Genomic DNA, 72,089 nt, shown 5'->3' on the forward strand with positions numbered 1-72,089 from the left:
TGAACTCGTTAACCGTTATGGTGTATCCATATGCGCCATGAAAACTGATTTGTTTAACGTGTCATAGTTTTCCATTTCTCTACCCCGGACTTCACTTTTAATGAGCAACTCGACGAGTTTTTTTCTAGAAAAGCAGTAGATGTTTATCCCACCAATATACCTGTATTAATTTGGTTAATTTATGTTCTTTATTATTCTTGTCTGTCCTGAATGACATTCTTTTGATTTCCGCTAGAATCTTGGTTCCCTTGATTAATCTGTGTTTAATGATAAGAAGTATTTTTAATTAGTAAACGAAAAGATCGATTTTATAAGCTACCTCATAAATGTGGAATTTCACATGCTCCGTGTATAATCTACTGCATATTATTATCTGTCAATAACTAGAACATCAAGTCAAAATTAAACTCTCTTTTCCTGTTGCGTTTTGCATATGAAATGTTGTGTACCTTCTATTCAATGTTGGGCCCCTTACAGGTCCGGTTGTCAAAGGAATTGGCCTGCTGCAGCGCTACGTTGTCCTAAATAGTGTTCAGAAACCTAGCCGGGGGCTAGATCAAATGCATTTGGAAAATAAAGAAATATAATTCTTAGATGTGGTCACCGATACGAAAATCAATTTGTTCTGACGATTTGTAAACTTGTGATAGCATTTAGAATAGGAACGATTTTCCGAAAATGCTTATTTACATGGAAGTTGATTAAAAATAAAATTCACAGGTAAAGTTAATTGTTGGCACAAGGGAAAGAAAGACGGTTTGGTAAGTTTATTAACAAAATTTCGAAGAATTTCTTGTTCAAAGCATGTAATATTTTCATTGTTGATATTACGATGAGAAAATAAAGAAACATAACATATTTTTTTTGTCAAACGAGGAATAGCTGACAGGACGTATTTGTTAGCTATATGTAACAGTAATGAACAATAACCAGATACCAAGGAAACGAGAAGCCACACAGAGCATTTTCAGTGCTCTGTATTTGCAAATATTTCAAGTGTATATGTAAAGTTCTTGCAACAAAATATGTTAGTCTATCAGTAAGGCAGCCTTCCGAATATTCTCCAGGTGATCGTAGACATATACAAGCTGTGTCGTATAAACATGTTACAATACGTTTCTTAAGGAGTAATGACATTAACATATTATATTGTTGGCAAATGATGCAGTCCATTGAATTAAAATATAGATTCAAATTTCAGTAAAATATCTTAAATACAATTATCAAAATGGACAATAATTGATAATTGACATATAGTGTACTCCAGTGGTATAACTTCCCTATATTCTTGATAAAGGAAGAGTAATAAATTTTTAGAAGAAATAATGCAAATTTGATCCTAATTTGTTGAACATTCTATAAAAATATCAAATATCAATAATTAATTAACAAATCAGAAAGTCATTTTTGCACAGTGACAATAAGATTCCGTGTTTTATTTTTGAAATGTTAAAACTATCAAAACTGATTAGTCATATAGAAACATTAAATTCCTAAGGGAACCATGGAAACCAAGATAAAGAACATTTTCATGGGAAGACGAGTAGACAAAGAAGTAGAAAAATAAAGAAATAGGAACGTATCATTTAAAGAATACTCTCTCGTAAACCAATTATAATTAATTCAAAAATTTAATATGTTTTGTGAACTTGAATTCTTCTGCTGTTTATCGTTTTGTAAGATAACATGTTTACGTCGTCATCTTTCTTACAATGCGTATTGAATTTTCTGTCAACGTAAAGATATATAGGTAATTTTTTTATTTTAAAGTTCAGCCTTGATATAATATATCCAATTACGAATTACAGACAACAAGATAGATATATTATATCAGCCAGCTTTTAAAGTGTTATGGAGCACTAGCTAATTTTGCATACATAAACATACACATGTTGTACAAATTCACTTAAGTAAACGGCTATTTTGGGTAGTGTCTTCCATTGTTTTGGATGTGGGAGATTGATTATCATGTTGACAGAACCCATCGACATTTGGATGAGTTCAACAGGTAAACTATGTATTCAAGAGAACTAAAACAGGCAAGAGTAGCATTAACCCCTAAAAAAACCTGCCACTTAAGATTTATACATGTATAGCCACAAGTATCCCGTACTCCTTAATATATTTTTACAAACTCTTAAATTTCGTTGAGAATAATGTGATTCGTCAAATAACAAAAATATTTTATCTACGATCATAATAATCTTATAATTCTTACTTTTGGTACTCAAGCACCGAAAAGTATATGGTATTTTGTTGGTTCTGACAGCACCAACAGATTAATAAATCTACAACTTTTTTTTTGGAATTGGTAGAGGTAGATAATTAGGAAAAACATTCAAAAATACATCATAGTAAGTATTTTCGTATTCTAAGATGATGAACATTCTACATAAACATGAGAAAGCCTTTGAGAGTTGTAGTAAGTATAATAATAATTAATTGCTGATAATAAGATTTATTTTATTGATTCACGTGTAAAGCATACCAAAATTTGCCATGATTTTGATTGGCATGTATGAATTTATAAACACTGAAGTTTTCATGTTTTTTTTTCAGTTTAAAAGCACAATACAAGTATTTGTTTATTGTACATTAGGCAAGCATTTTGCACATGCTTGCTGACCACCGCCTAGTGTGTGCCTAGGTATTGTGCATGTGACACAAAAAATCTCCTGCAATAGACGACATTAACGTTTGCCATTTATGTTGAATCTTTGGTTTATGGTTTGATACCAGACAAAGACAGGACATCAGATCTACAGGCTATCATACACATATTTAGAATGAAATTACATCAGCTAATACATGCATATTGTTAACGTATTGTACCGCATAGTGTAAAAAGGTGAATGGATGTACAGTAATTGTATAGGGAAAGCTTACCATTCGATGGTAAATCGAGATTTTGAATGAGGAGGATGTGGAAAATTAGTTTTTAAAATATTTGTTGATTTGCAAAATGTATTAAATTGAACTTGAGTAATTAGTTACATGTTGAATATAAATCGTTTAAATTACAATGGTCAAAAAATGTAAAATAAAAAATCCAAAGTCCAAAATATATGACAGGAGATTATTGATACAGGTAAACCAATCATTTAACTATGTTTAGATACGATGGGGATATAACTTAATGTTGGTATAACTGGTCTGGAACTTGTTACTGCTAGTACATTGTAGTCCTTAGTTTGTACATTATCCCAAGTCAGAAACTTCTGGTCTTTTCAGGTCTTGTTTCGTTTTTATATTTAGTTTATTTTTGTGTTACTTGAGTTAATAGAAGCAACACTTTTGCATTACCTGTGTATAAAAGTTTTGAGGCCAGTTGCAGCCTGTGCTGTTGTGTGAGGGTTTCTTCATCGTTCATTGAAATATAATGAGTGACCTTTCCTTCATGGTGTGGTTGTTGTCTTTTTGACATATTCGCCCCGCGCGGGTTCAAGTGCCAAAAGAATAGGCCTACAGCAGCGCTAAGCTTGTCACAAAATGCGACTAAATAGTGCTCAGAACACTGGTAAACTTTTCACGTTCCTCGTACGTTAAACAACCCTTCTGTGGTATTCTCACGGAGTAGAAACCATAGGGCTCCGCGACAGGAGGCCCGACAATAGCCACCTCTCCCTATTTATAGTGGCAATCATAATTTGTCGATCGATTTTCCTTTTGTCGCATCCCATTTTTCACTTCATCATCATTCCATATTCCTTTTATCATCCATTCCATATTAATCGCCTGAATATAGCTGAAATATTGCTACTCGGGCTTTAAACCCCAACAATCAATTAATCAATTTTTGGCATATTCATGTTATATCTGACTTGTTGCCATGCCGATTGACATTATACGACGAGCTTAAGTTATTGATCAAATGCATTTGGAAAATAAAGAAATCTAATTGTAGATGACGTCTCCGATACGAAAATCAATTTATTCAGACGATTTGCAAACTCGTGATAGCAATTAGATTTCGAACGATTTTCAGAAAATGCTTATTTAAATGTAATTTGACAAAAAGTAAAATCACAGGTAAAATTACATGTTGACACAAAGGAAAGAAAGACGTTTTGGTAAGTTTATTAACAAAATATCGAAGACTTTCTTGTTCAAAACATGCAATATTTTCATTGTCGATATTACGATGAGAAAATAAAGAAACATAACATAATTTTTCTCAAACGAGGAATAACTGACGTATTTGTTAGTTACATGTAGCAATATTGAATAATAACCAGATACCAAGGAAACAAGAAGTCAGACAGAGTATTTTCTGTGCTCTGTATTTGCAAATATTTTAAGTGTATATGTAAAGTTCTTGCAACAAAATATGTTAGTCTATCAGTAAGGCAGCCTTCCGATTATTCGCCAGGTGAGCGTAGACATATACAAGCTGTGTCGTATAAACATGTTACAATACGTTTCTTAAGGAGTAATGACATTAACATATTATATTGTTGGCAAATGATGCAGTCCATTGAATTAAAATATAGATTCAAATTTCAGTACAATATCTTAAATACAATTATCAAAATGGATAATAATTGATAATTGACATATAGTGTACTCCAGTGGTATAACTTCCCTATATTCTTGATAAAGGAAGAGTAATAAATTTTTAGAAGAAATAATGCAAATTTGATCCTAATTTGTTGAACAGTCTATGAAAATATCAAATATCAATAATTAATTAACAAATCAGAAAGTCATTTTTGCACAGTGACAATAAGATTCCGTGTTTTTTTTGAAATGTTAATGTTAAAACTATCAAAACTGATTAGTCATATAGAAACATTAAATTCATAAGGGAACCATGGAAACCAAGATAAAGAACATTTTCATGGGAAGACGAGTAGACAAAGAAGTAGAAAAATAAAGAAATAGGAACGTATCATTTAAAGAATACTCTCTCGTAAACCAATTATAATTAATTCAAAAATTTAATATGTTTTGTGAACTTGAATTCTTCTGCTGTTTATCGTTTTGTAAGGTAACATTTTTACGTCGTCATCTTTCTTACAATGCGTATTGAATTTTCTGTCAACGTAAAGATATATAGGTATTTTTTTATTTTAAAGTTCAGCCTTGATATAATATATCCAATTACGAATTATAGACAACAATATAGATATGTTATATCAGCCAGCTTTTAAAGTGTTATGGAGCACTAGCTAATTTTGCATACATAAACATACACATGTTGTACAAATTCACTAAAGTAAACGGCTATTTTGGGTAGTGTCTTCCATTGTTTTGGATGTGGGAGATTGATTATCATGTTGACAGAACCCATCGACATTTGGATGAGTTCAACAGGAAAACTATGTACTCAAGAGAACTAAAACAGGCAAGAGTAGCATTAACCCCAAAAAAACCTGCCACTTAAGATTTATACATGTATAGCCACAAGTATCCCGTACTCCTTAATATATTTTTACAAACTCTTAAATTTCGTTGAGAATAATGTGATTCGTCAAATAACAAAAATATTTTATCTACGATCATAATAAAAAAACGATGTAGATTTATTAATCTGTTGGTGCTGTCAGAACCAACAAAATACCATATACTTTTCGGTGCTTGAGTACCAAAAGTAAGAATTATAAGATTATTAAAAACATTCAAAAATACATCATAGTAAGTATTTTCGTATTCTAAGATAATAAAAATTCTACATAAACATGAGAAAGCCTTTGAGATATGTAGTAAGTATAATAATAATTAATTGCTGATAATAAGATTTATTTTATTGATTCACGTGTAAAGCATACCACAATTTGCAATGATTTTGATTGGCATGTATGAATTTTTATACACTGAAGTAGCAGGACATGCTTACACTTGTTTCAATTATCTTCAGTTTTTATTTGCAATCTTTTTTTATTCAGTTCGATACATTGTGTGTGTAGATCGTCTTTGTTTCACGAGTTAACGTTTATGCCATGTTTTGGGATTTCGACGCATTTGAATCATTCCACTGTGATGATTCGGATTTTTCAGCGCCGATACATTGAATATTGCTTTACTGTTTTCAAAACACAACCCTTCATTTGTATGAATCATACCAACTTTATTGCAGTTGATTTTTCTGGTAATAATGCAGTTTTACGGGGAACAGCTGTTTCAGAAGGGGGATGGTTAATTGAAAAGAAACACCAACTATTTAGGCTTGGATGCTTCCTCAATTTCTTATTATTTTCGTATAAACCTTACGAATGATTTGCAGTGGTAGGGTTTGGGATTGATTTTAAAAGAAATTGGTAAAATGTAGGAGAGGTATGTATTTTTATTACTTTTCACATTAAGTCCGTTCGTTAAGTTAGTTAATGATTCCTTGAAAAAAAATGATTTTCTTAAAAACAAAAATAGATATGGAAAAGAATCACAGATTTAAGGTATTCGGTAAAACTTACATATGATGTTTTTCACTCTAATTTTAAATAGTTTATATTTTTTGTTCCCATTAGGTCCTTGTAAGGTATTAATATTGTATTATTCTTCAATTCTGATTTATTCAATGTGTTATAGTTTTACTTTATTCTTTCGTTTATCCTTGACTTTTTATGAGAGAATCGGCGGGTGTTCCTGGAAAAGGAGAGGACGCTTACCCTAAGGGAGCACTTGATCTATACTCCCAGTTTTCAATTGACTTTGAGTTGATCATTTATTTTCGTTACTTTGTATGTATTAATTTTTTGATTTTGTGTTTATTGTCGTGTGTGTCTGTTGTCCATGTTTGGTCTTTGTCCCTTGTCTTTTGATAACATTCTTTTGATTTCCGCTAGAAGCTTGGAACTCTAGATTATTCTTTCAAAGTAAAACCTAAAATTATGTTGAAAAGTTGTAATCAAATCACCTCCTACATGTAAATCTGTAAAAAGTGAATACAGATATATCCATGTATAAATGGGATATGTGTATCTAAAAACAAATAACGACCGATTATTTCTTTTGACAATGTATTATGTAGTGGATTTTTATTTAGTTAAAAAGAAATTATGAATTGTAACAAGCTAAAATGACACATTTAGGTTTATTAAGTTCATTAAGGATGATCGTAAAATGTAGCAAACTCAGATTATACAGACGGGTTTAGAAGAGTCTTGTACCTGATAATCATGTTACACCCTCATTACTTGGCATTTTGTATGTAGAATATTGACGTAAACTACTGAAACTTGTTGGTATACCAAACCAACAATCGCGTTAAACCAAAGACTCTATGTTTACAATCTTTTGGTTGAAGACAATGTGCACGTTCCTTTTATCTATGATTTCTATAGTTTTACGTTATCTTTCCTGTATCAATTGGATCCGATGTAGCAGTGTATCGAATAAATTCGAATAAATTTTACGATTCAGAGATAAAACAAAATTTATGCTAAGTGTAAATATCGATAATACACTTTTCAAACGGAAAATTTCTGACAACGATTCCCTTGGAAGAAAGCTGACAGAGAAATATTAGACCCGTTGCTTGGGTGGAAACACAATAATCTTGATTTGATCTTGATTAAATTTGAAAAGATTCGATCTCTTCCAGTCACTGACACGCTCTGATGCGATATTATATGTCGTGCCATTTATGTAGAGATTCGATGGCAAGGTTTACTTGTGTTAAATCTGCGATGCAGTGGTAACTCATATTTTTTGTCGACGTATCTCACCAAACGCTTTTGAACAGGGACAGTCGAGGGCTAAGCACAGAACATTCTCCATACTTCAGATGCAAGACTTTAGATTTAAAGTTTCCAATTGAAATTTGGCTGAATCTTTGTTAAATATAGGTTTTTCCTGGAATACTGTTGGAAATGCTGGTCTAAGTACGGTAAATATTCAATATATCTTTTACCAAACCTTGTTATTTCAAACAAAAACTTCCGTTTATGATTGAGAAACATTTTAAGGGTTTAAAATTCTTGTTACATGTTCATGTATATATTAGGTTATGCGGTACACAGAAGATTTAAACGGAAGTGTCGGTGACATCTAATTCACAAGAGTTCGACGATTGTTTCTTGATGATCTCACAAATATTGCCGGTCGAATAACTAGATTCAAATACGTAGTTTGTAGTAGAGATTCTTCATATTTTGTATAAAACCGATTCCAATTCATCTTCTTAATGTTCCAAAGATGCGTTGTTTAACCTCTCTGACTATCTGTCAGAGTGGTTAAAGGCCGTGAGGTCCTTAATTTTGAAACGAATAAAAGTTTTATGCAGGTAAATGAGTGCCAATGCTACATCAGTTTTTCAAGACATTTTACATCCAATGTTTATTATCAGAGGTAGACGTAGAAAATAGTAGCAGTGATAAGACCTATACTGCTAACACACTATCCAAAGAAGAAATTGTGGAAAACCATAAATCTGTGCTATCCTCTTTTGGTCTCTAATAATAGCATTACAACCTATGATTTTTCAACACTGTATACATCTATTCCACATACTCAGTTAAAATCCCGACTTAAAAACATTATACATGGTTGTATTTCTTCCAAAAACCGATGGTACACCTAGATACAAATGTATAGTTCTTGGAAGAGATTCCTCATACTTTGTAAGAAATAATTCCAAATCATCTTCCAAATATACAGAAGAAAATATTTACTAAATGCTGGATTTTTTTTATATTTTTGGCCATTCCAATGGAAACAAATTGTGCTCCTCTACTTGTTGACTTATTCCTTCACTCTCATGAGGATGGCTTTATAGCTGATCTGATCCGAAAGAAAGAATATCGTTTAGCTAGATCTTTTAATCTCAGTTTCCGCCATATACATGACGTATTATCTTTAAACAACTCTAATTTTTGGGATTTGATACATCGCATCTACCCCAAAGAACTTGAGATAAAGGATACTACAGACACAGTGAAGTCTGCCTCATATATTGACCTACACTTAGAAATTGATGGTAAAGGAAAATTATTGACTAAACTTTGCGACAAACGTGGTAACTTTTCATTCAAAGTTGTCAACTTTCCTTTCATCTATGGCAATATCCCTTCAGCACCTGTATTTGGAGTGTTCATATCACAAATCATACGTTATGCCAGAGCTTGCCGAGACTACGCAGACTTTGTATCGTGCTAGAATTTAACAAATAGGCTTCTGGAATAGTGTTATGTTGCTACGGGATTGAAGTCATCACTAGAATATATTTATGGCCGTCATCACCAACTCGTGGATCGTTACGGTGTATCAATCTGGGCCATGAAAACTAATTTGTTAAACGTGTCATAGTTTTCCTTTCCTCTTTTGTCTACCCCGGACTTGAATTTTTATGAACAACTCGGCGGGTGTTTCTAGAAAAGCAGAGGACGCTTACCCAACCGGTGCACCTGGTCCATGCTCTCAGTTTTTAGTGGAGTCCAAGTTGCTCATTTACTTTTGTTACTTTGTATGTATGATTTTAGTTACTCTTTGTTTTTTGTTGTCTGTTTTCCATGTAAGGTCTTTGTCCCTGGATTACAGTCTTTTTATTACCGGTATAACCTTGGTTGCCTTCATTACTCTTAAAATGCTGGATTTTTTTATTGACAATATATTTGTCTAATGTTGTGAACGATTTTTATCAGTCGACAGGCAGTCGACATTCCCATGGGAAATATTTGTGCTCCACCACTTCCTGATATCTTCCTTCACTCATATGAGGCTAATTTTATAGCTGATATTATCCAAAGAGAATGAACATCATTTAGCCAGATCTTTTGTCCTCATTGTGGTAACATACCTTCAATGTCCGCGTATAGAGATTTCATATCACAACTCATTCGTTATGCAAGAGCTTGCCGAAACTTTACGTACATTTTCTACCGTCCTAAAATTAATACAACTAGGGTAATGGAACATGGATACATTGTTTATGTTGCCATAAGTTTTCAGTCATCACTACAAAAATTGTATGGTCGTCATCACAATTGGTGTATATGTCTTCTCCATGAGAACCGATTTGTTAACCTTGTCGTAGTTTTATTTTGCCTTTTTTTTACCCAGGCCGTGACATTATTTGAGAAAATCTAGATATTTTCTATTGATATCTCTTAAAGAAGGGGTAAAACTTAACAAAGCAGTACATTCTTTTTGATATCAGTTAGAAATGCGTCACAGTTGTCGCCGTCACCAGTTACGGGAAGATTATTCCGTTTCGTTTCAATTTTCCTCATTAGGAAAACACTAAAAGTAGTTGACAGTTGCTTTTAACTTTAGTGAGATAGTTAAGGGATTTCATACATAGCAAGTGAGTGCCTTGAGACATGCTGAGATAACTTGAGATTTCATATCCTCCACAGGGATGAATGTGCTTTTTATTAATAATTTGTGAATTTTATGTTAAATTATTGTTCGAACATATTCGCCTCTATAGTTATTACGCGATATATTTAATTTTGGTAAAAAAAATAATTGAAGTTTATACTGTAAACAAGTATGTCGAACAAAGAAGCAAATGGACAAATAGACAGGCATCTAAACACTAGGTTTTTTCTCCACTTAAACGTCACTTCATACTTTATTTGCCTTGAATCGTGACAGCACCATCGGGGCAACTATTGGACCCTGCCGCCTTTTATCAATTACACGACAAAAGTATAGGTCCAGGGTTTACCAAAAGTTTGTCAAGGTGTCTTCTCGAAATAAAGTATATTATTGTTTTTATTCTAATTTTAGGTGCATTTCTGGTTAATATCACGTAGTACGGAGAAAAGATCGAAAATGACAAATATTGAGGTATCTTTTCAACGAACAAACGATGCAATGTTGAAAAAACACTGAAACAGTCAAATCAAGACAAAACAGTAAAATTTTAACAATATCTGTATCGTAATGCAAATGGTACGTTGTTTTTATATTACGATTTTCTATTTGGAAAAAAAAAATTTTTTTATAATTGATATTTTTGCTAATATAATTGAATTATTTCAATTACATTGAATATATTGTTTATTCTTTCAAGTTTTGTTTTATTTATTTCATACAGTATTCAAATGCGCTGAAGTTTTCGAAGTACTTCCCAAACAACTTAGAATATGCCAGCAAAGTATATACGGTATAAATATGTTAATCAAATTTTCAATGAGGATATCCAGTAAAAAATGCAAACTGTGTTTGAATATATTGAATTCTACCAATTAATGTTAAACTTATAACGTTAAATCTCCTTTTAAAAGTAAGCTGTAAAAACATTAGCTTTTAAGAAAGAAAGGAATACACATGCAGATGCTCAAATGATTCGTTATTTCACTAGATAATTTAATAAATAAAACTATGTAAAAAAGGATTTTGCTGAAACAAAGAAAGAATGGAATTGTATTGTTAGAACAATATACTGACGACAATACTAAATCAAAATATATAAAACGCTTTCCAGTGCAAAATATGATGTAATAAAAAGTGGTGTCAAAGAACTTATTAAGCAGTTTTGAAAGCTCGAAATTGATAAAACCAACTATTATCGAATAAAATAAAACAATGAAAATATATATGTACGACATTTTAAAGTTCACAATAAAAATTGTATAACAAAACCACCCACTTGCAAACAGAAATATAGACATATGCTCTATATAATCGTTTAGTGCTTCTTTCTATAGTTCATTCAGCCTGAAAGAAAGTCTCGACGACGACGTAAAAGAAAATCTCCATATGACGTAAGTTTCACTATTGATTTTTGTTGATTGTTTCTTAATTTTATATCTACCAGTAAACAGAATGTTATTTGTTAACCTTTATGTGAGACCATTTGTAATCCCAGTGAAGTTGGCGATGCATTATAGTTGATTTGACAGTTCAAAGAATAATCATACGTATCCTCATCATTTATTATATAGACAAGAAAATACAATACAATTACACAATGGGAGTAATAACCTCACTCTGCAATAATAATTCAGTGATGTTATTAGAACCCGCAACCGGCAAACATCGCCGTTTACTTGCTTAAATATCGCCTGCTACTGGCAAGTAAAAAATAAGTGAAATAAAAAAAAATACAACAGAAGAATTTGTAGTATTCAATTCGTCTGGTTTTAATTAAATAAAATGCGCCGAAGGCGAAGCAAACTTGATGACGGTGAATACGTTGTAACGTCAATTTTGTGGATTTTCCTTATATCTAAAAATAGACGAATTTATTTTGATCGGCCAATCAGATTCGTACGTTTAAATTAAGAATCTTATTCGATTTCCGATCAAGAAACATAGCTGATAGAAAATTATTCATTCCAGAATCGAACCACAAATTCATATGCATCACAAATATTGTTGTAACAAGTTATCGCTGTGAGAGAACAGACGACATACGGCATAAGAGACACGGCATTCCGTTGTTTTTAATCAATAATTCGATAAAAATTAAACATCAAAAACATTGTATCTCATAACTTAAACGTATATTTCTGACAATTTTCTAAGGACAATTTTAAGTCATTAAAAAGGACCAATATCTGAAAAGGACTATATACATGTGTAGGTTTTCTATTTTTTAATCAGTTTATCGGAGTTAAACACTAATACTTTTTGTTATTTTTTTCTTTAGTTTTGAAGTGCATCTTTTAATTTCAATTTTAGTTTAAAGGCTTCTATCCCTTTGACAAAATTGTTCTCTTTCAAAATATACTTTGATATTTTGTATGTGGGTAGACATACCCTCAAGATGATGTGTTGAATAACCAGGATTGGTGACAATTGATCTTGAACTTTGTCCTATAGGGAAATATTTGTGTTAAATGTTTCTAATGTAATAAATTGTGCCCCACCTATATCTATGATGTTTCGTTTATCTTTTGACATATTGAAATGTATGTAGCCTTTTGATATTTGACATGTGGGTAGATAATCTAAAAAACAAACTTTCCAAAATTGATGACCTTCAACTTTCACCCTGTGATAAATTCTTGCATGTTTTTTTTTTTTTTATTTTATAATTTTTTTTATGAAACATCTTAAAATACAACAACAATTTCTTCTAAATACCAGATAGTCATTTTACTTTAACTTCACTATATATAAATGTACATATTAAAGTTGAAAGAAAAATCTTGAGTAATTGTCAACTTGGTATTTTTCCAGGTCAGAGTTGTGTGTTCAAAATGTATGTTTCCTGCATCATTTTCTGAAATACTTGTTGTGCATCACTCATGATTCATGGCAGGGTCTGTATCAGTGCTAATCACACAACAGTGAATCATTCTGATAAATGTATTTAAGTTTCTTAACCTGAAACAGTAGAACAAAGGCTTTATATATTCTTTTTAAAAAGACTTTCTCTACATGTAATTTTTGTACAATTATCAATCAATTCAAAACAATGAGTACTGTCAAAACCCATGTTTAAAACATACACTACAACATTAAAAAGTTTTAAAAAAAAAGTGCTAATTACTTGGCATTTAGTTGTTTGATTAAAAATACATGAAGTATATGTATTTATATATCAAATATCACAGGCATGTAAATATATATTATAAGACTGGTTTCTTATATCAGAATTAATATTAATTGACATACATGTAGGTTGTATTCAATTAAATTATCAACACGTTGGTGCCGTAATTTTTTTGCTCTGTTATATGAAGTTCAAGATCGAATGAAATGACCATCTTTTTTTAAATTATTATTTTCTAAATTTGATTGTGTCTATTTTGAATAGCTTCTAACTGTTTACTTATAATTTACTTTATTTTCATCACGATATTTCGTTAAATTGATTGAATTGTAAGCTGTTATTTTATTTGATGGGACCGTTTCATGTCTCGTGTTTTGGAACTGTATTGTTAATACTGGATGTTTACCGTTTTATCAATTTAGTACTACTATCAATTGGACGGGTGATGCTTGCGGAACAGGAAATGCTTACTTTTCCGAAGCCCTTGATGTCACTCCAAGGTTTTGAGGGATTTTAACTATTGCATTTGTTGTGTGTGTGTGTGTGTGTGTGTGTGTGTGTGTGTGTCTGACGTCTCGTTTAATAAATTTGCATACGTAATTTTGTTTCAGTTCACTACATATGTAAATCGTCTTTGTTTCTTGTTTACAAATTCAGAATATGTACTTGGATTTTGCCGTTTATGAATTCTATCATTGTTGACGCTCCAATATTTTTGCTGTATTTTAACGACCTGGTACAATTTGAAGCAGCCCGGTTTTATATTTATGCCTCTTAGCCAATTATCTGGCATATTTCTTTACAGCGTGCAGATAAATATAATGTTTTGTTTCCATCTGTTATGTAAGGTTGCGCGGTATTCGTTTTTTTACAAGAAATAGTTAGCAATCAAGCAATACTCAGATCTTTAGTGGTCGATGAGGCGTCAAGAGCAGGAATGTAATCCAATCAAATGTCCACAAGTAAAAGACACATGCAGAAGCTTAAGATTTAAAGTTATTAAGTTTGAGACTGCGAGTTTTTATGATTTGAAAATATTGCAATAAATTGGTTTCATGTAGATGTATGATATCCGTGAAACTGATAAATTGGTCTTTGAAATATAAGATGATACAGTTACATGTACATGCATGTTGTTAGGTCATTACAAATATGTAGGCCTTTGTTAGTAAAATCAAATTTCGGGAACTAACTTTAACATAAAATAGCCCTTGTTTCTCAACATCCAACACGACTGCAATTATTTTATTTTAAGTGAATGTAGGTCAGTCGCTGATACATCCAACATTCCTTATAAATTTAATGCACCTTACTTATTTGAAAGATGTAAGGCGTATTGTTTTATACCTGGTTAAGACTTTTGTTGGCTTTATTTCGAATTGATGATCGAGAAGGTGTTTGTCGACCCAATTACACTTTTTGATCAGATTATGCAGTACAGTTTATGAAGAAGTGGTCATAACATTATAACAATGTTACATGACTTGTTAAGATGCATTTGTTGAAGTTTAGTATTTGAATTATTTCCGGCTAATGTGATCTAACAAATTATCGAAGTTTTAGAATGAAGACGTCATCAAACAGTTATTTTATTGTTGTGGAAATTAACTTTCCTTATACCTTATTTTAATGTTCGTTTTTAAGATAAAATCGCGTTCGTTAAGACCACGTACAAGCAATTCCATGAATAAGGAGTAACTCTGTTAAAGCGATATCATAATTTGAAATTTTGTTATCAAATGTGTTCTGTTTATAAAGGTTGTTGACCAAGTTGAAAAAGATAATAATGAAACACAAATTGAAGAAACAATGGTCACACAGACAAGAACAAATTGTACAGAACGAGCCGTGCAAACAGAGATGATGGATACTCACATGTTTGTTCAGACTGATCATATCACAACGTTATCAACTGGAGTGCAAACAGACAAGATCACAATAGATGTAACACCATTACATGCAACAGAAATTAAAGCAAAAGAGAAATTTGATATTGTAAGTCATATTGTTGTAAATATAAATCACTACCAACATTTTGTTTCAAATAAATTGTTGGAAGATGAATTCGAAAAAAAATATACAATAGATGTGAAAATAAGACTTATCATAGAGAACTATAACACATAGTTTCCGCTAATAAAAAAATCATATTTAACATTACATAATTTAAACAATATTCATGAAAATAGGAAAACTGTGTGACCTAGGTAAACTTTTTGTTTACGCATATTTTTGTCATCATTAAAACCCTGCTTGAGAAGTGGAAGGAGGGGGAGATATACAGTGATCACGATGACTGCCCTAAGATCTTATCCGCAGCTGCTCTGTATCACTAAATGGAATGTGTTGAAACAATATCTGTATTGCATGATGCCATTATGCATCTCCAGTTTTGTTTTTGTTTTTTGTTATTTTGTTTTTGTTTTTTAATGACTTTTGGGATTCCTGATGCAAACCATAGACTTGTCATTTGTTGACCAAAAAAGGGGCTTCTAATTCGCAACTTCTCTCAAACCGCTGATTGGAATTCGATGTAATAATCACAACCTGGTTGTCACATTATACCATTGCCCACCAGATATTTGCATTTTTATCACCTCTTATTTAATTTCCATCTTAATGACTCAAATCTCTTCTAGAAGTTCCCATATCGTTTTTATGGAAGGAATATGCGAGGGGTCATCAAGTAAGCGTTGCTCTCAGTTGTTCTAGTTTTATTAATACTTAAAACTCTAAGTTTGTTCAAGATATACTTTTTTTATATTAAAGAAAACAGAGAACGTTGACGAGACCATATCTAAGGAGGTAAGTCTCTTTAAATGTCTCCTGATGTAAATTGTCCACATGTTGTAACTTCTTCCTTTTTTTCGCGTTGTAAATACAATGAGTATAATCAGTTGATTGTTGTTGTTTCCTCAAAGGTTTACATCTTGTTCAGATATATCATATGTAGATAGGGTTCTATCTAAACTTTTCCGGAATATTTCATTTATTATTGTTTATGCATGTAGCAACACTTTGACAAGTTTTTTTAAACATTACAAAACGGCTTGACCTTAATTTAGCTTAATAAATGTGCATATTAAAATCACATAATTATTAATTTCAGCAACTGAAAAACGTACAGAGTGCACCTTCACCTTCAACTTCACCTGATTCGAAGGTAGGTTTCTTATGGCAAAATCGATAATAGATCATACAGTAAAGTGGATTAAAATTTCAAAACTGAAACGCATTTTATATATTCCGTTGAATAAAAGGATATATTATCACTAAAAAAGTAATCAAGGGAATCAAGGTTATAGCGGTAATTAATCAAAAGACTGTAATCCAGAAACAAAGACCAGACAGACATACACAACAAAGAACAAAGAGTAACTAAAATCATACATACAAAGTAACAAAAGCAAATGAGCAACTCGGACTCCACTAAAAACTGGGAGCATGGACCAGGTGCACCGGTTGGGTAAGCGTCCTCTGCTTTTTTAGAAACACCCGCCGAGGTATTCATAAAAAATAAAAAGGCAAGTTCAGGGTAGTAGAAAGAGGAAAGGAAAACTATGACACGTTGAACAAATCAGTTTTCATAGCGCAGATGCATACACTGTAACGATTCACGACCATAAAACTTTTGTAGTGATGACTTCAATCTTGTAGCAACATATCCCTGTTCCAGAAGCCTATTTGTTAGAATTCTAGCGCGATACAAACAGTATGCGTTTATCCTATCATTGTAAAAGGCAACATAAAGTTAACAGAGATAATTCTGTTAAATATTTAGCGAATGTAATTCTTATCTAACAATTTATCAGATGAAAATAGAATCTAATGTACTTTCACAAAATAACAGGAAGACCATCGACAAATAGAGAAATCAAATAGTGAACAAAAACTGTCAAAGGAAGTACCAAACAGAGAGCCACAAGCACCCCCAGACAACGGACAACCACTTGGATTAAACAAGATACATGAGTCAAATAACAGAATCGGACAACCCAAAATAATAATTTCGTTTCCTCGATTTTCAAATGAAAATTATTTTAACCCCAAGAAAGTTGATGTTTTGCTGGAAAAAGCTTTAGCAGATGTAATCGAACGTATCAAGTGTAAGCATATTACTCTAATATCTATTGATATATGATTTACAAATATTTAGAATGCACACTGTTATAATGAACAAGGATAAATATTTTGAAAAAAAAAATGAAAATATGTTTTACTTCTAATAGTGGGTAACATAGAATAACGGAGCAGTAAATTATCATCCTTTTGTTTCTTGCTGTTGTTGTATAAAAGAGAATAGAAAGCAAGTTTGATATTTCCAAATATAAAAATACGTTCATGATTATATAGTGTTAATGTATGGCTTTTTCATATTGGCCCGGTAACATGCCCGAGGTATCAATAATAGCCAAGTATGGCTGTAATGGACCGAGGCCATTATTAATGCCAAGGGTATTGATATATTAATAATGACCTCGGTCCATTACAGCCATCCTTGTCCATTAATGATATCATGGGCATGTTACAAGGTTACAAGGCCAATATGGAAAAGGCCATCTATTGATAGTTTTATTAACCAACTTTATTTCAGGACATCTATTATTTATTATCAATACATATAATTTCACGTTAATTAAAAATAGGTCCATATCTCGATTAATCAAATATTTATGAAAATAAATCATGAAGGTTTTGTAGTCTATTCCAATAATCCCCCAAAAAATCTATAGCCTAGTACAAGATTAAACATAACTAATAATATGTAGAAATTGCGATCACCACAAATGAATTTTCATGAGCTAATTATTCATGTGACCAGTCGCCCTATACCCAACATCTCAACTTGAAAACCATGACTTTGCAGATATCCATAATTTACGGAATATTTGGTTTGTTTCCGTCATCGTTCTGAGGTTTATTGATACTGTCTAGTATGTGGCCCGAGAATTTAAAAAAAAAACAAACAAACAAATAATTTGGCCTTTTTTTTACGTAAAAACCGTGTTTTTAAGTGCATTTTGATCAGGAATCAAGCTATTTTCAAATGTCACTAAAACACGGAAGTCGCCTTTTTTCTTTAGCATTAATGTATAGAAAAGTATGTGCTCCCGCTTTGAGATTTCATTTTTGTTGCCTTTCCCCCTCTAAATTGTAACTTTAAAGCCCACGATTTTAAAATATACATAATAATTCAATATACTTAGTCCCAGTACCATATTTCAGCAACTTTGAATATACTAATCAATTAATTGAATTATTAGGTCACTCTTAATTGAAGTCGTCACTTATTTTAAGAAGTGTACGCAATTTTGATTTAGTTCATACTGGCCCTGTATTTTATGCCCTGTTTTGATATTCGTAATGCATGACTGTGATTTCGTAATTATCGGCTGTAGGTATTACCGGTTTCGCAATAACTAGTTGTCGAAATTTTCAGTTCAGAAAAGATGGGTATTTCTATACATATTGTGCATGTAGTAAGTTGGTTAATAATAAGTGATAAACCTGCGATACAATTGAGAATTGTTTGGTACAAAGACATTACCTATGACATCACAACTATATATTATAACAAAAGCTATGCCGTCGATATCTGTGCATGATAAAAAATTTTATAGGTTGTGGTATTCTGTTTGACGGAAGGGACAGGACTTTCTTTGAGAGGATTTTTGGCGAAAATGGTAATCCAACGAATATTTACGATAACCAGTTTTATCACTGCATCAACAGGAAGAAACAAGCGGATGACAACAAGAAAATAACAACTCAGGTATAGTTTTCTTTTAAAGAGTGGAACGTACTTTCGAACTAAAAGCGTACTTGTTTTTTGGTTTATTTATATCTATTTAGTAAATTGCAGTAAGTTTGAGTAGGAACATGATAGGATACATATAATTTGATTAAGAAATACCATTTTGGCTAGCATTTCTTTAATAATTGTTAAGAATTTTATTTGTGAACTTAGTAAGTGTCATTGATATACATAATCTCTCATGATGTACATTGTCACACATGATGCACATAGTCACTCATGACGTACATTGTCACTCATGTACATAGTCACTCATGATATACAATATCAAGCATGATGTACATAGTAACCACGCATGATCTACATTGTCATTCATGTTTTACAATGGCACATATAATTTGCCACTCAGGTTTGTGGTCAAAGATATAAAAGAAGTACACTGTTTTTCCAAATTTTAAAAATAATTTACAAGATCATTTTTAATCATCGTCTCATTAGCAACTGAAAGCAGCTTTAAGAATTGTAAAATGCAAGGACTATCAAACCAATTTATCTTGACAAAAGTCTTTTTTTTAAAGACAACAGGAAGCATCACTTTAGCCACAGAACGCGAAAGTGAAGTCACCAAGTTATTAAACTTAGAACGTCATATCAATAAAGAGGAGAAATTCAAGTTCTGTAAGGATTCAGAAAAAGGTAACGTACTAAATAAAGCTTCAAAACTGGGTTTAGTGCCTTAGTGCAAAGATTAGTAGATTTGTATTCCTTTTTTTCTCTTTAGGAAGCTTTTTTCTCATTGTTGATGTTGCTTGTATAATCTTTATATGCCTTACGAGTAATCATAAAAATATCATCACATGAATAAGTCTTGTTCAATTTGGCAAAATATAAAAGGACTGATTATGGTTTTTCTACCTGTTCTTAAAAACTTAATTTTAAAAATTTTCTGGAGTAACAGTAAGAATATTTTAGGATAGTTTAGATACTACATATATAAGTGTATGAACAACCATACGGCCTTTCTTTAAACTACATCTTTTGGTAGAAGATGATGAAATCGGGATACTATCCTTGATTACATCCTTTTATATATGTCTTTTATAGAAAGTAGGGTTCCTGTCGTACTTTTGATAGTAGGTGGTGACCTTAGTGTACTCGAACATGCTGCTGAAGCGGTGCATTGTGACATTTCAGTGGTCGTTGTCAAGGGAACAGGTGGTACAGCAGACGTTATTGACTCATGTTTAAATGGGTACATATGAATATGTCAATCCGGAAAAGCTATATCTTATCAATGAAAAAAAAAATAGAACTGCAATGATCATAATAATGGTGATAAATATCAAACTAGTTTTTTTTATCCCAAATTACTGGTCAAAATTAATATTTTTTTCTCTGTCTGTTAATAGATAACCTCATTGACATGGTGCAGGAATTACTAACCTGAATAGCAGGTTATTGTCAAGTGTGAACTATTGGGATTGAGGTTATTTCAAACAGACAGAAAAAATGAAACGGTCAATGCTAGTACTAACATTTAACTAGTAAGTCATTAAATATGATGGGTGGTATCGCAATGTTTAACCTTTCAAAAATTAAAGCGAGTTACATGTACTTCTAAAATTGATTAGTTTTTTAAAAATTGTTGACGTATCTACATTCTTATTTGTATTGCAATTTTGTCGTTTAAAAATAGATGCCAATGTTATTGTAAGAACTTGGGGTTTAATAGAAGAAAAAAATGCTAAGAAAATATAGAAACATATTAATGACCAAACCTATTCTATAGACGCCATCGGATCGAAATTGTACGAACACTTTTTATCGGGGTGTTATCTTTAAAAGGCGAACAAATTTGACTTTATTGACTCCGGTTTCAATTTTTTGTTTAATTAGTCGTTAAATTGAATTAAAAGTGTATAGAAATTCTTTAAAAAAAATAAATAATTTGAAAAATGTTATCGAAACATTCGAAAAATGAACTGATCCAATTTGTTTGAACAGGGATCCTTTGTCATCAACTCAGGATGTCAACCTACGGAAGAGTTTACCAATAGTGTATCTGCAGCGATTTGACCAAGATGCATATGAAAGGATAAAGAAAGATATATATAGAATACGTCAAAGAGAATGGATGGTAATTTTATGTCTGAATCGATTTCACTTCCTTTACAATTTTATTTCTTGGTTCGTTTTTGTTTTTTTTTTTTTTAAATTTTTTTGGGTATATTTACCAATCATTATGGATGAAAACGATTACCCCCGTTTCGTAAATGAGTCAACTAAAAATGATTAAGTACGTTAATTGTTTAATTGTGTGTATCGACATTAATTTATTTCTTGCTTAGTGTGATGAAAAATGTGGTTCGATATGATAGAGCAAACATTCATCAAACAATTTAATTTTCATTGCATATGTAACATGTATTGTTTTTCTTACATGTTGTGCTAGGGCACTTTCGTTGATTTATTTTTTTTATACATAACAGGTATCATCTTTTGATTTTAAGTTAGAGACAAGTGAATCTTTGTGGGAAAAAATAACAGATGGTATTATTAGGTCGTGGTCATATGAACAGAAAACGGGTAACTTTAAACCAGGTTAACAGTATTTATTGTCTTAAAATCTATTCATTCTCAAAACTCGTCAAGGTTTGAAATCAGTATTTTACACAGTCCCCAGACTGATTCATTGCATCAGTTAGGAGAAACAGAAGAAACTATTTTCGTTGAAATATAAATGTTCAATTTTCTAACAACTAGGGTTTGTTTAAATATTTTTTTTAATTCAATCATGCATTCAACAATGATAAGGTAGTTCCCCATAAAATAACTTCATGTTTTCCCCTGGTTCCTTTAGACTTCTAGTGCGTCAATTAACATCATTTGCATGAAATGTATAAAAGACAAAGCAAAAACAAAAATCCTGAATTATAAATAGTACAAACGTTGAACTTTCAAACCTGTTTCAAAACGTATAAAAATCACTGGTAAAATATTTGCAATATATTGGTTTTTTTACTAACACGGTTTATAACAAAACAAGATTGCTAACAAGAAATTGTTAAAATAAATACGGAAATCATACATAAAAGTCATTTTTGAATCTATGATATGTACACGGGCAATCGCATTTCAGAAAATGCATCAGATCAAAGTCAAAACATGTCCATTTCAAAATATGCTGTACAAATCGAAGGTTTGTCAAAGAAACAGATTTTTGAGGAGAAGAATACATCTGAGAGCCATGAGGTAAGATTAGCGTTATGCTATGAATATGGCAAAAAATCAATTTTGTTGTAATACCATGACCCTTTTTTCAAACATTAAAAAAAAACAACAAAAAATAGAAAAATAACAATAGTTTTGTACTGTAATAACGTCAAAACTGTGCCACAATTATCGTTTTCAGTGAAAACTGCTAATAATCGTATAGTTTGTAATTGTTTTTCGGGTATATTTACATCTAGAAAAATTACGTCGGCACCCTAGAAACAACTTAATATTTTCTCATGTGATAAACTATGAAATAATTAAAAAAAAAAGCGCAATGAGTTATTATCTTATTTGCATCCCTGGGCTATCTTCTTTAAGCTTGTGTTCAACGTTGAACAGGGTTAAAGTTACTACAGGTAATGTATATGTTGTCCACAATATTTACCTAAACTATTTCTACATATGTTCCAAAATATACAACAGATACTATAAATCACAGACGATAGATACAAACGAGATTCAAAAGAAGCATGCAAAAGTTTCCGTCATATCAAAGACAGTTGGTAGGCGGAAAATGACATTTTCGTATTTATTTGCTATATCAAGTCATTATCTGGAAAACCATTGTATATAGAAAGATGTTGAAATAAAAGGTATAATAGGTATGAATACATATATAAGAGAATAAGAAACAGGTGTTTTTGAAAGTATTAGCCAATATCTTGAACAGCATAATAGAAGGAAAACACTGTCAAATGATTCTTAAGATAAGAGATACAAAAACTACCATAGAAAGAAAAAAAAATTAAATCAATATTTTGAAGTTATGAAAGATATAAGGAAGCCTTTGGTGATGAAATGATCCTTATGATTCAACCTAGTTGTTGATTATATTTTTTTTCAAGCACAAAAGTATATTGTATATTTTACTGGCTATCACAAATAAACATATTGCATGATGTTATACTTCAGTATTTTCGATAGGAAACCAGTGTATTGATCATTTTAACTCCCATCCCAAAAAACAATTACAATCTTGGTTGCGCAATTCAGCTCTGGATTAAGACTACAACAGTTTAAATCAGTAAAATAAAACATTTTTCGACTGTTCATTAAAAAAACCAGTTGATTTATTATCTCTTTGTACAAACAACTACCTTTGTCATTGCTTCAGGAAGTTATACGTTTACTTTTCCCACATGACCATTAAAGAAATGCATAGTATAAAAAAAAAACTTCTTGTGGTAGTTCAGAATGTTAAGGATTAAGGACTATAATGACGATTGTGAACTATATCTATGTTATATCCTCAATTTGTTTAGTTGTGATATATGGCTTTTGTCGTTTCCTACTTTGTTAACTTAACTCTGTCTTTGAAACATTGTTTTCAATTTAGATAAAAGAATAATAGTCATCTGTTTAAATTTACATCATGTTTTTTTCGGTAATTTTATTACCCGTGTTTAAATTTGTTTTATTATCTAGGAAAAATTTATTAAAGCAATGGTTATGAACAATATAGGAATTGTTCTGGAGATCTGGAGGACTGATAATGTTATGTTATCAGTAGATCAGTGTACTAAGCTTCTTCGTATGGTTAGTGCTTATTCAGTATTTATAGGAAAAAAATCATTTGAACGAGCACCTGAAAATATTATTTAGTTAACAGTTAATGTTAAACACATCAGGTATGCACGAATTTGAAAGCCTTCAGAATTGATAATACTAATGGCAAATATAGTCCTGTCATTGTATGTCTTTCTTAAATAAAACAATTTTTAAACCAATTAACTATTCGTATCGCTTTCAGATACACATATTTATCTTAAGTTACCCTACCAATATCCAAAATTCGTACAGTTAACAGGAATCCTTGTAATTAAGCAAGAAAAACTATTGCATGTGAAGGTGGTAGAAGCATGAGTGCAGTATATGTATAAATAATTATGATACCCTGATGTTGTTGTTTTTATACCTAATAAGGTGAAACAATTAACACAAAAATAAAATACACAAATGTGTATTATGACTTTGTGTGTTTTTCTAATACAATTGACAATGATTATTTTTTGGTATACCACCCTGTAAGTAAAATGACAATATAAATGTCCAGTTAAAAAAATAGGAGCAAACTTCGATATAACTATTAAATTATTTAATATGAATGTGTTTTCTTACATGTCGGCAAATGATACAGTGACCAATAATATAAAGAGCCTATATGTTATTGCTTTAGTCATATTAACATACATTTTTTTCCTCAACAGCTAAAATCCGAGCATGATAAGCCAGAAAAAGAAAATAGTTATAACTTATTAAAAGTAGGTACATATTTAAGGTAATAAAACTACAGTTAATTATAAAGTGTTACGGATATTACCTTATTTCTGATTTTATCAAATATGTATTAAAGTATCATCCCTTTATAATATCACAAAGAAAAAAAACTTAATTTTTCATTAGTTTGTAAGAGTAAACACCACTGACGCCATATAACTAATTTATAAAAAACAAACCTTAAAGAATCGAAACCTCATATCTTAAAACGAAGTCTTTCTGTTTAACATATTTATTGATTTTTAAAAATGATTTTTTTTTCGAAATATGTTAACAACATATGAGTCTTTGGTAAAGTTGACTTCGATGCAATAGTAAGTACTTAGTATTTTTTGTTCTTCTAGTCAATATATCCTGCTGAATTAATTGAGTCACTGAAATCAGTTACTGTAATAACTGAATATCTCTTAAAAGGTAATTACGAACTTAAGAAGTAATAGACGATACATCGAATAAATGCCATGATCTGTGGTCACCCAACTTACCATCATATAAAAAGATTGATAAAAAATCATGTGCTCTTGTTATGTATTATGTCAAATAAAGTATTCTTAGAGATCGTTATATACACGCAACGTTTGATAATTTAAATACAAAATAGTAATAGTTTGAAATCATCAATCTCAGTTTCCGCTATATAGATGACGTATTATCTTTAAACAATCCTAATTTCGGGGATTTGATACATCGCAACTACCCAAAAGAACTTGAGATAAAGGATTCTATAGACACTGTGAAGTCAGCCTCATATCTTGACCTACACTTAGAAGTCGATGGTAAAGGAAAACTATTGACCAAACTTTACGACAAACGTGATGACTTTTCATTCAGAATTGTAAACTTTCCTGTCATCTCTGGCAACATCCCTTCGGCTCCTGTGTATGGAGTGTTCATATCACAACTCATACGTTATGCCAGAGCTTGCCGAAACTACGCAAAAATTTTTGTATCGCGCAAGAACTCTAACAAATAGGCTTCTGGAACAGGGTTATGTTGCTACAAGATTAAAGTCATCACTACAGAAGTTTTATGGTCGTCATCATGAACTCGTGGATCGTTATGATGTATCCATCAGCACCATGAAAACTGATTTATTCAACGGGTCATTGTTCACCTTTCCTCGTTTGTCTACCCCGGACTTGACTTTTTATGAGCAACTCGGCGGGTGTTTCTAGAAAAGCAGAGGACGCTTACCCTACCGGTGCACCTGGTCCATGCTCCCAGTTGTTAGTGGAGTCCGAGTTGCTCATTTACTTTGTATGTATGATTTTAGTTACTTTATGTTCTTTGTTGTGTATGTCTGTTTTCCATGTCTTTGTGCCTGGATTACATTCTTTTGATTACCGCTATAAAATTGGTTCCCTTGATTTCTCTTTGATTACTTGACCCATAAACTTTGCTAACTATATCAAGCACTTTTTTTCGGTATGCCATGAAGCATTTGAGAAGCGTTTAATTAAGAAATAATTAGATAGTATATAAAGGAATATTCTAGAAATTGATTACAGAACAAACACCTGTTAACAGATTTATTATGGTCTTTTCCATTTCAGACGGAAAAATGCCTTTTTATATTTTTATCTGATTATAGTTATTTTAGTATTTTTCCCGACCACTTTCTTTACAATTTTCCGCAACATATCTTTTCACTACTCGGTAGTCTGTAGTACTATTTGGCAAGTGTTCGAAAAGATTCAATGATTCCTTGTTAACGCAATTATGTAGTCTAATAAGTTGTTAAAAGTTATCAACTCTAAGTTGAAGGAACTGAGGACCTACACTAAAAATCTTGGAAGATAAATTTAATGTTTAAAAAGGCAGTTAAAGGTTACCGACGACCTTAAGGTTTAACTTAGTCTTTATGTGGAAATAACTCGACTGTGGTTACATATAAAAACAAAGTTAGACACTGAAATATACATCTTATATAATTTACATGTAGAGCTCAAAAGTTTTCGTGGACGGTGTTGGGGGTTACAAACCAAACCGTTATTTACCTTTTTTAACTAAAATCCATTGTATATAGATGTCTACTTTAAATGACAAACTTTTTTTGCAGTAACCAATACTATAAGAATGATTTAATTTTCCAATCAAAGTTTTCAGAATTGTAATAGGTTTTTCTCAAAAAAAAAAAAAAAATAAATGCTTTTAACATTGACAAGGCCATTTTTACTGATAGTGACGACACTTTTTTTCCTTAGCAACAAGATTAATTCTTACAGATATATTCAGTTGTCATATAAAGTTCAGCTCATTGGGTCAAATCTATTTTTATTGCTTCCTTGATACCTAATTAACATCTTGTTATAGACGACTTTTTCACTGTCACCACATTTTTTTGCGTTTTTTCCTAATCTAGGAGAATTTCTAACGAAATGCGGAAAAAGACTTTTTTGCTGCTGTCGACATCATGATTCATCGACAGAAAAAAAAGAAATTAAGATTGGGCCCAACGAAGCATTGCGGATTGGTGTATTATTAAACGACCATGCAAAATTTCAAATTTGGCAAGAGTGTGACTTCCCATTAAGTAAGTTCCTCTTCATGATCTAGGAAATGCAATCTAGAAGGTCTGAACATGTTTAATGATTAACAATTGCAACTGCTTAATAATTATCATTATAAAATTGGTATTAGCAATTTTTAGATTGTACAATTTTAGCATAATGTTCTCAGAAAGTACTTTGTCTTTCCTTTTTTAAAATTCTTTTTGTTTTATAAAAAGCGAATTGCTTAATTTGTGAGCTTGCTGATTCCTCTGGGATTTCTATTTCAGTGACAGCCCTCGTTGCCAGTGTCTACCTTTTCTCAATGGCGGAAAAAGCTAAGGAATGTTTTCAGGAAAGTTTGCAAAAAAGTCTGGAAAAGCATGCAACGTAAAAATTTCTTTATAGATTAGTAATTTATGTTTCCACTACAAAATTGACGAAAGTGAAAAAAAAGACACGTACTAAAAAATCTGTTAATCAACTTCTCATGCAACTATCATATTCTTCCAGAAATTGGAGTAGATAATCTCTAAGGATAAAATATAAAATGTCGGAAACATTCCCTCACAATATCACGAAATTATGCCAACAAACACAAAAACAAAACAAAACAAAAACAAAATAAACAAAAGATATTTTTTAGAGTCGAAGTAAATATGTACGATCCAATAAGCGCAGACAAAACATCATGATTTATCAAATTATTCTATAAACGATCCTTAATCGCCCTTCTTGTTGATTGTCAGTTGGTTAAAATATTTTGTTAATCATAACATTATAATTTAACTGATGAAATGGTGAACGATACATTGAAAAGAGTGAAATAGCGCAACATAAGCACCAGTAATGAAACACACCAAGATTTAGTGAATGTTCTAAACTTATATAACGCACGAACGAAATATTTCGACTTTCTCGGCACAAGTTATTACTGTTTTTGTTATTTTGTCAATTTTCGGTAGTTCAGTGATAATTCCACGCTAACTAACATTTAATGAGTAAAGACCATTAACAATAAAGATAACGAAACGATTATATATACATCGTGTTCTTTATGTTCGTTATGACAGATGCAACTTGGTTTGATAAATTTCAAGTCTAAGCTTTTTTGTAAACACTTTTGTACTCCGTTCATAAATAAACAATGTACAGATCAGTATACCACGTGACTAAAACTAAAACACTTTTTTATATTTCTCATTGCCTAGTGGCTTTAGGAATAGAGCAATTTTACTATTGGAAAAACTATATGACTTTGACAAAGGTATGGCAAAAGAAGCAATGGATTACGTTTGTGATATTTGGGACCTGAGCGAAAGTCCAATTCATTTTAGTCATCAATATAACATTGAAGAATTCATTTCTCATTCTCATGTTCAAAAAGAAGCAGACAAAAGAATGTATGCCTACAACATCGAAACTATCGTAAATGAACAAAATGTGCTTGAAAAAACAGGATATATCCAAAACAAAAGTACAGGAGATTTCAGAAGCCCTGACAAAAATACAGGAGATATCGGAAGCCAAGACCTAAATACAGCAGATGTGAAACACCAAGACAAAAGTAATGGAGATATCAGAAGCCAAGACAAAAATACAGCAGATGTCAAAAACCAAGACAAAAGTACAGGAGATATCAGAAGACCAGAAAAGAATGCTGGGTCAACACTTGCGTTTAGTACCCACAGCTTCATAAATCTGATTAATGTAAGAAATATGTTGATGTAGACTTTTGTATATTTCAACACCGTTGTATACTTTTTTTTAAGGAAAACATTATGCATTCAGTTACAATATTTTTTTATATTTTGAATATTTAAATACCGTCATTATTGGAAATATAGTGACATATATGTATATGTATATATTCATTCGATAAAGAGATTGGTATTCAATTCAGAATTATTCCAAAGTTAAATAAATAAAATGTTCAAAGATTTGTATTACCATACAGTGAAAGAGTAATCAAGGGAACCAAGGTGCTAGCAGAAATCAAAAGGAAGAAATCCTGGGACAAAGACCAAACATGGAAAATATACATACACAACAAAGAACATTAAGTAACTAAAATACTGTATACAAAGTAACAAATACGCAACTCGGCCTCCACTAACAACTGGCAGCATTGGCAAGGTACACCGGTAGGGCAAGCGTCCTTGCTTTTCAAGGAAAACATGCCGAGTTGCACATAAAAAAGCCCGAGGTAGACGAAAGAGGAAAGGAAAACTATGACAATACTATGAATAGCTGTATCACCAAAGAGTAAACTTATTTCATTCCAGTTTTTTTTTACTTTGATTTATATCTCATCAATTTTAGCTTCACTGGAAGGAGAAAACAATGAAAAAATTTATTTCTGCACCGATTGTTCGATTCAGCATTCATGTGGTAAGACATTTTTTATTTGTTGCCTCATGATACCCACAAATAAAAAAAAATCTGCTCTTCGTTGTTCACAAAGAGTAATCAATGGAACCAAGGTTATAGCAGTAATCAAATGAATGTAATCCAGGGACAAAGACCAGACATGGAAAACAGACATACACAACAAAGAACTTAAAGTAACTAAAATCATACATACAAAGTAACAAAAGTAAATGAGCAACTCGGACTCCACTAAAACTGGGAGCATGGACCAGGTGCACCGGTAGGGTAAGCGTTCTCTGCTTTTCTAGAAACACCCGCCGAGTTGCTCATAAAAAGTCAAGTCCGGGGTAGAAAAACGAGGAAAGGCAAACCATTAACCGTTGAATAAATCAGTTTTCATGGTGCTGATGGATACATCATAACGATCCACGAGTTCATGATTACATTTGGATAAACAGAAAACACAAGAACAAAACGTCTAGATATGATAAAAGCCGAATGAATAATGTGAATTCTTGTTAAATTAATCAAACAGAATAGACTTAATGAATTTTTTTCGCAAATTAACTTTGTAAAGACATTGTTCCAATATCTATAAAAATTCACGTTTCCGTTTTCTAGATTGGGTATGTAGATTGTCATTTTTTACTATTTTTACGTATTTGCGAAGTACTTGGATTTTGATGCCTCGGAATTGTACATTTCTGTCGATACATATCAAATTGAATTACATGTACACAATTTTTTAGTGTTACTCGTGTAACGCCGAATTATACGAACTAACATGCATGACTTTATTCTACAGGTGTGTTTCTTGGTAGCAATGTTCATATTTAGTGTTTTTTTGACTACACAATTAACGGCGACTTCTGTTTCCCTATTAGAAGTTATAGTGTTAGTATTCATGTGTGGGGAACTTTTTGAGGAGATCCTAAGTATGGTAAGATTTGATATTGTAAGCGATATATAAAGGAAGTGATTTATTTGCATAACGGAATCTATTTTGTTAACTATATTAGTAAAAAAAAGTCATGTGTCTTTAGAATTCTGTGTTGCTGAAATTTAATAAAATAAGATCATGTTTTGCGAAATGCAACTTCAATGTCATTTTGAAACCTATTAAAAATTCTCCGTGCCGACTATTTTTTGAATGGCATTGCGTTGTGTGATACAATGTACCATTCATATCATTTCAGATTCGTCCAAATGAAAAGTTTTCTGGTCGAAGAATAGTTTTTCACTTCTATGACATTTGGAATAGCCTTGATGCTCTATGTATTATTCTATACATCACGGCCTTCTTACTCCATAGTTCCCCCATTTCCGACAATCTGGTCCACATCAGGAGATTATACAGTCTGTCACTATTCTTCATGTATCTGAGAGTGTTCAACTTTCTTCTATTATTGAGGAAATTAGGGATAATTATAATTATGGTGAAGGAAATGGTATGTATCAGTTATTCATTTCTTCAATTAGTACAATAAGGAGATAACTGTATTGTATTGGCAGATTAAGAGAGTTATAATTGATGACATCAATCTTCAAATAAATACGGTTATATTCATGCTACTAAAACTGTCAAACATATCTGTGAAAATAGAAAGTAAATTTTGAGAAAAAATAATCAGCGTATATTTTACAATTTTGGACATTCAACCGCGGGGTTGACGTCCTGACATTTTTGTTTTACAAGGGATGCTGCATTAATACCTAGTAAATATAAGGTTCAATTCAACGTAGTAAAGTACTTTGTGGAGACAAACATTTTAAATCATTATTGTAATGTTTTTGTAATTGTTATTTTGGAGAATGGCTTCCGTTTATTCAACCTCTAGAGTAGAAATTTAAAATACTGACACAGATTCCTCCACGTCGTATTTAGGCATTCACTTTGAATTCGACAACGATAGTCTTATTTCTACAACAATATATGACAAATGAGACTATTTTGATTATAAAATTATAAAACTTCCTATTTTATTCACTTCTATACCAGCTTCACCTGCATATGGTGTTTATATTTCTAAATTATTAAGGTATGTAAGACAAAGTAGCGACTATTATGACTTCTTACGACACCACCATTGCCTTAAAGACAGGCTTTTGTACTAAGGTTATAGGAAAATATATTTCATACGCTGCTTAAAAAGGTTTCTTTTCCGATACAAATGTATCCGTATCTTGTTGAATAAAAAATTTATGTTTCTGAAACACACACACACACACCAGATAATGGATATAATTGATGAACTTTCATAATGTTTATGGATTATTTTCTGTAGTTTTTACTAGTACATCATATTGTTTACCTTGAATTGACGCACCTTCCACACAAAGTCCAAGCCTTTTTGATCTTATGTCTTGGAATTGTATTTAGTGCATTTTATTTTCACTTATTTATTGTTTATCTCTTTTGTACTCTAAGTTCCTGATTTTTTTTACCAATATTGGGTAGTGATATTTTTATGCTGCCTATTTGTGTAAAAAGTTATCGGGAATAATGAACCATAATAGAAGCGGAAGGTTTAGTGCGCTATAAAATCTGGTTGAACCCACCTTCCATTTTTGGAATGCCTGCATCAAATCAGGTCCAATGCAGTTATTTTCAACACTCTATTTTATTCTGATGCCATTTGTTATAAGGATTTTACTTTTGACTATACCCTTAAACTATTACCTAGATTTTATCAGTCCGGTACATTTGTCATTACCCTTTATTTATCAAGATTTAGCATTGATTACCTATTCCAATTCTGACGTGTTTGTTTTCTGATTTTTAGCTGACAGATCTTCTTTATTACCTCGTTATACTATTTTTTTTACTCTGGGGAGGTGGCGTTGTATACCACGCAAATCTCTATCCAAATCACAGCGTATCAGCATTTCCAAGTGGCATTCACTACTGGAGAATTTGGACAGTTCTGAAAATTCCTTTCTGGCAGGTGTTTGGTGATCCGATGTTAGATACTTTAGAAGGTTAAGTACATTATCATTGGCAACATATAACATATAGCAATGTTCCAAGAAAATGTTTTACTCAAATGTGACTTCAATTTATTCATGGATTAAATTGGTTAATACGAAAGAGTAATCAATGGAACCAAGACTCTAACGGAGATAATGAAGGTTAACTTAAACTACTGAAACGTTCATATCTGTTACAATTACTGGTGTTTATTTAACAATTATATGATATAATTTTTAAGTCTGTTTTATAATTGTTCTTTTGTTGTTTGTGTTTGTTTGTTTGTATTGTAATTTGATTTGTATAAATTTTTCGATTAGTTGGATTACTTTGGACAGCATTTGTTATTGTGCATAAACAAATTTTTGTAACGTGACGCCATTTACATCTATTCCTCAAATGACTTAAGTTTAAAACAAAAATCTTTCATTAAGAAGCGAATCTTAATTTGAAATACATAAGGTTAGTTGCAAAATTGCAAAAATATGCTTGAAAAAAACAAAAAAAAAACAAAAAAAAAAAAAAACGCTTCACGAAACGTAAATTGGCCAAAATAGGTTGTTAACCGAAATATAACTCTATCCTAACGGCAACAAAAACAATAGACACTTTCATTTTCAGGTGTGTTTTTTTAGTTTTAACCAAACGCATAATTGTATTTTTATAACAGCATCAGATTTAAGCGACTGTACAAATAATGAAACAATATGGCGAAACAACCCTGATGTTGAGAGGTGCCCGTCATACGAATGGATAACACCAGTCATAGCTGCCTTGTACATGATGTTGACAAACTGGTTATTACTTAATATAGTAATAGCTATGTTCAGGTATGCACAACTGGACCGGAAATAATTGTAATACAATAGGCATAATTACTGCACTAGACAATTACTATATATTAAAGGGAACCAAGGTTATAGCGGTAATCAAAAGAATGTAATCCAGGGACAAAGACCAGATATGGAAAACAGACATACACAACAAAGAACACAAAGTAACCAAAATCATACATACAAACTAACAAAATTAAATGAGCAACTCGGACTCCACTAACAACTGGGAGCATGGACCAGGTGCACCGGTAGGGTAAGCGTCCTCTGCTTTTCTAGAAACACCCGCCGAGTTGCTCATAAAAAGTCAAGTCCGGGGTAGACAAACGAGGAAAGGTGAACAATGACCCGTTGAATAAATCAGTTTTCATGGTGCTGATGGATACATCATAACGATCCACGAGTTCATGATGACGACCATAAAACTTCTGTAGTGATGACTTCGATCTTGTAGCAACATAACCCTGTTCCAGAAGCTTATTTGTTAGAGTTCTAGCGCGATACAAAAAATTTTACGTAGTTTCGGCAACCTCTGGCACAACGTATGAGTTGTGATATGAACACTCCATACGCAGGAGCCGAAGGGATGTTGCCAGAGATGAAAGGAAAGTTTACAATTCTGAATGAAAAGTCATCACGTTTGTCGAAAAGTGTGGTCAATAGTTTTCCTTTACCATCGACTTTTAAGTGTAGGTCAAGATATGAGGCTGACTTCACAGTGTCTGTAGTATCCTTTATCTCAAGTTCTTTTGGGTGGATGCAATGTATCAAATTCCCGAAATTAGGATTGTTTAAAGATAATACGTCATCTATATAGCGGAAACTGAGATTGAAGGATCTAGCCAAACGATATTCTTTCTTTCTGATCAAATCAGCTATAAAGTCAGCCTCATAAGAGTGAAGAAATAGGTCAGCAAGTAAAGGAGCACAATTTGTTAAAAAAACGAAGGTAAAATCAATTAATCATAACTAACAAAGACGAAACGTGATTCGCAAAAAAGAGAAGGGTTAATCATAAATAACGCAGGACATTTAGTGGATAACGTGATTGTGGTTTTTCTTCTTCATAGACCGAAAACATATAATAGCCATTCCTTAAATGATCGCGTAGAATAAATATTTTATTGTGATGTTAAACACAATATATTTATCCGAAACGATAGTGTATGTACCGTTAAAGTGATAAATAAATAAACTTCTAAACATTTTACGGCATGATAATATTTTACGATTCACAAAATTTCGAACTGCTTATCTATTACCATTAAGTCAGGTGTGAATACAAGGACTTGATTAGCTGTGTGTGGTGTAATCTTTTGAAATTCTGAATGATAACAAAAAGGAACATACTTTGTAGCAATAATGTATTATAATGGCAAATACACAGGTAGATTGATCTAATGTTATCATCATCGCTCACTATATATCTCGCGCACAAGGTTTTGAAGTATTCAGAAATATCATTTTCGGTTTGTCCGTCCGTTATATATGTTGGTTCTTGTGGAAAATGTATAGGACATTGATGCTTCATATATCATATATAGAGAAAGGAAGGTAACCATTGTATGATGTCAGTAAAGAGATCGAACGTACGAGTATTAAATGTGCATATAGTGTAAACAGTACTATTCCTGACGTTTCACTCTACACTATGGGGGTCAAATGCCCAATACTCATTGTAGAGCTAATGGGCATAGAACCTAGATATATGTATTGTAAGAGTAATCAAGGCAACCAAGGTTATAGGAGTAATCAAAAGAATGTAATCCTGGGACAAAGACCAGACATGGAAAACAGACACACAACAAAAAGTAACTAAAATCATACAAACAAAGTAACAAAAGCAAATGAGCAACTCGGACTTCACTAAAACCTGGGAGCATGGACTAGGTGCAACGATAGTGTAAGCGTCCTCTGCTTTTCTAGAAACAGCCACCGAGTTGCTTATAAAAAGTTCAAGTCCGTTGAAGATAAAAGAGGAAAGGAAAACTATTACACGTTGAACAAATCAGTTTTTCATGGCGCTGGTGGATACATTGTAACGATACACGAGTTCATTACGACGAGCATAAACTTCTGTAGTGATGATTTTAATCTTGTCGCAAACATAATCCAGGTCCAGAAGCCTATGTGTTAGTGGGATACAAAAAGTCTGTGTAGTGTCGGCAAGCTCTGGCATTACGTATGAGTTGTGATATGAACATTCCACACACAGGCGCTGATGTAAAAAATGCTTTTTTTTTTGTTTTTTTTATACAAGTATCAAAATATATCTGATTTTGTGCATAAGGAAGGATCATTTTCCTTACCAGGAGAGTATATGAATGGATTTCACGTGTGGGTACTTTTGTTCAATGTCAGTTGTAAAAGAAAAGGAAAACTGTGGTTTTCAATACCTTTAATAGAAATCGGTTTTGCAAAAAAAGTATCTTCTCGTTTAAACCAATGCACAAATGTAAACAGTTACACGATTTTACAGCTCTCGTTTCGGTTCTATCGAAGCTATGGCCACCCAGAAATGGAGGTATCATCGACATTCCGTAGTAATCGATTATGAACAGAAGTATCCATCACCTTTCAACATTCCAATTCGTGTGTATTACTGTTTGGTGAATTGTACCTTTGATTCAAATAGAACAAGGTGTCGATGTTGTTGTAAAGATGATACAACGCCAAAAGGTAATTTAAAGAGTATTTTTATACACCCCACCCACACTGGAAAATTGGGGTATATAGTGATTTTGATGTCCGTCCGAAACACTAATTTCTATTACAGATTTCTAGGCTTCTACTAGATGGTATGATTAAATATTTGTTATATGGCTTACGTATGTCTGACTTTTAACGTGTCTTTTCCAGTTATCTAGGTCATATATACATATACAGTTCTAAAATCGTTGGGGATTTTTCAGACCTTCTATACGTTTATATATCTTCCCTGTATCAATTTGATCAATATCTTAAAAGCTCATCTTTATCAACACACACAAATATATATATATATATATATATATATATATATATATACAAACGTCTCAGAATGTGACGACTCATTTCGCTACACTGCTTCATCGGATCAAATTGATTCAGGAAAGATATATAAACGTATAGAAAGGTCTGAAAAATTCCCAAAGATGTTAGAACTTTCAAATTTGCGAAGCAAATTTTTGGTCGTTCCCTTCGCAGGACTCGAACTCGTACCGCTGTAACATCAATGGCAACACCGCCTGCACTAAGTCCAGCGACCTCGACCAGCTAGGCTATATCAAAATATAGCTTTCGCTGGCCGGGTCATTCCTCTTCGTAGGATTAATCTAGGGCTGTAACTTAGTACACGATGTATGGTAGTACGGGACAGTTCATTTTAGATGTTATTATATAGGATAGAGGATCAAATTAATGATGCATGTCACAACAAATCAATATTATACAAACGTCTCAGAATGTGACGACTCTATTCGCTACACTGCTCCATCGGATCAAATTGATACAGGAAAGATATATGCCGGTCGAGTGGTCTAGGGCGCTGGACTTAGTGCAGGCGGTGTTGCCATAGATGTCACAGCGGTACGAGTTCGAGTCCTACGGAGGAAATGACTAAAAATTTGCTTCGCAAATTTGACAGTTCTAACATCGTTGGGAATTTTTCAAACCTTTCTATACGTTTATATATCTTTCCTGTATCAATTTGAACCGATGGAGCAGTGTAGCGAATATAGTCGTCACATATGTCAAAGCGACAATGGCCCAACTAGGTTAAAATAGGATAGCAGAATTTCATTGACGCATTTGATACCAAACATCTGTTTTCATCTGTTCTTTACCCAGCTTTTAAATAAGATTTCTGTGTTTGTGGTTATTTTTGGAAAGCGGGGGTATATATTAATAGAGCATTGTGCATAGTTTTTTAGTTTGTGAATAGATAATTTAGAACAAGAATTCATGTATATCCTGATATGCACAAAATATATTTTATTTTATTTAAATTACTGAATTATTGTAAACCAATGTATTTTTCCTATTTTTTTTCGACTATTTGCATTTTAATACATATTGCTGATTTAAAAGATTTTGTTAACGTTTCCGTTTTGAATACTTATTTCAAGATGTTTCATCTTAAGATTTAATACATGAATATTTGCAGATAAACCCAAAAAGATGCTTGAAAAGCAGAAAGAATTTGCAAAACAAATTTTAGAAGAGGAAAAAACACAGGAAAATTAAAATATCATTTCGATTTGAACTGAGAACCGGGTGTAAATCTACTACCATTATCCAAAGGCATCCCAACTTATCACCATTATTAGTAGTGTTTCGTTTTTACGCAGCAAGAAATTTAAATGTGTCGACTCAAAGGAGATGCACTAAATATTATTATCATCATCATTATAACGTGTGTCGTTTTCATTCATTTTGCTCTTCTGTGCATAAGTTGTTAGTTTGTAAACTTTCAATAACCTTTGTTTAATCCTATAACAGACTATGATATTTATTTCATGTGTTAAATAATGTAGAATATTTTTATAGTGATTTTAGATGAGTTTGCATTATACATGTTATATGCTTTGTGTTGCTATTCTTTCCTTCTTCTACTTTGTATGGATCTGTAATTTTTTGTAGTAAATAAAGATTGAATTATCAGCGCATAAAACTAGCAAAATCCACCATTTTCTAAACAATGTCAGAGATTTATACAGCGATCATAAGGTTTATATTGTAAATATTTATAAACAAAAATCTTTATTTTGTTGAGGTAAGTCTCTAAGGGAAGCAACAATGTTTAGTGAATATAATATCAAATTTTGCTGTTTATTCAAGTTTCTCATAGCCTTTATATAACATATCACTAAGTATCACCTATGTTCTTCCATCTCACATGTAATGGGTATTGTTTTTCAAGTTACCTACTTCGAACAAGCTTTTGTGTATTCAAACACATTTATGGAGCAACTTACCTTTCTAATGAACCAATGAATAGTACACAATGCCTATATTGCGTTTATTATGCAGATTTTGTGTCAATCATATTGTCAAGCAAATTTGCTTATATTGTCCCGAAGAAGACAAAATATTAAAAAAGGGGAATTTAAGAAATAAAACAGATTCTCAAGCATTTTAGAACGAAATTGTATATTTCTGTTTAAGATGTCACAGTTTCGACAACATTTGATTTTATTTGCTATCGTTGTTCTTGATACATATAAGGATAAGGTTTGAACAAAAGTAACAAATAGGGCCAAATGCATTAAAATTATAGCTTTTCATCAATGTTTGAGGTTCTCGAAGAAAATGTATTGGTATAGTTACACAAGAAATGCTTTGTTTCCTTAGTGGATTTAATATCTGAGAAATTGATGGGCTATTTTTACATTTTTGATTTATTCGGGGATGAAAACTGTTAGACACTGCACATGTGTTTAGGTTTATAGTGAAATATAATAAGTACTTGTTGATGTCGCATTTGCATTCTTGAATATAAATAAACTGTTATTGAGGAACTGGTGAAATTGCGAGTTGTTTAACAAAGGAAAAATAAAAATCTCGAATCAAACAGAAATGATGATGTGTACGATCGTGTGGCCAATAATATTACTATGTGCTAATGTAAAGCATACACAGCTAACAATTAGGAATGGTTCTGACACATAATATATTTCAATTAGTCAATATGCGAATTTATGTGTGAAGATTTACGAGAACGGCATCAAGTTTTTAGAGACGGATCTAGATCTTCTTACATTCTAGCAGAGTCAGCACTTCTGACAGTTCTAGCGGTAGTCTCGTAGATCCTGCTCTATGGACAGTTCTCGTAGAGCCGGATCTTCTGACAGTTCTAACGGTAGTCTCGTAGATCCTGCTCTTTGGGCAGTTCTCGTAGAGCCGGGTCTTCTGACAGTTCTAGCAGAGCGAGTACTGCGATAATAGAATTAGAGCCGACAGTGGTTCTGCTATAATTGTCAAAATAGTGGAATCTAGAACTGTTTTATGACAATATCAGAACTGTTCCAGAGCCAACACTTCTGATATTTTGACTGAGGGGTCGGAACTGATTTCATCTGAAGGCGTTTCGCTGGTAACAACGATAACTGAAGTTCCTTTGATCATTACGATCGTCACATACGTTAGGCCACTTGTAAATAAGTCACCCTGCTAACAGAGAACGAGAAATATCGACTGGTACTAGTCGTGAACCAGTCAGTGAACTGGTAACAGATAAAAACTTACTAGAGAATCAACTGATTTGACGGAACTCGCCGTAAACAAACGAAACTCAACAAAGCTCACCCTTGTAGAACCGAATTAAACAGACCATACCCCTGGACAGTTCCTGACTCTAAATCTTTCTATTCTGTGTGACGTAATTTAGAACAGGAAGTCTTCGATTAATAAATGAAATGTGTGACTTTTGTAAATTAGCTAACCCGATTAGGAAACAAAATTTGATTTCAAAATTTACATTCAATTTCCAATTATATATTGAGAGCGCGTGATCTTCATCCCACAATCACTCGATCGTTGTTCTTGTTCCAATTTTCGTCGATCACGGTCCAGTCACTCATCGTTCAAATATTATCATTGTTTACGTGTATAATGTTATTTACATTCTGTCATACAACTATGAAATTAATTAAATCAAATAATTTAATAATAATATTAAAGGTCTATGTTTCTGTTCTAAGTGTAAAAGTCGTAACATATAACTTTCAGATGTTTGGTAATTCTCACGAAGTTTAAGATTTACTTTTTGAATGAAAGCTACTTTTGATAACATAAGGGTCACAAATCATTCTAAAAAAATGTTAAAATTGACAATTTTGCATTAAGTTGGTGACTGTGACCTAAATATTTCGGTCAAAATTCTTCAAAATGCCACTTTTTGCAACGAATATGAGTGATAACACTTGCAATTTCCATACATAGTCTAATATGCACAAAAATGTAGAGACTGAAAATGTTAGTTTCAAATTAGTGACTGTGACACCATTACTACAGTAAAAATTCTGCAAAATGTATGAGTGTAGGCAGTTTTATTATTCATGAGGGTCTAAAACTATTGACTAAAATGCTTATATGCAACCATCATATGGGTGACTGTGAGTCATATATTTCTGTCAAAATTCTACAAAAATGTCATATTCCAGCATATGTGCGAGTGCCCACACTTCTTATTTCTATGAGGGTCTAAAATTAATGATTAAATGCTAAATGTTTCAATATAACTATCATATAGTGGTTCTGACACATTAGTTTGAGTCAAAATTCTTTAAAAATGTCATATTCTTGCAAATTGTATGAGTGCGAGCACTTTTAATTTCCATCAGGGTCTATAAATAATGACTAAAATACTAAATTTATCAATATAATTATTAATTGGGTGGCTGTGACACATTTGTTTGAGACAAAATTCTTTTGCAAAGTGTATGAGTGCGAGCACTTTTGATTTCCATGAGAGCCGAAAATTATTGACTTTTTTTGTGTAATATAACTACCATGTGCGTGATTGTGACAAATATATTTCGGTCAAAATTCTTCATAATGTCCTATTCTTTCAAATTGTATGAATGTGAACACTTTAAAGTTCCATAAAGGTCGAACATTTCTGTATAAACTGTTTAAAAATGTCAATACTTATAGGAAATCTGTATCATACCGGTGTCTAGATCTGCAAGTCAAAATTCTATGAAGTCGGGGGGGGGGGTAGCAAGAACGACAGGCAATAATTTTTGTTGGTACTGCATGCCATACATAAAAGTCGGGTAAAAATTGAAAGTAAAAAATCAAGTTTAAACATAGCTAGGTTTCCTTCCCGTCGTACAAATCTGGATTCGGGTGCTACGCCTTTTTTGTAACCACGGACATGTACTGTATGGAATTCAGATAGAGAAGTATTCTCGAGCTAATGACTGTCAGAATCTGTCAGGAACTTTTCTAATCCACGTATCTGTTCTACCTACAACAGTTCCTAACAGGATAGTGTCAGGACCCATGACAAATTATGACAGAGCTTGTCATAACAGACCCTGACAAGGTGACAAGGTGTGTCGCGGGTCAGAACAGCTTATGACAGTTTAGAACTGTTGCATGACAGCGAATCCTGACAGGATCGAAGAGAGATAAGAAGTGATCGCAACTGGAAGTGTGAAATCATCCAAAAGACAAACTTTGTCATCCCGGAATAAAATATTCAGGTAGCAGAACGCCTTTAGGACAAGCGAATCAAATAAACGTAGATGGACAAACCGTGATAATTCTGCCGTGGTGAACCTGAAACAGGGGAGATCTTAATCAATTTTTCTGAAGTCAGTCAGGATACCGGTGTCTTGTGTGGGAACTATCTCCATCAGTTAACCATTTAAGTTTTATTTTTCTCTGAACGAACAAAGTTTACAAGAAAGTATATATGACCCTAATATACGACCACTAACACACAGAATGTTGTACTTTACTCAATGCAGATTTAAGCATGCATGTTTGGGATACGGTGGACAGCACATGGTCTACTTTTGCCAACGTTACTAAAAACTTATACTCATGTAGAACATATTTACTTGGTAATTCAACCATTAATATTGACAATTAAAAATAGTGTATAATCGATTATCTGCATGATTCCAGAAGCCGTGATATTATTTTCTGGTTTTAAAACAGGTTTCTCCTTGCATAGGTTTTGTCCTCGTGCCCCAAGAGAAGTAAGAAAATCGAATAGGAAAATGCTAAAATTATTTTCGAAAAGGTAAGAAAAAAATTAGCAACTGGACGTGTAGGTGATTAAATCAAACTGAAACCAACTTTACGCAAATCCCCTTTTTGTCTAGTACTGAAGTGTAAATGATCAGGTCAGTATAGATTAATAGATAATTTATCATTATCCCCAGAAAACCTTTCCGGTATTAGACTCACAATACCACAAGCTTTCATAAAATGTAAAATAAGAAAAACATACAAATCACAAAATGTTTCTAAGGTCTCACTAACCACTTCCGGGTGAAATGTCCACCCTCGTATGTAGTACCAAAAACACACTGAACCTAGACATATGCATTGTAAGTGCATTATTTGTGTGTATTATGATTAAAAGTAGTAAAAATGAAGCTGGGAATGTGTACTTCAAAATCATATATGTAATTAACTACAAAAGTGTATGAATATTGTTAACATGTGTGAGTAATTTGCCTCCATGCTGTCAGTTAGCAGAACAGGTAAAAATGTAGATTTGCAGTATTATTTATTCAAGTAAATTTTGTGAAGAATTTCTACTATCATCGTACCATTAGCATAATGATTTTGGAAGCCTTATTTTCCAAGCTTCCCAATGGTATGCAATTTTAAGATGTCATTTGTCCCGGGAATTCACAGTGAGACTTTGAAAATTACTTTTTTAACATGTAAAGTAATGGAAACGTTAGAAGTGGTTAGTGAGACCATAAATTAAATTATGGCATATTTCAGAGAAATGCATAATTTGAGGAAAATTGCCTTTCCTGGTCCTTATTTCCATTTTCCCATAAAATCAGTATAGTGATATTGGTAATCTGGCTATATTGTAAGAGGTGCATTGTGCTAGGTATTTTAAAAAAAAAACAACATAGCAACAAGAATTTTATCAGTAACAGTGACTCATAACTTTACGTCATCCATGAAATACACAACGTCACTGCTTGGGATATTCAAAGAGTAATCAAGGGAACCAAGGTTATAGCGGTAATCAAAAGAATGTAATCCAGGGACAAAGACCAGACATGGAAAACAGACACACACAACAAAGAACACAAAGTAAATAAAATCATACATACAAAGGAAAAAAAGTAAATGAGCAACTCGGACTCCACCAAAAACCTGGAGCATGGACCAGGTGCACCGGTAGGGTAAGAGTCCTCTTTTTTTCTAGAAACACCCGCCGAGTTGTTCATAAAAAGTCAAGTCCGGGGTAGACAAACGAGGAAAGGTGAATTATGACCCGTTGAATAAATCAGTTTTCATGGTGCTGATGAATACATCATAACGATCCACGAGTTCATGATGACGACCATAAAACTTCTGTAGTGATGACTTCAATCTTGTAGTAACCTAACCCTGTTCCAGAAGCCTATTTGTTAGAGTTCTAGCGCGATACAAAGAGTCTGCGTACTTTCGGCAAGCTCTGGCATAACGTATGATTTGTGATATGAACATTCCATACGCAGGAGCCGATGGGATGTTGCCACAGATGAAAGGAAAGTTTACAATTCTGAATGAAAAGTCATCACGTTCGTTTGTCGTAAAGTTTGGCCAATAGTTTTCCCTTACCATCGATTTCTAATTTTAGGTCTAGATATGAGGCTGACTTCACAGTGTCTGTAGTATCCTTTATCTCAAGTTCTCTTGGGTAGATGCGATGTATCAAATCCCCGAAATTAGGATTGTTTAAAGATAATACGTCATCTTTATAGCGGAAACTGAGATTGCTGGATCTAACAATAGTATACAATATTTAAATCTTGATTGTTGCTGGTTGAACCTTCAGGTGAGAAATGAATGATACCAAAATATGAATCATTTTTTAGGTTAAAGAAAGATTTTAATAATATAATCCAGACAATGTCTGAGTTACTAAAGGGTAATTTGGAAACACCATTTGTTATTTGTTATTTTTTACAGATACTGAGATACCGCCAAAGAAACGTCTAGCTTTCTTGTGCTTATTTTTTGTACTACTATTTTTGAATGAAAATCCGGAAACATCAATTTGTGGTTAGTCACCACTGCACCAAGTTTCAATTAAACTTAAAATATCAACATTACCTACAGTTGTTAAGAAATTTTCATCTGTGGCTTTGCTTTGGGAAAAACCATGTATGTTCCACATGTAAATGTTTCGGTTTTTGAGAAGAGGTTTTGACATTTGATTTAGAAAACAACATACAGCAGTATAAAATGTGTTTCAGAATGAGTGCAATTGAATTGAACTTGAAGTAATTATCATCTAAATGTTTGCTGAAGTGTGTGAAAAGAAGGATAACTCTATCTTTTAACTGAGATGCATCATTTAAACTGGTCCAAATATTCTAAACATTTTAATTTTTGATTCTTTTATATGAATAATTCTTTTTAGAAAATGTAAATAGTAATTGCAACTGATAATTGTAATAGTAGATTCCAATATTGCTTATCCATCAAACAAAACTATAGTATTGTTTAATAAACATGCAACATTAGAGGTATATTGACATGTTGTATAACAAGACATATAAATATCATACATGTTATAAGCATGCGATTAAAAATATAGCAAATTCTAACTCTATATTTTTACTCTTTGAAAAGGGATATTGGTACTGATTCAATGCATATATATATATATATTTTCCATTTTACTGAGAAATAAAGATATTTTCATATCATAGTTTAAATTATTTCCCGCCGTTGAAAAGTGTATTTATTGGAAATTAGGAATATTGACTATGTAAAGTTAAAGTAGTCCCCTATATGTTCTGTTATGGCTAATGAACATTCTGCAGTATTCAATATAGAGTTTTAGTTAAACGTATTAAGAGCATAACTATAAATTTGGAAGGGACAACTCTAGTAGAATACATTTTTAACAAATGTACATGTATATCTGTATTAATAAGCTACAGTTAAAAGTGGACCCAAACAAAATGTTTGTGCTGTAAGATTCTCAATCCATAGATCTCTTCTAAGTATTAAGTTTTCTAATTTCTTTTTAAATAAATTTTGATTAAGTGATTGGACTAAAGCTATCCATCTATGTAAGGTACATTTATATATAAAAGTACATGTTTAAAGTGGCATTATCTGATTTATTATGAACGTTTTAAATTTGTCATTGGTAGAACTTGACTGTGCACATTATTTTATCATGTGTAAACTTTTTGTTTGCGAAGATTAAATATGGAACTGGATATAAAACGCAATTTATTCACGAATATGAAGTATGAAATAGAGTAATGATTTTGTAACCTTGACAACACAATTTATTTGTAATATTTCATATTTACCATGTTTACCTATGTTCATTAACGGAGAAAAGAAAAAACATTTATATATAAATATATATTAAAGTTATCAGCTAATGCCCTTTAATTAATCAATGAATATTTCTGACAATTCTTGTCGCATTTATCTAAATAAACATAAGGGGTACTTTATAAGTATGAAATTATGACATTCACAATCAGAGAAATACGAAATGAAAAACAATACAGGTGTCGATTACTGGTCAGGCACACGAAATTGAGGGTTTTTCATCATTGGATTTACATACAGATTCCACATCCACGGATTGAGGAAGAACGGCATTGGTGGCATCGGTGTCCTTGATGACTGATACGGCATTTGTGCAGGGCCCATCGGTGGGCGGGATAACATAGAAGGTGGTAACATCGGAGGCATTTGTGGTGGAGGTCTTGGAAAGTTGTGGAATATGAGGGACCTCCATTAAACAATTTATTGAGGTTTTTATTTGGGTTTGTTTCATGTCTCGGATTTGTTTTTGTTTGATTGTCCTCATTATGACTGATTCCGATTTTTAGTGCCGCTTGTAGATGTCTTATTAGTGCAGGTATGCCGTTTTTTGTGTTCATATGTACACGGTCGTAAAATATGTAGTCTGTAGGATGGAAACATTTGAGAACTTCTATTTGTGTGAATCGTGATGCTGCAATTATTATGATTGAGTTAGCCTCAGTTATACGGTTTTAGTATATGTCTTTTCTCCTCATGAGTGGCAGGATATGAATTTTGAAATTTGGCCAAGTCCTTGTGGCCTCGTCAAATAAAGTTTTGAACTGCTCTAGTTGTACTTCATTTTTTGGACGTCTCTTGCACCAATATGAATTAAAATGTTTTTGGTCTGAAAGTAGCGCCTTGTTTTTCAATAAATTCTTTGCAGGCTTCTGCCCCTCCCTTTATATATATTTTGTACGAAACTTCCCGAAGAGAAAATTGCTGTGTAGAAATGCGCGGTATGGAGTCACTCAATATGAGATCATCACAATCAGCAGTTTTTGCATCACCCTCTGGTCTTTTTTTTCGATTTAGAATTGCTTACTTGCTGATTTACTGGTGATTTTAATTCCTTTAATTTGATAATCTTTTTTTGTATTGTTTCCAGTATTTTTGTGTGATTTCCACCTGGTTTTGTTCTTGTTTGTTTAGTTTACCATTTCCTTTTTCATCCTCAAAGTTGTCGAATAGTGTTTGCTATTTGTCATTGTTGGTGTTTATCTCTTTGTCTATCACATTAAATTTGGTGTGCAAAGAGTCAATTTGACTATTGTTGTGCGCCATTCTTTTCTCGAACATCTTGATATTTTTTGTAATATCTTTAATACTTTTGTTAACTTTGTTTTTTTTTCAGGACATTATAATTGAAGTATTTCAACAAAAGATTTAACTCCACTGATGAAGCTTACTATGTTAATGAGGGTAGTTTGAGAGTGTCCATAACTGCAGTTATACTACTTAATTTGTTCTGGATGGTTTCCTGTAGAGCTGCGACTCTCTCCTTTGGAATAATTGATGGTGGTTTTCTTTCGATTACTGGTGTGAAGATAAAGTTATTTTGATCTTGGTTGACACTAGTTAGCTAGAATGTTACGGTCAACTATTGTAACTTCAGAATCATCTAGTTAAGATTTTGCAGTGGTCTCATGTTCAATGTTTGACAAATTTTGAATGTCCAGAAGATTGACAGTGTTTTGATCGGTGGTTGGTCACACTTTTTTTCATCAAATATGTGATGTATCTGTTGCGTTCATTAAGATCTGACACTTTATTACAACTACGAGAAAAACGGACAAGTTGTAAATGTAAATACTTTAGGCGGGTAATTCAAGAATATCACCATCTAGGAATGACAAAGTAACAAAAGGGAAATCAAAAGAGTATCTTATGTCATCAATTTCGGTATGAAGGCTGCCATTTTCTAGTGTAATATCGAAATCAAGGAAAGCTATACGAGTACTGTTTAAGTTAGACTGGGACAACTTACGTTCTTTTGTACGTATATAATTTAGCCATAAATTGTGATTCATTGGCTTAAATGTGCAATTCAGTCATTTTAGATAAAAGACAAGCAATTTTATATTCGATATCTGTCAAATTAGAGCATCAGAATTTGTGTTTTTCAGATACGACAGTACACATTTGTCACCTACAGGCCTAGAGATACTCCTTAACAACATGCAGGGAGCCCTTGAAACTTTAATTTTAAGTATGAAAATGTTTTTCTTGCCAGAATGCTTAGTTCGACGAGAAAACTGTTTTGGTCATAAATCTACTTTCTTTTCTTAACGAAAAAAGATGTATTCATGCGACGGTTCAGGGAGACAATCAACATTTTCGCAATTGTTCCCGTTAGTACCCTACTTGCGTATGGGGAAGGGTCCTTTGTGTTCATGGGGTTCACTTTTGCAATCAGTCGGAACCCCCTCAAGAGCTGATATCAATAGGAAGGTATCACCTTCCTATAAGTTAATTAAATGCAACTGAATCACAATCGGAGAGCATAGTGTCAATAGAGGGTGTGCCATCGTCGGGTTCACTCATGTACGTAATCAGAATAACCAAGGGGGATTCAAAACTTGTTTGATGTAATAATCTGTATTGCAGTTCTTGATTTCCTGCACCTTGTATTTTATTCCACTGCGACCAAATTTTATAACATAAATTCAGGTACACTATGTAGTATAATAACTTTCATTTCTGTATTATAAAATATTTGATAAATACATATATCTCATTTACACAAGACATCCATATATTAGACCAGGTTTATTCTGAAATTGACGTAAAAGTACAAAATCAAAAGTTCTTACCATGTCAAAATAACAAACTATAGATATATAAATATGGAAGACAATTCTCATTTGACCTGGTTTCCTATGCACGCTATATTGGGACGTTGTTTTGTCGCTGGAATAATGCAAGCGTATCACAACGGAATCTCAAAATTGATACTCAAAAAATGATATTTTTAACATTGTGTTGAAAATATAAAAATTCCTATATTGATAGTATTAATGATATACTATTTTATGTAACAAAATATCAAATAATATTATATACTATGTTAAAAAATTGTATTTAGTCTATTCTAAAACTTGTTATGAATTATAAAACTAGTACAATATTACGGATAAGACTGAAATATATGTGAAGTTTTTGTTACTTTTAATGCTTTATAACTGTTTACTTAGTATGACGTGCTACTAGTAATACTTGAAAATTATAATGCGATTTGATCAACATTACGTGAAGAACATAGTTTATATGTTATGTACGCATTTTGATATTATAATTTGAATTCAAACTTAAATACTGTCTTGTTATGAACGCTTACACAAGATAAATCTATTGTATAATTATATTACAAAAACAGCGAACGAGGTCTTCATATACTTTTAACAGCGTTAGTTTCTGACGAATGTTAAAACCAATTCTTAAATGTTGGAACACGTGCCAAACTGCACCTCAACTGCATGTAGATGCGGATATTACCTACAGCAACATGAGAAAGGAAAGTGATCAAAGGCTAACGAAATAATTCAAAAACAAAAAAAAAAACAAAAGTAATAAAACAGTTAAAACAACAAACAAATAAATAAACAAAAACAAAATATGTTAATGATTTTTAAGAAAAAATAAACAAGCAAATCTCATATTACATATAATGTGAGAGATGAACATAGTAAACTTCATACTTCCAATGTAATTTACACCTATAAACTTATAATTCACTACAACTGAATACTATCTTATTATAATTTTCAAAACAATTTCTATGTACAATAATATACCTAATCTTTTAAAATCTTTCCATGTCAAAAGGATGAATCTTAAAATACGATTAAAGTTCCAATTTCAAATGTTTTTTTTAATGTTATTTCTTGGTTTCATCGTATTCTTTAATAACTTCTTGTGCCAAATCTGCTTCTTTTTCACGCACACGCACAAGCTTTTCATCCTCCGACATTTCTTCTACAAAAAAAATACGTAGAAGAAAAGATTTAGACGAAAGTAAATGATCACCAGAGTACTAAGACGCCTTGTTTTTTGTCAAACTGTTTAATTTATATTGTTTTTTTTTTGCTTTGTTGTAGTTTGGTTTTTAGCATAGTATGTACAGAATTTTGTGTTGATTGTTATTTACTTGATCAGTTTTTGTGTCTCACAAAACTATTGACTTAGCCCAAGCCCACTTTTCGTTTAATAGCACAAACTTAAACTGCAGTGGTGTTGATGTGGAAGAGAGATTCAAAGTTAAATTATGCTATAAAATCTCTGTAAAGGGTTCATTAAACGCAAAGTGCAAAGGAGTTATTATAAGGATAAGAGATGGTTAACCAAAGTCAGGAAAAACTAAAGTCCTTGGTTTGTCAATGCTAAAGCAAAACTGTTAAATTATGATCTAAAATATCATAAGCTTGCATTTTCTTAGGAATTTTAACGAGAAAAAATGACTAAATGTACTTGTTGATCATTGCATTTCTACATTCCCCCTGTTTATTTTTGTGCATATGACTCCAGATGCCGAAATGACAAAAGCAAAATGATAAAAATATCAATCTACCCTGTAGAAATATCAGTCAGAATATAATTTGTTTGTTCTGAAATTATCAGTCAATATCTCTTATCTTAATAATACTCAAAATTCATTTAATGAGAATTGTTTAAAATTATGGCTTTGTAAATTAATGCTTAGACAAGAATTAATTCCAGAAATGCTGGTTGCTTTGACGCAGTGCATCTGCACTAACCACATCATCTAGATGTTCTCCATCTCATGTTTTTACTTTGAAACTGTTAACTTCAATTTTGACTTATCTGAATAATCGCCTTAGTGACGCCTCAGAATTTTCTTACCGATATTTAGGTTTATATGTATTGTAAGAGTTTGTTATATATATATATATGGACTTTGTGCAGGCGGTGTTGCCATAGATGTCACAGCAGTACGAGTTTGAGTCCCGCGGAGGGAACGACAAAAAAATTGCATCGCAAATTTGACAGTTCTAACATCGTTGGGAATTTTTCAGACCTTTCTATACGTTTATAATATCTTCCCTGTATCAATTTGATCCGATGGAGCAGTGTAGCAAATAGAGTCGTCACATTCTGAGACGTTGTATATATATTTAGCCAAATTCCCTGATATATTTGAACAATTGATATTCACTATAATTATTTTACTACATAAAACATTTTTATCGGGAAAGTAAACAGCTGACGACTGCCGTGCAATATCATGTACTTGTAATCAAATCGTCAAGATTGCAAAATCATAATATATTGGTGTGTCAGAAGTAAATTGTTTAAATGGAAACTATTAAATACGGAATGTAATAATAAGAATAATCATAAACTCTATTCTTCATATGTAAATTTCAACTGGACATTAAATGTCAATTAAAAGGAGTGGAAATGTAAAACATTAACAACACAATTCGTACCTCGAGTTTGCTGAACTTATCATTTAAAATATACCTCAATCTTTTAAATCAATTCGTTGTCCAATTGTATTAATAAAATATTATAAATAATAAGTTTGAACTTTTAACGAAACATTTATTTTGGTATTAATGTTATTCGAGTATAATTCATAACAATACTAATTTTCAATGTATTTGTATATGCCTAAAAGGTAATGTAGTTTACCTCCTATGGTATCTAACATTAGGTCACCAAACACCTGCCAAAAAGGAATTTTCAGGATTGTCCAACTTCTCAAGTGTTGAATGTCAATAGAAGATGCACTGTTGTGGTTTGGAAATTACTTTGCATGGTAAACAACACCGCCTCCAATGAGTAACACAAATAAAATGACAAGGTAATATAGCAGATCTGCTAGCTACAAAACAGAAATCGTAATTTAGATTTTTCAAATCGGTTATGAATGAAAGGTATTTTGAAGAACTTTCAGTATTATTCAACTTTATCATATATATATAAATATAAAATATTACCGGTATTACATTTTAATTATTCACGCTATGAAATAAATCTAGTAACTTCACTATGGGATTTCTCCTGCAAAGACGGCACAACATAATTATTGCGAAGCATCTATATAATGAATATATAGGATAATCAGTTGATAAACTAAAACATAATTACTCATCTCAAGAAAGTTCCACACACTAAAAACCTATGCATTCTTCGGCACTTGTGATCATTGTTCGGTAATTCATTTTTTTTTCAAATTAATATCATATCAATATTTGAAAAGCATTGTCTCAAATAAGTACAATTTCCCATGCTGTTTTTTTTTTTAAGATTGTTTGAGTTAAAAGTATAGTCATAGAAATAATACTAATTGGTGTTAAACGTACCATTTCCTTCACCATAATTATGATTATCCCTAGCCTTTTGAAAAGAAGGAGTAAGTTGAACGCTCTCAGAAACATGACGAACAGTGACACACTATATAACCTTCTGATGTGCACTAACAGGTTTGGTATGGCGAGTACGTGGAGCGAAAAGGCAAAGATGTACAAGATAAAACAAAGGTAGTCCAATATATTTCAAACATCACACAGATGTAAAATGATCCTTCGACCAGAAAGATTACAAATATCATCTGGTCGGATCTGACAGTGATGAAAGGTATCAGAAATCAAAATATGAATAAGTTAAGAGTAACTTGGCCCTGCAAATTAATTTATTCGTTCATAGAACCGACAAAAATGAAGTCAATATAGCTTCACATTTTCACATTTGAGTTTCATTATTAACAAAGCAAGAAATTAAGTCCGATTTCTTAAATTTGTGCCTGTAACTTGTCTTGCATTTCTCTCTCTCTCTCTCTCTCTCTCTCTCTCTCTCTCTCTCTCTTTAGACATTTAGACTACTATAAATTTCCAAATGATATTTAGTGCTTTAAACAAATATAATTATCAGTATACAACAGTTTGTAAATAAAGTTTAGACTAAAATAACAGTGCAGTCTGCTTTGACGAAGCGCACCTGCACCTGTTCATATCATCAAGATGTTCTCTGGCATGTTTGACCCCAAGATCGTTACTTAAACTTTGACCTATCTGAATCATAACCAAAATGACACCTCGTTTCCTCTTACAGTTATGATAGCGTGGCTTTTTTAAACAGCCGAAGTATGTTTTAACAATTGCTTGGTACAATATTTAAAAGAATCATAGCTTTTCAAGCTCTTTCCTGTATATTCCAGTGACTACCCTTGAAAATAGCTGTGGTTTAAAATGAAAATGTGTTATACATAAAGTTTGCATATTTTTCAAAGTCTGTAAAAAATCCAATTTTATAAAACGTAATAAATTAAGAATAAGAAGTGATTTAAAATTCCTTTTGCTTTTGTTCGAATACATATTTCGATTTATAAATTGAACATTTCAAAATGGTGAAAAAATAATCACAGTAGAAATTTTCTTTATCGAAAAAAATTATATGCAGAAACTAACTTTAACTGCATTTCAAAATTCATATTCCATTTTATTAATATCATATGGATATTATCTTAGAACGCTACAAGCGCAGACATTTATGAAAAAGATGGTTATTTTTTTGCACTCCAAAAAATACACTGAACATCTTTTTATTTTCCGTTTTTAAAGAAGAAATTTTGTGGAAATAATGTACTTCCGGAGAAAGATCTTTACGTTAATTATAGCTACACTATTTATAACAAACTTCACTTTCACTTTCATTGAAATTGTAACGATATGTCGTCAACTAACGCTTGACAATATCGTTAACCATTAGTATCTACAGAAGTAGAGAAACAGGTGGGAGAGGAAAAATGTGACTTTTAGCGAGCATGTACATACTATTGCAATGTTTTAGAATTATTTATAACAAAAAACGTTTATGTTAAAGGTTATTGAAAAAAAATTAAACTATAAAATTATATTAGAGATAATCGGATAACTAACGAACGGAGTCCGATGTAATGTGATAAGTAATAAAAAATACATTCCAGTTATTTTTCTTTTCACGGAAATGTCCTGAAATAGACAAGTTTTAGATCTGGATACAAACCTTCTTGACGCAGCAAGTCCCAAATTTACATTCGTTTTATACCCCTTACGTCAGATTCTTCAATAACATAGTTTGCAGATTGCGTAACTTTCGAGTAGAAGGCAAAACACGCGAATGATACGTGATTTGCATGCAATGGTAGGGTTCAAACTTTGGTGAATGATTAGAAGGGATGAAATCTTAAATGAAATTATTTTTTCTCCGAAATCTGTTTACTAGGAACAGCTTTTTTTCGCCATTGTGCTTCAACCATAATAATTATGCACCTGAATATAGTATTGGAGACAACACTAGTTTTTTTCCCCGTCTTTATACATCACGTAAATACGATTACGATAATAAATCATTAAAGACTATTTATCGAAATTAAGCTGGAAACTACGTTGAAACCCCTAATATGCCGAAAAATTGGACAATCTTGTGAAAAAAGTAAAACAAAAGCATAATCAGAATCAAAATGCAAAATGCAAGTTTTCTTGTACTGTTAGAATTAGAAAGAAGATGTAGAATATCTTGCATATTGTATTGTGAAAAGCGAGTATGTGCCGTATACTTTTATAATATTCGCTTCTCTAGCATTGGGTTCTAACATATTTTGTGTTATGTTTTATCCACGTAATTGCTGAAGGTAGCAGAAGGGTTGGCGCCATTTCCGTTAAATGTTTTACTTCGTCTTTGTCAGAAATCTTCAGCCTTTGGTAATTTGTGTTTGTAATTTTGAACTGGAAAAAATAAACAATCTATATGCAAACTTACTTGGTTACAACTGTGACTTCATTTGTTATGTTTTCCCATGCGGGACGCCTTGACTTTTATTTTTCTTTTCCTTGTGATATTTGTTGTTATACTTTTACCTCTTACATATTGTGGTGTCTTGCTTGTTTTTTTGTTTTTGTTTTTGTTTTTGTTTTTGTTTTTTTTTTTTTTTTAAATTTTAGCGTGATATTCTATTTGCTTATTTATCAAATCTTAAATTATATCAATTAATTGTACACATAATAAAACGGTTTATCATAAGATGCGTGCTTGTAAATAGATTTTGCATTCCTTAATTTATATTGAAAACCCACTTCATTCATACCTACCGTTAAATGTGTCATCTTATATATTTTTAACTATCATATACTACAAGATCGTGAAAACTTTCAAGCTATATTGTTTCACGTGGCAATTTTACACTTAAGAAACTGGCAGATATATTTGAAACCAACAAGATCGTTCGTTTACATAGTTGGGTAATCGTTTTAAAACCTTTTTTGAAAGGTTATAATTGTTAAAAGTCCATTTAAACATAGAAATCTAGTTTTAGTGTTTGCGCGTCACATTTGTCAAACAACAATAAGCTTGTATGACTGCAACAAAAGTCGGACAGTAATGAAAATTAAACAACTTTACCTTATGCGAACTGACAAACAGAAAACGTGTATTACGCTGCAAAACCGGTGTAATTTCAAATAAATTGACAATAACTCTTATTTAAAGAACACAAGGAAGGCATAATTACATGATTGTTTTTACTTCAAACACCTTTACAAAGACTCAATACTGATTCAAGTAATATCGACGAGAAACAAAAGCATCATAACATATGAACGATGAAAGAAATCAGAATCAAAAACATCAAAACGAAAGGAAAGTCTGTACAGAAAACGATACACTACATGCAATATATCAAAACTGACTATAAGGAACCCAAAGCAGCATACAAAAAGACTAACGCACTTTCAATGAGTCCAACACATATCTGGACGTAGAAACAATGATTTAAAAAAAATACCACATTACAGGTTGGTTGTTAAACCGATTAGATATGAATCAAAATGAAGATATCTTGTCACATCTGTGAGATATAACTTCACATCGTTCAATCATACTGTTCATATTTAAAGGCAGTATTCTTGCTCTGCTAAGCAAGCTAATGTACAACACTAACATATTATCCGTGAAAAGTATATTATATAGAGTGTAATTGAAGTAAATTGAGCAAGAAGAACACTACAATCGTTTTATTTTAGAAGAACAAATACAAGATTAAGTTTGCAAATGAATATACATATGTACGACATAAATAAAGTTTTTCATAACACTACATGATTCAGTAATTTTGTGTTAAACTTTATACACAAACAGTACATTTTTTTTTATTTTCAATAGTTTTTCACACCTTTGTTAGACTAAATATGAAAAAGAGAAACATTCAATTATTTCTGTATTCTTTTTGTAAGAATTCTAAGTTATTCAAACATAAGTAGGAATAAAAAATGAAGTCTACAAACGGTAATGACAAAAATAGTGCCGACCGATGTAACCAACTTCTTTACAGTGCAGTAAATTATTATATTGATTTTACATTTTTATTCTTACCTCTCTTATGCAGACCTACATTATCATGGGATAAAGATGAATTCTATGGACAGTTTGAATGCCCATTGTTTTATCAGGTTTTAAAACTTCAAGTATGGCAGAATTTTGTAGGCCTTATTGTGTGGGGTATTTCATCAATTGAAAGTCTCTTCGTATCTTTTTTGTTCACAAATATTGGGGACAAAACACCTAAAAACCTACAGATCACGTCTTTATTTCAAATTGTCATGGCAATAACTCTAACAAGAAGTCGTCTTACAACTTCGACCAATGAAGACGTTTGTAGGCAATACCATGCGAAACATTTTATCAATTGCAAGTTTCTTTCTGTTTATTATGGCTTTTCATATGCTCTCTTTCATAGTTCTTAAAATATATACTTTGATTAAAATTTCTTCATATCTGTATTATCAATAGATAAGGTGGAAATGTTTTATGAATCAATAATAAAATTACAAGTAATGTGCAGGATGATAAACAAAGCAATAGTAAAATTTTGAGATTTTTTACGAGACATGTATGTTATTTTAAAAGTTTAGAAGCCGCTTTATGGTGATCTTCGTCTTCTACTACCTTTTTTGCAAATTCCCTCTGCTTTTTCAACATTGTTTTGGTCTCTTTATCTGTAACTAGAAAAATGAAATGACTCTAGAATAAGGTAAGAATTCCATGCTAGCGACTCATTGTATGATCGCCGAATGTAATCAAAATTATCATTTGAAACAGGTAAAAAAGGCAATAATTTGTTTTGAAATACTGATAGGCCTTTCTTTCAAAATTGAACCATCAACACTGTCGTTCTTTGTTGTAATGCTAAAAGGTCAAAACAAGTTGTGGAATATTGTTTAGGAAACTCAGAAAAGAAGATGTTTGAAGAAAATGTTAACGACGACGACGGCGGTCGCCAGGTAGTAGCTCGCTTGGCCTAATGCCGGGTGCGTTAAAACCTAATTAGCTTAGACAACTTTAGCGTGAGGTCGTTTCCAATACATGTTTTCGTTTCCTTATATAAGGTCATGGAATGAAACGATAAATAACTAATTACTGCATTCCAAGTTCATTGCGATTCACTTTGGAGGAGTACACTTGTGGAAGAGTGGATAATGCATACCGTATTCAATAACATATGTTTGGTCTAACTTATGTTCAACTAAGCAATCTTACCAACCCATGTTATAGAACCTAAATGCAGAAAAGTTCCTTCTAAAAATCTTATTATACTTGAAAGCGAAAAAACTTATCTTTTAAAGAAAACTAGTGAAAACAAAAATAAATTAGCCTATTGACTTACAAGGTTTATTGTTAATACAACCATCTAACCAAAAATATGACGTTCATCATAAAACAGTTGATGAAGCGGGTGTTTCAAATATCGACACACACAGATTCTTGTTAGAATAATATTCCAGTTACATTTAAAGACATATCACACTAACCAGTTTTGACGTTTGGAATTTCGTGAAATCTTAATGGAATGGTCTTAAGTATAAAGGCATTGAAATAAGCTTCTAAAAGTATAGGTCACCGTGTTTTTAACAAAGATATATAGCATTTCAAAAATTCGTAAAATCAGGACTTTTTGTCATTTTCTGAATTCAATTCAGACATATCTGATCTTGCTAATATTTTTACGAATGATACCTGCCATACACAAGTAGATTGGATATTGTCTGTTTTTCATTTAAAAAACAGTAAAAACAAAATACAATGAGCTTTATCCGCCTAAAAGTATCCATCCCAAAGAAAAACAACTAACTTTTGAACCATATTCAAAGTAATCTGAAATACTTCTCACGTTATTTTTTTTTCAAACTTGCGGTATGAAAAGGTATCCATTAGGTGATGTTATAAACACTTTGAAAAGTGGGCGTCGCCCATCAAATAAGAAAATTAATCACATTTATGTACCATTTCTGCAAAATTTTGTTTGGACGTTTCCTACGCCAAATGTTATGTTGGATGACGTTACGTCATAGTCAGCGACAGAACGTCTTTAGAAGAAATAGAATATTAAAACGGCAATATAAAACTTGACTCTGAAGAATTAAGCGCAAAACAAAAAAAAAAATTACGACTGAAGAGAACGGAAAATTGGGCAAAAGGCGATATATACATAAAACAATTCTGGTTGCATGGCAATGTCTCTTCGCGAGAACATGTTATATTTCGTATTCACATTCGAAGTTACACGTACCACAATGCTTATTTATAATACTTCAATGACGAATGACTTATCGGGATCTAAAGTTCAACATTTACAAATGTACGTGGAACGTTACAACAGTTAGTAGTAATATTTTTACTAAACAATAGGAAGAAAATTTTGCACAATAGTCGCCGGTGAAGTATTTTTACGGGTAAGAGAGTGCACCACCAATAAGTACTTGTACAAGTTTGTGTCTTCGTGTGGCGTACTTTATGTCAAATTTGAAATACCAAAAATAAAAAATCATAAAATGAAATAAATAAATAAATAAATAAATAAATAAATAAATAAAATTAAAAAAAAATAAGGATTGAAATTTTCAAGAAATAAAAAAAGCATGATCTATAATTGTCCTTATTTTTTCGTTTACATTAAAAAATATTTCGGCGCTCTATGCGGAGGAGAAAAGTTTTCTAAAAAAAAAATGGCAGGGCAGAAAATTTATCCTAGAATCAAAGAAAATAAATTGGCAGGCCATTCCTGTCGGTAAACATACATCCTGATTGTAAGGCTATATTATTTTTCCAGTGTTCCTACTCTAATACTACATAGATTCTTTTTTTGCAAATGGACGACAATCAATCATGATTTCATACAAAAAACATAAACTCAAATTTCAACGGAGGAGCATTCGCCTGATCCACCCCTCTGAATCCGTGCCTGGATAAGGTACTCCGCATGAAACTTTTTATTCAAATTTACCCCAGTAAATGTACTAGCAAATTATGTTTTATTTGCAATTTTCGGGACTATATTTAATATTCTTCATTTAAACATCTCGTCGGGATTAAGAAAACAAGCTCAGATTTTCAAAAACAAAAAAGAACATTGTTCCATATCTCTCACCCGATCCTCGCTAAAATGCTTGATTATCAAATTGGCATACTCCATCTAAAACTATCGGACAATGCTGATTATCATTTATTTCAAAGTCTAAGTATTAACAACATTTGGTATAAGTTTCCTCGGAATCCGTTGTGAAATTATAGTCGTGAGTTTGTGTAGGATAGACGGACGTACGGACGGGCGCCTGATATTTACGGAAGATCTTCCAAAGCGGCCCTTGAATCTCGACGCCATATTGGTTTTATGGTCAAAGGGAGATAAATCGCGAATTTCGCGAAAAAAGCGACGTCACAAATTGACGATGATATAACAGTTTGCGCCATACAATGCGCATAAACAAAAGTATGATTTGTCTTTAAGGTTACTAGAGGGTAAAACATTCACACAACCTTGACTATCACGCCATTGTAATGTCTTGAATTGTAAATCACGTTTGTTTAAATTGTACACGCACTAATGTCTTTATTTTGACAATTTTATTGCATTTAGGGTAAGTCCTATCTAATATCCATTTACACAGATTTTTCTGATTTTTCTCAAAGAAGACCTTGAATGAAGACACCGTTAGGTTTTAACATAGGTCATTTGGATATTTACGATAATCTGTTATCTAAGAACATTTAACATAGATACTGTGATATGACTTTTTTTGTTATTTTGCATTAATTAGAGATCAATCGACCCAAATACATTTTGATAAGTACTTTAGGTGGAAAAGTTCATTAGGGATTGGGAAACAAATTACATTTTAAGGTCACATGTATTTAAATCATTAAATCACAGAATAAAAGTGTCCCTAAAAATAGTTGCATTTTAGTGCATTTTCAATGATGCAGAGATAATAAGACACCGTAGAATATCACACTGTATATCTAAATTTTCTTTGCTGAATAACAAATACAATAAACACAAAGTTCTCGATTCGATCTGCAACATAGGATATCCATATAACCAAGACAAAGCCTCAAAAATACCAAAATAGTCATGAGAATAACATATATAAATTTACAGACATAACTAGCAAGCCAGGCTTGATACAAAATGGGGGTTTGGACCAGGTTCATTGCTAGGATATTACTAATGCCTTTTCACTGTTTTTTTCCGTAAATGCCCGTCGATCTTTTCTTATATAAATGCTGTCATTCCGGTTTAAACGAAGAAGGGAAAATCTGCCATTGCTTAAAAGTCATCTAGTATGTGACGGTGAAAAAGAGAACGTTACAAAGATTTTTTTTGTAAATGGATTATTTGTAATAAAATCGGCATTTACTATCATATCAGACAGACCGATGAAAAGTTTTCAAATTGTGAGTGGCTTATTTCCGATTCCTATATTTTACAGCATCTTCGTTAGGCAAGGATTACGGTCCTGCCCCTCCTATTGCGTGAAGAGAGGGGACAAGGTCGTAACCCAGAGTAGTGAAGATGCTTTTACAGTTGTGATCCCATATTTATTTTAATTCTTATCGGTATTTAGAATATAACAAATCAGAATTATAGTGAACTATAAAGTAGCTCACTTATTCATTCTCTCTGTGAAGCAGATAGACATAATTAGCTGTTCGAAAATTATAAGTATGGCATTGTAAATGTTCAAATCAACTTTTTTACCTTGTCAATATATGACAACAGAGGTAACGCACAATTCAGTGCACAAACCATTACTACAACTTATAGACAGTAATTTAGCCAACGATAGATTGTATCTCCTGTTTTAAACGTCTGGATCAGAGCCCCTCTCTTTTTTAATGTTCTTGATCCGCCCCTGGCCTGGATAATGATGTTTCCTTTGAACTAATATTTTATAATAACTATAATACCATTGTGTCCTATTCATACGGCTACTAAAACTGAAGTCTTTTTGAGAGGTAAAAAAATCTTAGAAGTTTTTTATTGTGTCAGAACTTCTTCCTTATTTTTGCGTTAGAATTAATATCTTTACAAGGAATCTGGTTTGTTTTTATCATCTAATTATGTATAATCCGTTCACAGCAGCGGTGGATCCAGAGAGGGTGCATTGGATTGACTTCCCTCTTTTTATTGGAAAAATTGTCATTTTCATGTGTAAAATTGACAAAAATAGAAAATAATATCCTAGTACACACACCTTTTTCTGAGGAACCCCGGCTGGTACCCTCCTTTTTACAGTGTGGATCCGCCATTGAAGAGGATATTGCATTACACGCATCAGTCTGGCGCACAGTTAAATATCATAAGACATTAAATGTTGTGACAACATGCATGTACATGTTTTCGCATGCTTCCATGCAAAGTTCAAAGTTCACAGTTTATGTATTGTTAAATTTATTACGAAATTCAGCCTTAACATGAACACCAAAGTCGCATTTTTTGTTTGAGAATCCCTGATTCATGGCTAAATTTTCAAGGTTTTATTTGAAGTACAAGCATATAAAGACAAATTGCAACAAAAAAATGTGTATTATATTTTTATGTACAAAAGAATTCAAAAACCATAAGTCTTTTCATCAAAACGTAAGGTAGACTCGATACTTTACATGTTTTTTTTTTATTTGTCATTTTGCCTATGTTGCAGATCGAATCGAGAACTCTGTGTTTATTTTATTTGTTATTCAGTAAAGAATACTAAGATATACATTGTAAGACTTTACGGTGTTTTATTATCTCTTAATCAATGAAAATGCACTAAAATGCAACCAATTTTAGGGTCATTTTTGTTCTGTGATTAAATAGTCAACTTTTTTCGGAAAAAAAGTTCCTTTTTACATTATTGAAATTCTATACATATGATCGTTACTGTTACTTATTGCCCGTATCCTACAATGAACAATTTCACTTAAAGCACTTATCAAAGTGTATTGGGGTCGATTGATTGAACACTTTTCAGTTAAAAAAGAATAATATCCAAAAACTACATTGATTTATCTTTCAATTGACATATAATATAGCCGTAGACCCTCTAGGCCCATGAAAGTTAGAAAAAACCTTAGCCGTTCGCAGCACTATAGGGGCGTTAATTAATTAGTTGCGTAATTTATGCATACCATTGATGTTTAGAAGAAAAATTGCACTGACGAGCTGCAAGACAAGTTTGTTTTTCTGTATGTTTTAGAAATTCATATGTCTGATGAAGTTATATCAAACCTTATGAGCGCTATTGGGGTTAAACAAACGGATGGTTGACAAACAAAATGAAAAGATAAGATGTATATACAAAACTATTTTGCAGTATGATTAATCTTACATGTTGTTGTTATTAGCTAACTTTGTAAACATATACACGATACACGATCTTTTACATTCAGATATAAAATTATGCGATTGCGTTGTATATACACGTTCATTTGCGTTAAAATAAGGGATCTCACTTCCCAAATTAAGAATATGTTACTGGGAAATGAGTTTAAAGTGCTGAACGTATAATATTGATACGATATATGATTCCAATGAATATATGTACACAAACATAAAAAATTTGAATAAATTGCAAAAAAATGTGTTGTTTTTTTAACAAATTAAAACGTATTTACGATAGTAACCAACAAGACAGCTGGCTGCGACTGTTAAAATCGTTCCAAAAATACTTTTTTTTAGTTGTATGATTTAGTTGAAATTTTTTGAAAAAAAAAAATTGTTTCATCACGACAGGAAACCGAATGGTCTTAAATTTGAGACCGCGCTTATAAAAACCTTACTTGACATCGACGAGTCGTCAAAACATCTTTGGCAAGCTCGTTTGAACAATCCATAAAACAAAACAAGGATAAACCGTATTGGAATGTTGAACGGTGACGGATATCGATGTTCATAGTCAATTACCACAGAGTGACGATAATATTTCCATTTCGTGGTAGCATTAATTCTTATCTCCTTGAATCGAGCGCTGTAAGAAAACATTGCAATGCATAATTTATCGACTGAAAAAACAACAAGATTTGAATAAAAAAATGTTATTTGTAAAATCAAAAAGAGATATTGAAAACTTACTAATACGCAAATGCAAGTAAGTTTCGATTTGACCTGTTGAAATATCATTCGAATGCTTTGTAAAAACATGTAACAGGATAAAATAAAAAAATTTTCTTTCAAATAATAAAAAAAAACTTTTTTGATTTTTTGGAATATAATTAGATATTAAATGTGCCAAACAGTAACATCTCCAACCGTACTAAAACTTTACCTAAACATGGCTATTACTATGTTTAATAACAACCAGTGTGTCAGCATCATGTACAAAGCAGCTATAACTGGTGTTATCCAATCGTACGATGGGCACCTTTCAACATCAGGGTTGTTACGCCATATTGATTCATTATGTGTACAATCGTCCACGTCGGTTGCTATAGTTCAATATTTGAATAGTAAATAAAAATATTCTCATTATAATGGACAACTGACACGCTAAATTGTTTAACGATAAACCAAGTGTCTTCTTTTGAAAATCATCAGATTCTCTGTTTTTTTTCCAAACAAACATCTTTTAAATTACAGTTTCTGTTTTGTATCTTTCAGATTATATCTATAAGTCAAAAGAACCGGTACAAATATAAAGGGAACGGATAGTGCGAATATGGAAAATGTCAGCTGGAAAATATATATATATTTTCATATTTTATTTTATTTTCAATTACAGCTTCACTCTTGCAAACAAAACCATAAAAATCTGTTTATACATTTGTTTTAAATGTTCCAAATCGGATGCAAAAAAAATGTTTTCTTTTCAATCAAGTTACCAAGTTCAACGAGAATCAATGACATATTAAAATTGTTGTTCATCACAATGAATTATTATTACCTTAGATTTAGAATCAATGGAAACAAATTAATTTTACCTACTGTACAGAGTCTGTTCATTTACATTTAAAAAAATCGAAGGTAAGATATCTGAACAAAAGCCTACCTTCTATAGTATTAAGCAAAGGGTCTCCGAACACCTGCCAAAAGGGAGTTCTCAACACAGTCCAAAGCCGCCATGTCTGGATATCAGTAGTAAATCCTGTTGTATTATGCGATGGATATAAGTTGGCGTGGTAAATAATACCAGTGCCAAAAAGGAATACAAACAATATTACAAGATAGTATAATAGGTCAATCAGCTAAAAAGAAAAAAAAATATTATGATTTAATAAATGTACGAAAAATCACATGATCGATAGGCTGGGAAAGTTCCCCTTACACCCCTCTCACTCATCAAATTTAAGATAACTTTCCGGAATCTTAATACATGTACTTTTCCTTTAAAAATAAATTTATAATCAAACAATATTACCGGATTCTTTTCCAGTGTAAGTATGTCTTTGTACCCCAATAGGGCTCCATTGTTCGGGCGTTTACGTCATCCATGGGACATCGGATATGAATAAAGTAATATTTACAGTAACTTTATGGGATAATCTTCCCATTTTATAGAGTTTAGGGCAATGGGGCGATAGGGAATTAGGAATGGGACAATGGGATACGAGGAAAAGGGAATTGGGACTATTAATGGAGCAATGGGGAATGGGACGAAAACAATATGTTCTGCCTTTTTTTTCGCAAACAACGTACTTATATCATATTTCTATGACAGGTATTGGAAGAGATAAAAAAACATATTTAAACTAATTTTGAATGATTACAGGTGACGCAATTCATTATATATTGACATTTTTTTTATATTTAGTACACTTGTCTGGATTTTATAGATTAAATATGATCGCGCCCATTCGATTTCTTAAAATGACATTTTTGAAAATTTGGACTGAAATAATTTAGTGTCACAGATACTCCTATAATTTTAATAGTTTGGTGTCCCAAACACTAACACGCTAGTAATATTGCTAGTAACATTGCCACTTTTAATATTCTTAACAATTATGTAATCCATTATTGAAATTAAAACTGTTCTAGTGGAGAGTCCGAGTTGCTCATTTACTTTTGTTACTTTATATGTATGATTTTAGTTACTTTATGTTCGTTGTTGTGTATGTCTGTTTTCCATGTCTGGTCTTTGTCCCTGGATTACATTCTTTTGATTACCGCTAAACCTTTGTTTCCTTGATTACTCTTACAACATACATATACCAACACTGTAAAACCCACATTTATGGCATTCATATTTAAAATAACGACGAATCTATCATATCTGCTAAGTTAAGGCGCTTACGTTTTCGTTACAAGTATTATGTAACAGTAAAAAGGAAAATTTGTTGCAGAAGTTCATTTGAACTATTTTAATTTCATCTCAGTCACCCCTATCCCGTGAAAAAAAAAATGCACCTCAACATTTGGCAATACAGTGTCGTCGATATCAAAGAATATGACAAATCTGTTCATTCTAGGCGCTTAATTGTCAGTTTGTTTTAAGGTAACCATAATGAACTTAAATAAGATTAGAGTCTCCTACGTGCCTGAGTTTTGCCAATAAATGTAACAATTGTGACTGAAGGAGACCTTGGCAGGACTTATCATTTCAGTGTGTGAAATTTCTTTTTATCTATAGTTTTCATAGTTTGACTGAAAACTGTAAAATTAATTTAACCTTTTAAGGGTGCTAAATTTTACAAGGAGTCGTTAGACAACTTGTATCCCTTCAAAACTTTTGTAGGCCTTACTTCTTTTACGAATAATGGATTCTTAAATGGGAGATATTGGTTTACCCGAGAATCATATTGGAGTTGATGTACTAACAGTACTGGTACTGACATCTCAAAATGAATAGAACATAGTGGCAATTAGGCACGCCATAATAAGTGCGATGAAACCAATGATATAGGTAGTCAGCAGTTGTTTTCAAAACTGCTTGATTACAAATGACCAATTGTTTTGAATTAAAAGGAGTAAAAAGATCCAAAACTGCGTAAAATAGTTTCATTAGTTTTGTTCTCGATTTGACTTTTTAATTCGTTCAATCTAATATAAATGCATAGACATAGAATTAATTCTTCACTTATTACGTACCATCTCCTTCACCATAATAATAATTATACCAAGCTTCTTTAGTAATAGTAGGAAATTGAACAATCTCAGGAACATACAGAACAGAGCCAAACTGTATAATCTCCTGATGTGCACCAGTAAAGAAGGCATTGCAGGAATGCGGAGTATGAAGGCAATAAGATAAAGGATGATAAACAAATAATCAAGTATGTTCCATATGTTGTGGAAGTGTTATATCCAGCAAGAGCAACTGCAACAGTTTCCTGTTTTAATCTGAAACTGAGAATATAGTAGAGTAATCACCTTTCCCAGTGTAAATACTTTTGCCGATTAATCGTATCAGCAGTTGCATAGAAAAATAACCGAACAGATTTACTTTTTACAATAAAAATGACTCGTTTACTTTTACAACGAAATACAATATACCGAATACAGAACATTGTTTATTTTCTAAATGTAAATCACGGAGAAAACATTCTTCTGCAGATAAAGCTGCCTCTTATACATGGTATATTACATTTGTTTTTGTTTTATGCAGTCAAATGGAGGTGCAATTTCAGTATTGTTATATTTGTTTCAACTTGTATGTATTTAATTATTGTACAATCTGATGCAAAAGGTTTGCTAGATGTTACGTATAATTATTCATACTTAAGAAGTTCGTCCTGGAACCTTTTTTCTTGTTTTTCATTATTTGTTTGACGAGTTCTGCTATTAGTTTTAAATGCAAAAAAAAAAAATAATTCATACTATACTCCACATTTCCTCTATTGATTCACCAACGATATAAACAAAAACTAAACTCTCTAATACTGAAATAGATGTTGCTTGTAGTTCAGTTGTCAGAAATAAACTGAATAAAACCAGAGCTATTAGGAAAAATATCTGAAATAGAAAGTTATTGAGGTTTGTAGTAAATTATTAACGATACAAGCCGAAGAATCGGTAAAGTATTTAATGAAAATAATGAACAACTAAGAATTATTTCTTTAAAACATATGAATGACCTCATCATAGCACATTTTGTGTAGTATTGTATTAAACTTAGTTTAATCAAAACAGATAAAACAATGTCATTAATGTTGGTTGGACTAAACAAATTCAACAAATGTAAACAAACAAACATTTATATGGATACCTATAATCAAAATGAATAACATAATATTATGAATAATTATTTTTATTGCGTGTAAGCAAATCAAATAACTTGATAAGAAATGCCAATAGAAAGACTGGTGAATTTATGGGTAAAAAGGTATTCAAGGAAATAAAGATTTAGGGGAAACAAAAATAATGTAATCCAGTCACACAGACAAGACAAGACAGTCACAAAAAAAAATAATAAAAAAATAATAAAATACATACAAAGTAACAAGGTAAATGAGCCACTCAGACTCCACTAAAATTTGGGAGCATGAACCAGGTGCACCTGGAGGACAAACGTCTTCTGTTTTTCTAGAAATACCCGCCGAGTTGCTCATAAAAAATTAAGTCCTGGGTAGACAAAAGAGGAAAGGAAAACTACGACACAAATCAGTTTTCATGGTGCAGATAGATACATCGTCAAGATGCACGAGTTCATGATGACGACCATAAAACGTCTCTAGTGAAGACTTCAAAATAACCATGTTTCAGTAGCCTAATTGCAAGAAGCGAGATAAAAAAAGTCTGCGTAGTTACGATAAGCTCTGGCACAACGTATGTGTTGTCATATGAAAACTCCATACGTAGGTGCTGAGGGGATGTTGCCACAGATGAAAGGACAATTCTGAATGAATGACAAGTCATCACGTTTGTCGTGAAATTTGGTCTATAGTTTTGTCATGAGTTTTTCTTTGCAACCGATCTTCAACTGTAGGTCAAGATATGAGGCTGACTACACTGTGTCTGTAGTATCCTTTAACTCAAGTAATCTGGGATAGATGCGATCTATCAAATCACTGAAACAAGGATTGTTTAAATATAGTACGTGATCTATATAGAGGAAACTGAGATTAAAGAATCAAACTCAACGATATACCTTTTTGGATCAGATCAGGTATAAAGTCAGCCTCATAAGCGTGAGGGAATAGGTCAGCAAGTAGAGGAGAACAATTTCTCCAGAATGAGCTTCATTGTCTTAAAGGTGAGTTGTAGCTTCTACGCGACACCTAGCTAGGGCCCCAAAAAAAGACAAATTTCGGTAAGGAGGAAATATATAATCTATTACAAATAAATTGTTTTCGACAGTTGATAATAATACAATCAACTATGTGATGGAGATGACATAATAATTTTGGAGGGAGGACATCTGTCTTTTAACAATATATAAATAGATTCATTACGAGTCTCTAATTATAAATTTAATTTGTGAAATGATAACTCCATATATTAACACCTTTACAACACATTGGTTCACATGCAGTTTTCTAAGGTTTATAAAAGTCTCTTATATTAATATGTAATGATAAAGCCTATCAGATATTGATTTAAAATAATTATATACTTGGTAAGTGAAACTTGTATTAATTCTTGTAACTCTAAAGTGGTATTGATGTTTTCACAACGTGAAACTTGTCGTAACTTACCAAATGAAGGAAAACTGGAATAATCGGAGCAGAGATCAGTTTCCCTGGACATTTTGATTCCCAGTGATGCTTAAAAAATGCTATACTATTATTCCATGTATGAATAACCATCTTTCAAACAAAGCCCTATACAAACAAGGAATGAAAAGATATGTTTATTAGAATATATGAGGCTATTTTTCTTAAGAATCCGTGAAAACAATTATGTGCAATGAACTCCTCAATCATGTAATGTTGTCCAAATCTTAAAGGACTTTCTGTCACTCCCCAAACGTTGCTCACATGATGTAATGTCCGTTTCAATAAAGCGCTGTCATCCAAATGATGCAATTTCTCCAACAGTTTAATTGCTCTTTGTATAAAAACTCTGTAAAACACAGGCGTTAATCAATTCTTATCGCAAATTGAAGCATTATGTTTATTAGAATTCGCTCATGTACGCATGTGTATAAAGGATAATATTCTGAAAGCAGGTACAAAATACTTGTGTGGAAGTAATTATCGCAAAAATATTCTATAGAAATTACCTGATATGTCCAATCTCGCCTCTCAGCATAAATATTTTCTCAAATAAAAAGTTGTATGATCATGAATCGTGTTTGTGCTTTTGGGTGAGACGAACTTTTTATCCGGACGGAAGCTGTAACCAAAGTGTTGTGTAAATCAAGAGGAATGAATTTTTTCCCGCATTCCAAGGAGTTTGGTATTGGAGAGTAGTACATGTAAAGTACAGAAAGATACCGAACAAGCTAAATTGGCGAACACATATGACATTTTCAGGAGCAAATTTTTATTTTCGGAATCTGAAAGATCATAAATCATCGGCGTATATGGCAGTTGCAGGAATGGAAATGATCGACAAAGATAACTTATTTCATAGTTATTATCTGGTTTCCTAAAACATCAAGAGAAATTCATTTACTGAAATCGTTTTATTTTAAAATAACTGCCGACTTTGTTTTGGATAATCAAACTCTGAAATATCATACATACTACGTGCGTGTTTTGCTTGTATGAGAACGGGAAGATCACATTAAATGATCGGTGAGCATTGAACTCAATGTTATTTTACCAAGTACCTGATTAAGACACAGATGCTATATAGGTCATATAGATTATCAGGGTCTGAAAAATTCCCAACAATGTTAGAACAGTCAAATTTGCAAAGCAAATTTTAAGTCGTTCCCTCCGCGGGACCACTCGGCCAGCTAGGCTATATAAAAATATAGCTTTCACTGGCCTGGTCATTCCTCCTCGTAGGATTAATCTAGGGCTGTAACTTAATAGCCTAGCTGGCCGAGTGGTCTAGGCGCTGGACTTAGTGCAGGCGGTGTTGCCATAGATGTCACAGCGGTACGAGTTCGAGTCCCGCGGAGGGAGCGACCAAAAATTTGCTTCGCATTTGGGAATTCCCAACGATGTTAGAACTGTCAAATTTGCGAAGCAAATTTTTGGTCGTTCCCTCCGCGGGACTCGAACTCGTACCGCTGTGACATCTATGGCAACACCGTCTGCACTAAGTCCAGCGCCCTAGACCACTCGGCCAGCTAGTGGTACAAGTTCGAGTCCCGCGGAGGGAACGATCAAAAATTTGCATCGCAAATTTGACAGTTCTAACATCGTTGGGAATTTTTCAGACCTATCTATACGTTTACATATCTTCCCTGTATCAATTTGATCCGATGGTGCAGTGTAGCGATTAGAGTCGTCACAGTCTGAGGCGTTGTGTGTGTGTATATATATATATATATATATATATATATATATATATATATATATATATATATATATATATATATAAAGTCTAAATTGTACAACGATACCGATAAAGATGTTAATACACTATAATAAAATATATAATGAGCAAAAATTTCAGTCAACAAATGACCTTCTTCAGTGCCTTAAATAAACTCTGTTTTTAGTTGTTGCACCATCCTTTAGACTTCTATTATATATATAATGTAATTTGGTTCCTAATTTAGTTCCCTGGTTAATACTGTAGGCGACCCAAAGACGCCAAAAAAGTAAGAGGAACTTGTGGAACGAAAACATTATCCGCACCTCCCGGATAATTTTATTTCCATTTTTTTTGATAGAGTAACATTTGAGTCAACATGGTAACGGAAGAGTAATCATGTCAAAAAAACGAATATTCTAGCAGAAGTCTCCGAATTTTAGTGAAATTTGCAGACGTGCACGTCAGATTTTGAAAGCAAGCCAAAATCATTGGCATACAATATTTGACGGTTAGTGACCTTGAAGACTTTAGTCTTTGATTGTTGTTGGTAGACAATTACGAACTCCTTGGATTTTGGATAAACTCCCCTGAATTATTTTAGCATCGTCCGTCCTGATAAAAATATCATCTCCAATATCGATCGCTGAAATATGTAAAGCTGGCAAAAGTTGTGATTTAAAGAAAGACTTTAGTGAAAAACGATTACGAAGAAGAAAGGCCACATTAACGTAGTAGCTGGTATTAAAATATGGTCTATTTTTAGAACTAAAGAAGTTTATATACTTGTAAGTATAGCTTCTATATGAATTTTGCGAAGGACGTTCAAAATTGCGAAAAAGGGCAAAATTTACCTCAGAAATTGTTAAAAAAGGTTAAAAATCATAATTTTTTTTCGATATCTTGGGTTACAAAATTCAAAAATATCTGCTGGACCTAAGCGCCTGTGTAAATAATTGCGAGCAATGCCCATTTTTCATATCAACTACTACCTCCCTTGATTGCATGCACGTTTGCACCTGGAATATTTTGATATATAACTGAGTTCCAGTTCCGTGTTTTTCATATTCACTAATCGAAAAATGGAAGGATTTAAAATCATATATAAAGGTAAAGTATAGATTATCTCTTCCTTTGCAGTTTTTTTAAGTTACAATGTAGAACGTATTGTTTGGGCTATAAATAAATTATTGAAATAGATTAAATGAACATGATGGCTTGCTATAACTTACAATGTGCGTCAAAAGTATTTCACGCTTTCATGACGTAAAACAGATTTCACATTACTAGCTTTCTAACGACTACTTTTTTTTATTGTCAATTAAATTTTACAAAAAATATGACATTGTTTAGTGTGACTACATAGTAGTATAATTTTAAGTATATACTTATGATAATAAAAACACAAAAGTATTCAGAAGACCCATTTACACGGTGCAACTTGTATTTTACCACGAAAACGCTGTATTTTGGGTGTATCATGGAACTATTTAAAGTTCCATGCTACTAATTTTGGGATAGAACATGTTCTTTTCTGTAATACAATTTCCTTGCAATTTTGTATCTCTGAACAATCAGAAGCCAGAGTCTTCAATTCATAGAAATCATATCATTTGCAGTAAACAAAAACACATGGAAAAATGAATTCATTATGGTCCTCTGCTGATTACTTGTATTCATGCGTGATGAGTACCGTTTTGTTTTGATTTTTTTTCCTGGCTATTCACGGTTTAACGGATATTCACCCAGCTCTATTCCCTCTTACCTGATATGCACTACCGCAAAAGTAAGAATAAAAGAAACAAACATTAAACTTCTTCATCAAGGATCTCCTTTTTCGCCGAAAAATTGTAAACTTACTTTGCCTATACACATGTTTGTTTCATGATACAAAAGTTGCAAGATACAAGGGCCATGCAACATGTTTCATTTAGTAAATAGGCCTTAAGTCAACCAATTGTGAAGAAGAAATCCACAGAAATGTTATCTGATCATAAACGGATGATCTATATTTCGTTTTATAACATAGCAATAACATGATAATAAATGGAAAATATTACAGGTTATGATTAGTCTAAAATATCCAAGCTTTTAAATTATTTGATAGAA

At 32.1% G+C, this 72,089-nt stretch overlaps 1 protein-coding gene across 4 annotated transcripts; it reads left to right on the forward strand.

Moving 5' to 3' along the window:
* The first annotated feature begins 746 nt into the window (after nucleotides 1-746).
* LOC148609299 (uncharacterized) lies at nucleotides 747-38,850 on the forward strand. 4 transcript variants are annotated; one of them, XM_088596041.1, is made up of 27 exons: nucleotides 747-761; nucleotides 10,669-10,728; nucleotides 10,979-11,047; nucleotides 11,592-11,648; nucleotides 15,143-15,379; nucleotides 16,154-16,189; nucleotides 16,494-16,547; nucleotides 17,235-17,490; nucleotides 19,006-19,157; nucleotides 19,718-19,835; nucleotides 20,244-20,391; nucleotides 21,144-21,276; nucleotides 21,629-21,725; nucleotides 22,279-22,391; nucleotides 23,841-23,951; nucleotides 24,623-24,676; nucleotides 25,037-25,106; nucleotides 27,055-27,225; nucleotides 27,472-27,571; nucleotides 28,393-28,891; nucleotides 29,504-29,572; nucleotides 30,357-30,491; nucleotides 30,748-30,999; nucleotides 32,335-32,530; nucleotides 33,190-33,349; nucleotides 35,832-36,031; nucleotides 37,497-38,850. In XM_088596041.1, the coding sequence occupies exons 2-27, from the start codon at nucleotides 10,714-10,716 to the stop codon at nucleotides 37,574-37,576; spliced, it is 3,582 nt and encodes a 1,193-aa protein (XP_088452167.1). In that variant the 5' UTR covers nucleotides 747-761; nucleotides 10,669-10,713; the 3' UTR covers nucleotides 37,577-38,850. The 4 variants fall into 4 exon arrangements, with proteins under 4 accessions (XP_088452167.1, XP_088452166.1, XP_088452169.1 ...); XM_088596040.1 differs by lacking the exon at nucleotides 747-761 and adding an exon at nucleotides 4,052-4,070; XM_088596043.1 differs by lacking the exon at nucleotides 747-761 and adding an exon at nucleotides 4,052-4,070 and having other exon boundaries at nucleotides 11,601-11,648.
* Nucleotides 38,851-72,089: the final 33,239 nt, after the last annotated feature.

This window comes from Perna viridis, chromosome 8 (assembly GCF_037379345.1).
Source record: "Perna viridis isolate PV_CMFRI_1.1 ecotype Kerala chromosome 8, ASM3737934v1, whole genome shotgun sequence".
NCBI lineage: Eukaryota > Metazoa > Mollusca > Bivalvia > Mytilida > Mytilidae > Perna > Perna viridis.

Bases quoted from the DNA above. Each gene is read 5' to 3' on its own strand.
- LOC148609299 (XM_088596041.1), top strand. The intron at 19,836-20,243 runs GTAACGTACTAA...TGTCTTTTATAG, and splicing joins CTGTAAGGATTCAGAAAAAG to AAAGTAGGGTTCCTGTCGTA. The intron at 30,492-30,747 runs GTAAGATTTGAT...ATATCATTTCAG, and splicing joins TTGAGGAGATCCTAAGTATG to ATTCGTCCAAATGAAAAGTT.